The 72,089-nt window shown below is 36.9% G+C and overlaps 4 protein-coding genes and 1 non-coding gene across 6 annotated transcripts; 3 read left to right on the forward strand and 2 right to left on the reverse strand.

Annotated features, from left to right (window-relative positions):
- The first annotated feature begins 12,868 nt into the window (after positions 1 to 12,868).
- Positions 12,869 to 15,773, forward strand: LOC107771458 (annexin Gh1-like). 2 transcript variants are annotated; one of them, XM_016590821.2, is made up of 5 exons: positions 12,869 to 13,059; positions 13,220 to 13,365; positions 14,105 to 14,431; positions 14,771 to 14,983; positions 15,291 to 15,773. In XM_016590821.2, the coding sequence occupies exons 1-5, from the start codon at positions 12,984 to 12,986 to the stop codon at positions 15,585 to 15,587; spliced, it is 1,059 nt and encodes a 352-aa protein (XP_016446307.1). In that variant the 5' UTR covers positions 12,869 to 12,983; the 3' UTR covers positions 15,588 to 15,773. The 2 variants fall into 2 exon arrangements, with proteins under 2 accessions (XP_016446307.1, XP_016446308.1); XM_016590822.2 differs by having other exon boundaries at positions 12,872 to 13,059; positions 14,213 to 14,431.
- A 734-nt stretch (positions 15,774 to 16,507) lies between these two features.
- On the reverse strand, positions 16,508 to 24,662 carry LOC107771457 (uncharacterized). The gene is made up of 5 exons (XM_016590820.2): positions 24,437 to 24,662; positions 23,982 to 24,055; positions 17,921 to 18,056; positions 17,238 to 17,552; positions 16,508 to 17,024 (listed from the first exon to the last, which is right to left on the reverse strand). Exons 1-5 carry the CDS (start codon positions 24,542 to 24,544, stop codon positions 16,743 to 16,745), a joined length of 915 nt encoding a protein of 304 aa, XP_016446306.1. The 5' UTR covers positions 24,545 to 24,662; the 3' UTR covers positions 16,508 to 16,742.
- Positions 24,663 to 25,082: 420 nt separating this feature from the next.
- Positions 25,083 to 25,154, forward strand: TRNAW-CCA (transfer RNA tryptophan (anticodon CCA)). The gene has a single exon. It is a non-coding gene; the product is annotated as a tRNA-Trp (tRNA).
- Positions 25,155 to 31,677: 6,523 nt separating this feature from the next.
- LOC142166428 (cytosolic sulfotransferase 3-like) lies at positions 31,678 to 33,710 on the forward strand. Its single transcript, XM_075225693.1, has 2 exons — positions 31,678 to 32,065; positions 32,788 to 33,710. Exons 1-2 carry the CDS (start codon positions 31,849 to 31,851, stop codon positions 33,543 to 33,545), a joined length of 975 nt encoding a protein of 324 aa, XP_075081794.1. The 5' UTR covers positions 31,678 to 31,848; the 3' UTR covers positions 33,546 to 33,710.
- On the reverse strand, positions 31,794 to 36,521 carry LOC107771453 (uncharacterized). The gene is made up of 3 exons (XM_016590813.2): positions 36,052 to 36,521; positions 34,704 to 35,455; positions 31,794 to 34,481 (listed from the first exon to the last, which is right to left on the reverse strand). The coding sequence occupies exons 1-3, from the start codon at positions 36,355 to 36,357 to the stop codon at positions 34,082 to 34,084; spliced, it is 1,458 nt and encodes a 485-aa protein (XP_016446299.1). The 5' UTR covers positions 36,358 to 36,521; the 3' UTR covers positions 31,794 to 34,081.
- Positions 36,522 to 72,089: the final 35,568 nt, after the last annotated feature.

The following is a 72,089-nucleotide window of genomic DNA, read 5'->3' on the forward strand; positions in this document are numbered from 1 at the left end:
AGAACCCCCGGTCAGGTATCATTTATGTATGGTTTAGTTTTTTTTTTTAATTATACTAACCATTTAGATGATAGGCACAAAGCTAGCCCACACCAAATGATGACATTAGACCTAAAAGACACGCGAGATACAAAATTATCCCCTGCTTGGGTTACAACCTTTCTGATGGAAATAAAAATGGTGAAGCAGTCATCATCTAAAAATATATCTTGGAGTCCCGTATGTATTTTCCTTTTCAGGAAATGGACCAAATGAAAGGAATAATCAAGTGCTCGAGATTTCATACTTCAAAGCTCTAACACTTGGGGGACTATAGATAGAAGGCAAAGAAGACTAAAAGTCAGAATTCAAGTCTGGATCAACCCAAAAATCAAAAGTCAATAGCCAATCAAGAGCCAAGAAACAAGTCTGAGTCAAAAAACCTCTGTAATAAGCTTTGATAAAGTATAAACTCGCAGACATAAATTACAAGATCCTGTGAGTACTGAGGTTAAGAACAATGATTAGTCATGAGTTGCAAGATATACCCTAGAATTTTTGAAATCTGTTATAAGAAAAACAGTTATGAAAGAGTTGTAAATGTTAATTGAATACTTGTAAAGTGCTATGTAATTTGAAAGTTCAAGATATGAAACTTCCTCAAATTATTCATGAAACTTCTTCAAAATATGTATTTTCCTACTTCTCTCATATATTTACATCAATATGAAGTTGAGACGTCTTCTTCATTAGTGTCGTTATAAAAGGGTCCTCTTTTATAAAATTCGTGTCTATGCCAAAATCACGAAATAGTAAAACATTTTTAAATGTAAGTCAGAGAGTTTAAACAAAAAACTCAAATTAAACGAAAGATCATATATTAAACTTGGCTAAAACTAAGTATATACTTAGTTAAAACCAAAATGTTCAAACAAACCCCAAAACGAGCCAGAGGTAAAAACTAACTACCCATTCCAAAAAGTAAAAAAAACTTCTTATCAAAAGTTCCAAAAACAAACTAAAAGAACACTAAGGAGTAGAATCTAATACGACATTATTAGCAACAGCAGAGGCGGAATCCAATAAGGCATCATCAACAGCGGGAGAAGATTCAACTTGAGTAGAAGAAGCTTGAATGCCAACTTCACGAGGAGTAAGTTCATCACCTTCGAAAATGCCGACCTCAAGTGAATGAAAGTCTTGACATGCTGAGTTTATTCGATTGCTTCTTTAGCTTTATCAATCTCAACATTGAGATCAAAACCTTCCTGGCTAGCCTCCATCAAAGTCGAGGCGGGTATTCAAAAAAGTCCAACTTATATCAAGTGTCGATTTATCTTCAAGGGCTTCGTAATCTTTCTCTCACTGGTCAATTTCAGCCTTAAACTCTTCTTTCTCAATCAAAGAAGTATCATAAGAAACCTTCAGAGGGGCGAGGGAACTCCCCAAGAACTATCAGAAGAGACACGGAGGTCTTCTTGAACCTGAGTGAGTATTTGAACTAGCTCCCCTGCATAAGTCTCCTTCTGATTAAGGAGTTCTTTCAAACCTCTTATCTCCTAGGTAGCTTTAGAAAGTTGCTCTACAAATAAAGACTCAATGATGTTTTTGTCTATGCCAACTTGACTTGAAGAGGCTTTTTCAACTGCCAATTCTGCTGCCATCATCCTTACTTGTTGTTCCAAAGCACTTTTCTCTTCAGCTAAAAATTCTTTCTCCAATTGAAGACCCTTATATTGTTCCTTCCAGTTATCCGTTTCAGTATGGTAATCATTGAATAGCTAGCTCAGTGTGAACAATTCTTTTCATAAGCTCTGTGCCTATCAAGTTGATCTACAAAAGAAAAGAAAGAAGCCAAACAAAAGTAAATAACCACGAGGAAAAGGAAAGGGTAAAGCTAAAACTTGAACCTTCAAAGATAAATGAACAATATCATTAATCCACATCAAGGAGATGTGGCTTTCCAACTTAGACTTCTCAACTGGGCCAATTAGAGGTTTTAACCATGCATTGGCTTGACCAGATTTTTTCAATAGATTACTGTTATACCTCATTTTAACATGGGTCAAACTAGAGTCTAACATATTGGTAATTCTGAAGCTTTATTAATTAGGAGAGTCGCCACCTAATTATTTCTAAGGTGAATTAGGACACCTATTTTAGCTAAGTATTGCTTAAAATTAACTCTATTTTTATGGTCTCCTAAACCTTAGAAATCTAAGTAAAGATTCTAATTATCTCAAAAGGAAGGGGTAAGGCACCTTATGAAATCCATTAAAAATGGTTAACCGACCAAACTTAGGTTAATTGATTTTAAAAATTAAGTAGTAACATTTGTGTGCATTAAAAATATATTTGTTAGTTGATTTAGAAAATACCTGTACAGTAATGCCATGAAGAGAAATGGGTCACTTTAGAATTGTATAAATTCATAATTGAGAAAGAAAATAACTTTCAAGCATTTCAAACTCAAACGAATAAATAGTTTGGACTTTAACTCTTATACTCTAAGAAAAGCTTTTCCATATGAAACTACAAAAAAGAGTATATCCTTAAAGTAACTTAATTTAAAATAAGTAAGCTGAAATGCGATGATTGATTGAAATACTTCTTGTCTTTCAAAAAAAACCTAGTTAGTTATACTTAAGTGGCGCTGCACCATTTATGAAGAAAACTCCAACTTAACAATATTGGAAACAAATTTGACGACAAGCTCTAAAAAAGTATCACTTTAACCAATTGACCTTACTTGAAAGAGTGTTAGGTGTATAATAGCTTACTTAGAAAAATAGACACGTTAGTGGCAACTAGGTGGAAAGTTATTCCTAATTTTAACCTTCTTATTCTAAGAGCCATATCATGTGAGATAATATTAAGTTCGAGATAAAGAACCTAGATGATTAAATTCCAAAATTGAGATAAACACCAAACACACATAAATTAACAACAGTGAAAGATTAGGTACAATAAATAATAAAAAAGAATAAGAACGCCATAGGCGTCCCCAAGCGTATCGCTTTTTTTTTTTGTTATTTGATGCATCTATGGAATATGGTATGTGATGACTCCATGCTCGGGTATGGGAAACAGTCTTGCATTAAGACTCCAAGGTTTGCTCCAAGTGCACATGCAAAGAAAGAAAACAAATCAAAGGAATTAGAGAAGAGATTCGAGTTCTAGAGCGACAAAAAAAATGAATGAACAAGATTCATATCTTATTTTGTTGTTATTGACATCATGAGTTCAAACAGTGCATCATTTCTAAGTTTACCAAGATTAATAAGTTACTGCTAAAAAAAAGTTTTTAGTGTCTTTCAAATAACATGACAGGATATAATATTTCCTATATTTACTTGAGATCCAAATGGGTTAGACTAATTACGCTTGTATAAACATATCATTTCTTTACGACAGTGAAGTAATAAACTTCATTATTAACACATTTGAATTGAACTAGTACATATACTGTCTAATATTTCAACACCATACTTAACAAAGTACACACATATTCCACAAAGTATTGGCATTCAAACTATAGGCATGGTTTTAAAGTGATGAAAGTCTCATATACAGTAATCATTTTTCGCTTAAATACATAGGTGATTAACGCCTAATTACATGCTTTCTACTAAATACCTTAATCGACATATTAATTATTAACATGGTCTAAGCATACCTTCTAATAAAAGTCAACTTTCACGTTTTGAAACAAGGATCAGTAACAATCTATGCCTAAAATTTATGCTCAATATCATATATGAATATAACATGCTACTTACAGATTTATTAACGATAAATAAATAAATCCTAACGATATGATTTGTAACAGGATTAAACACACAAGCAGAGTACCCGATCCTTTATACATACGACTTGAAAAATATCAGTGGTAATAAGTTTTAAAGCACGGCTTATATTAAAATTACATACTCGTGGTTTGCTTCTACACATTGCTTAGAATTAACAGAATATATGACCACCACCTAATGAGTACTAAACTAAATCGGTAACACCTAAAAACACACTTTAAAGAAAAAGCAGAATCATCACAAGAAGAAGAGAAATTGACCTAAATCCAAAAGCAAGAACGGCAGTACTCCAAAAGGATACAAAAACTTGAAAGAGAAAGATCGAACAAAAAATCTTTCGATCTCTAATTCCTAAAGCCAAGTTTCGGACGAAAAATCAAACCCTTTATTTATTTATTTTTCTTGCTTTCTTGCAGTGCAAGTGCCAATTCTTTGGCATAAAGTTTCAATTTTTTTTGTCTTTTCATTTCCAAGAATTTCTGACACCTCAATTTCTTGAGCTTCTGTTTTCTCTCTATCTTTTTACATATATATTGTGTCTATGTGCTATTAATTTTCTGAGTTCCTGAAAGAGCAAAGCTCAAAGATGAGTACGCCTGCCACCGTTCTCGTATCCGTCAAGGTCAATTTTTCGGCGGTCATACGATCTGTTCAACTTTCGCATAAGCGATTGAAATTCTGAAATGAAAGCCGGCAGGAAAATGTCTCTGCAATTCTTCATCACCATCACAAGCTTTTATTGACTACAAATGATTGGATGAATCAGATATTTGAGGTATTTTACATACTTTGAATGAAATAATATTTTAATTCTCATGATAACATTTTCTAGCGCTGAGCTTACAACCGTGTATTTTCCTTTAGCATATTTTAAATGGTGATTTGTCCTGTTTTGATTTTGTCTTAATTTCCTTTCTTGTTCATTAGTTTAGTATTACTTTATTCTTCAATTTTTGTCAGTATCGTATTTTATTAGTACTAGTATCATGAATTTGTCTAATACAATTAGATAATGTAGTCACTATTAGTGGTTTGTAAAAGTTTTTGTGCTGATTCGATTTGTTTTAGTGATTTTGGGATTGATTTTTATCATGTTATTTTAATAGAATTGGGTCAAATGAACCTTGCTAAATTTATTTCTTTTTTAGGATTAAGCTAGCCCATCTTTTTAATAACTAATTTACTACACTTTTTCCAAATAATTCCGTAGTTCATGATCTTACAATAATAATCTCAAATTAGCTCTAGAAAATACTTATGAATATCGTGGCTTGTTTTAGGTGCGTTTAAATAAAATTATCATAGCTACGGATACGGTTCTCGTAACGTAGTTGTGATACGTAATAAGGTAAAAGGATATGTATAAACGAAGGAATAGCTAGTTTGGTATGAAGTTATTCTTTGGTTAGAACGAGGGATTAAAATTGGGAAGTCGGGTTTCCAATTACATTCTCTTCGAACCAGAGCAAGAAGTCCATTGGTAATCAGAGTTGGGTAACGAACAAGGGAAGCAGTCATGGAAGAGACTTGACTCTTCATGGATTCACTATCAGTCACAAAGGATAGCTCTTGAGGGACAATTTCATCAACAGTGGGTTTGTTCACGAATGACTTCGGTTAAATCTTTATTTTTAGAAGAAGATCTTGAGGTTGCAGAAGCCCTAGGTCTAGAAAAAAGATGGTTTGGCAGCACAACTTTGAGAGGAGGAACCACGATTAGAAATAGAATCGAAGCTACATAATCTACCATCTCTTTTACTCCTAACAGGGGCAGTTGAAGGAGGAAGTTCATCAAAAATTACTACTTTGCGAGGATCAGGATTTGATGAAGCCATGATTAACTAGAGAAACACAAGAAAAAGATGCAGAACGAAGTAAGACAAGAAGACGAAGAAGGAAAGACTTTAGAAAATCGAAAAAAAAGGTTAAGTATTTATAGGAAGACATGACTATTGAGGTCATTATGAAGCATCATAATGGAACCGTCACTTCGTGATTGATGTAGTTGCAGGAAAACCCTAAAAGAAGCTGAAGAACTGAAGGACCAGTTGTTAAAATACACGTGGCATGATCATTTAATCAAAGCAATGAACATCACATCCGTTCAGAAAAGGATATGATTATATTCGAAAATGGCGGCAGAGAATTTCCTCCATAAAAACCTTCCACTTCCCCGAATATTCAATAGAGAATATTCAAGAAAGTGGGGGGACTATCTGTATTGGTGGTGAAAAAGAGCTACACGTGGAATATTAGACTACTGACTGTTGATACCCAATTTTTTCCTATATATATTTATATGAAAATACTTTCAAAATAGCATATATATGCATATATAAGTATGTCCAAGTATTTCAATAATTTTCCTAATTTCTAAAAGATTTTTAAACTGATTTATTGCCCATTTTAGCAGTACAAAAACCAATAATTATTTCCAAAATTATCATTTTGGTGAATAACTTACTTTATTCTCATATTTATACCAAAATATATCTAGGGTAATTTTTATACATTTTTTACAAATTTATTTGGTATTTTAAAAGCTAAATTGCATATAATTGCAATTTTAGCCTATTTTAAGATTAATAGCATTTTATAATTATGAAATTGGTTCCAATATTTTTAAATTGATATTTATATATAATTAAATTACTTAGTACCTTTAATTTATTAATTTATTTTCAGAAGTCATTTTACTATTTTTATAAAAATAAAAAGGCCATTTAAAATCTGGCCCATTTTGTTTCAATTATAGCCAAAATTGGTTCCCCTAATTGACCCAATTTCAAACCCAATTTCGGACCAGCCCAATTCCATTTAACCCAACCCTTAACCCATTTAAAACTACCCGACCCAAACCCCTTTTAATCCAGGTCGTTGATCAATCTGATCAACGACCACGATTTCCCCTTTCCTTTTTTAATCCGTCCACACCCCTAACCCTAACTCATTTCATTCTATCAGCCACCTCTGAATACCCCCCCTCAAACTCTCTCGAAGATTCTTGAAACCCTAATCATCTCCTACTGTCTTCTACCTTCAGCTCACCGGAATCCATGGCCTCTCAAGCCATGGATAGCTTAAACTCATCTCCCTCTGCTCTTAAATACTTGGTGTTCGAAGTTTCAAGGTCTGGCCTCAATGGTATCCGTTCAGATCCTCTTTGATTCAAGGTTCTATGGCCTCTCCGGCCTTGCTCCGGCATATCCAAGCATTATGAGCCTATTTCTGACTTATCCAACTCAGATCGGACCTTTTCCAAGCCTTTCTCGCTTTAGAGTTCCTCTGAAACCATATCTATTCGAGGTTTTCTCTGATTGTTTTCTTAGATCTGTTCTATATCTGTGCTCTACTTGATTTTTTAAACATTTCCCCTAATTTTTCTTTCAAAAATTACTTCTTTCCGATTTAGGGTTTTTTCTGAAAAGCTTAAAATGTTTCTCTAACTTTTCTTCTTCTTTTCTTTGTGTGTATTTGTCTATACTATGTTCTTATGTTTTCTTTTCTACCACGCATGTTCTTCTACTGTGTTCTTATGTTTCCTTTATCATGCATGTTCTTCTGTGCTTTATTTTTCTACTGTGTTTTGTACCATGCTCGCATGTTTATCTTGCTGTATTTTCCTATATGATCTTTTTCCATGCTTTTCCGGTATTTTGTGTTCTTCTACTATATGTATTTCCTACTGAGTTCTTAAGTTTTGTTTGCCTTCTACTAAACTCTGTCTAAGTCCCTTCTAAAAGGTTTTCTTAAACATGTTTCTTTTACTGTCGTGACTATTCTCTCATTATGCTCCTACGCTCTGTCTGCTTTGAATATTGTTTGTATTTGCTTGTCTTCTCATGAGATTCTGAAAGGAAATCTCTAAGCCTGTTGCCTCCTCATCTCTGTATTTGACTCGAGTCGGAAACCCTAGAATTTGGGGGTTTCCTCCGAGTTTGGTCATATGATCAAACTAGAGTTCTGTTTGAGGACCCTTGACTCTTTTAGACTTATTTCTGGGTCTATGAACTAAGTGTGAGCTTCTTTTGTTTGCACACAATTCTAATTCTCCTACACTAGACTCTTCTATTGAATAGCATGACAAATTTCTTCATGTTTAACATGTCTGTGTGCTTTTATATACGAGGAATCTTTCTTCAAAATGGTTTTACAACTTGTGATTGATTCAGAATTCTTTTTAATAAGTTTAATTGATTGGTACTGATTTTCCTTAAGTCGAAATCCTTCCCATCTTTCTGACCTGGTTCATTCATACGAAATCCTCAATTTCTGATTTACTAGCTGTTAACTGATTTCCTTTCCTTATTTGCACAAACCGTATACTATTAAGACTTTGTCCTTAAATAAACCTCTATGTATTTACCCCTCTTGTACTGCTCTAGAAAAGTGTTTGATTGACCCCTTTCCTTAATTATTTTGCACGACCCTTTTGCACTTTAGGACACCTTCAATTCAATACTTCTACACTTCACACTTCACAATTCTCGTCTAAACTTATAGCATTCTGATTGCTCGTTTGCACTTTGGCTTTACAAGACTACTGCTTTTTCTCTTTGTTTTTTTTTCTCTGAAACTGGTATGTCCTAATTTTAGTTTCAGCATCACCCCAATGTGTTTACTTAAAGTTTTTATATCCATGGCTACCTTACTGCTTATGTAGAATTCAATATTTAACTTAATATGCCTATGTTCTACTGTCTGTTTCTACTGTGAATCTTTGTTCCCTACCCCATTACCCCTATGTGTTTGTAAGTGGTGACTTAGGGCATGACAACATGAGTTGTTGCCCATGAATTGAGTTCTGAACCAGTGAGGTCCTAACCTCTAACAGGCTAGAGGGTGTGCCAGCATATCTCATTGCTGAGTATGCCTATCAGCCTGCTTCTCTTGTGTTCTTGCAAATTCTCTACTCCTCTATACCCCTATATGCACTGATTTTTCAGTTGTTCCCTTTTCCCCTTTCCCCCTTTCAAAATTTCACTTCTGCACTTGCACTCTCTCCTAACTTCTAGGTTTTGCCCCCCTCGTGTGAGCCTTGCCTTGGGACCTTGAGTTCTCTCTGAACTTGGACACTTGAGGGCTGACCCTTCCACACTGCACTATGTTCTTAATCTGGTAACATTTGGGTGTGAGCACTGCTCGGAGTCCATATGAGGCTCTTAGGGAACTCTGACACATCCAAAAATGAGAGAAAGACTTTGGATCATGATCTTTAGAGTTGGTTCATCTCATATTTCAGACATAGAGTCTGAATTAGGCTCCCCTTGGTTGTACTTTTAATTTTGCTTTTCTTATTTCATTCCGGGTTGTAATAACTTGTAATAACTATTAGGGATGGCTAGTGAAAAGGGAGGGAATCATGCCTGCAAAGGGGTAGATATCATGTTCATAGGGAATCATTATACTTCTGCACTTCTGCATTTCATATAGATATCATGTTCATAGGGAATCATTATACTTCTGCACTTTTGCATTTCATATAGATATCATGTTCATAGGAAATTATTATACTTCTGCATTTCACATAGATACTATGTCTATAGGTTTCTGCATTTCTGCATTATATAGAGACCATGTCTATAGGTTTCTGCACTTCTGTATTATATAGAGACCATGTCCACAAGTCGTTTCTGAAATTCTGCATATCATATAGATAATATGCCTATAAGACTTCCTGCAATTTGCATGTGCATCTGTCATTAGGCAAACCTGTTTATAGGAGTTAAATAACTAACTGCATATAGATGACCTGCCTATAAGATTTCTGCATGTCAATAACAATGTTTTTAAAGTCAACAACGCCTAGAAAGCATGCCGATAGGAATTAACAATCTAGTATGAAACGTTTTTGTTCACCTATAAGTCTAAAATCGGCAATATCATTGTCCAACATCTGCAGAATCTTTTGTCAAAACTCGTCTTCCCTGAATAACTGACGACCTCTTTTAAAATCAGTACACTTTATCTTTTCTGAAACCAATAAATATCATGCCTATAGGTTTCGTCTAACACTTAGGCAAGCCTTAGGATAAAAGTTATGACTGCACCAGTTTTCTTTGTTAATTACGACCAGCGGGCAGGTCTAATTAGGACTTCTTATCTGAAAAAATGTGATAAATCAGCCTGCTTTCCCTTTTAAGTTTTAATCAAACCCTAATCAGTATATGTAAGACATGCTAAACTAGATGCTTTTCTTTGATTTGAGGAGGTTTATTTGAGCCATACCTGTTTATGTGTTTTCCCAATACTTGCTATACATGTTTTGTTTGTCGCTTTAGTTTTTCACCTTTTGAAACCACAAATAAGCCAACTTTTCCACCATTATAGGATTAGTAGTCCCAAGCACCTCCGGGGCTGATAGAATTGGGGCGGGTAATAGCATGCAATAAGTAAATGAGACTATTCCGCGCTTTAACATCTTAATAGGGTGGAAAATGGTAGATATGGATGTGATGACCACGCGATAATGTCACGTGTAACCCCTCGTCGAGGAGCGATTACCGGACATTGTGTGGGGTGATCCATATTATTTATAAACTTAGGACTCCTCTTTCCTTTACTTGTTTATTTCGTTGTTTACCTTTCAAAACTTTAAATCGTTTTTCTCAAAATTCAGCTTGCCTTTCACTTCTTTTAATTTTATCTATTTGCAACCCTTATGTGAAAATCCCTCATATTTGAAACTCTTATTTGCTTACTTAAAGTCACAATTATAGTATGGTCGGGAACCACACTAGTGGATTCTGAGGGGTGCTTAACACCTTCCCTTCGGGATAATTTCAAGCCCTTACTCGGTCTCTGGTTTTCCTAAATCAAACTCTTAGTGTCCTATTGCACTTTAATCATTAGGTGGAGACTCTTCTCTTTTAATACCCGTTAAAAGAGTTGTCAATGTCATAAACACTATTTCGCGAGGAAAAAAAGGGCGCGACACTGACATGGCATAACACGTAAGAGCAATAATATAGCAACACGTAGCAGTCTTATTTGATAGTATACGAAAAGGCACAGGAGGGAAACACCTATGAGATAGTACCGAGCCTAACAACTGGCAAAGACTGAATCAAGACAGTAAAAAGGGAAGATTCATGAACCTTCAATTAATGAGGAGGGGAATCAGAATCGTTACAAAATCCTCATGGATAGTTACAATTATTAATTATAACGGATCATTAATACCATTAAAGCTCATAATGATTTAGCCATAAATGGAAGGAAACGTTATATGTGTAAACCTCTACTTAAGAGGAGAGAATTTCACTCGTAAGGACATCTCTGACAATATTAGAATATATTCACTTTACTTTTTTGCTTTTCTCGAAATTCACTTTTTTGACTTTGCAATTATTTACTTCTTTATTTATTTTTGTTATTTTCCTTTGATACCACTGAGAAAATGAGACAAAACTTAGTTATCAGAAGCCCGTTTTCTTCTAAAATTAATCTTTGACCGAAAGATATATTTTTAGTTAAACACTACGACCAAAAAATAATGTTACATTTTTACTATTATAATGGATAAACCTCCGTAATTATACGTGAAATTGACCCTCCATTTTTTTATCGCCGTCATACTTTTGTTATTAGACAACAAATCAAGTCACAAATTTGTGTAAATATTGAGTGGATTAAGCTACTTTGAAACGGTATTGGATATTTATTCATCACTTCTAGTTCTCAAAGAATGAATTATAGCAACTCAAATTTTCCTCCGTGATTGATTTCTAAATTGATAAATTCTACTAGAACTGTTGAGGAAATCTCTAGGAGAAGTATAATTTACCAATCCTTAAGAAATACAACTCCATTTTTTCCCTAACTTTTGTGTGCTTAATTATACTTGTTTAATAGTTAAAAAGAGTATAAATTTGAGCAACGTTAAATCAGAAAATAATGATCAAAATGTTAAAAGGATATGATTTAGACTTCAACTAAGGAAGTGGATTAACATAAACCTAAAATTTACATGATTCAGAGCCAAAACAAGTATATATGCTTAAAAAATGATGTTAGTTTGTAAATCGTGATTTGGATTAAGCCAAATCTTATGGGTTAACATCATTAATCAAGCACAAAAATTTTGTTTAAATAGTTGTAAACCTAATACGCTCTATATATCTTTTTAATATGCGAAAATGATTAAACAAGATAAAGAGTGTGTTTGATATGACTAAAAATATTTTTCAAAAACTCCACTTACCCTTACATCTAACTCAACCCTTGCCCCCTTCTCTCCCTACCCCACCTCTCTCACCCCCTCTCTCTAAAAAGGCTTTTTGTTCTTTTCAAATTTCAGTTTTTTTTCCGTCGTCATCCACCCTGCTCCCTCTCCCCCCGTGCAATTTTTACTTTTTTTTTTGTATTTTTAAAATTTATATTTTTTCGTTTTTCTGCACCTCCCTGCCCTTGCCACCCCCTCCCCTCCCCCCTCCCCCCAAAAAAATAAATTTTTTTACTTTCTTTTTTTATATTTTCAAATTTCAGTATTTTCGTTTTCCTGCACCACCCATTCCCCGCCCCCACCCCCACCCAGCAAAAAAAAGTTTTTTTTATAATTTCAAATTTTTATTTTTTCGTTTATCTGCAACCCCCCTCCCCCCCCCCCCAAAAAAAATATATATTTTTTTTATATTTTCAGTTTTAGTTTTTTCATCTTTCGGTTTACATGTTCGAAATTTTACAAGTTCCAAAGTTATAAGTTCGGATGTTTATGTGTTTGGAAGTTTACGAGTATTTAGAAATTATAAAGTTTACGGGTTCGAAAGTTTGCGGTTTCGAAAGTTTATGAAATTTGTGGATTTGGAAGGTTATTGGTTCGAAAGTTTATGACTTCATGTTTATTGTATCTAAATTATTTATGAATACTCTTGAGAAATTATTTTCCTTAATTTGAGTACCAAACACCGAAAAATGAGTAAGATTACTACTTATTTTCCAAGAAAATATTTTCTTGGAAAACATTACCAAACATACCCAATACTCCAAATATTTACATGTGTTCAAAAATGTATATTAAGGATTCATATAATCGAACCCAACTAACTTAATTAAATTGACGTAACGTTTTCATAATGTACATTGTCTGAATATTCTTTCCTTTTATATCGCATATGTAGGGATGAAGTAACAGATCACAGATCATCAAGTAGGAAGAAATCTATATTCTCAACATTGAGAGAAGAAGGAAAAACAATGGCAAGTCTAAAAATTCCAGAGTTGGTTCCTTCTGCAGCTGAGGATTCTCAACAACTCAGAAAAGCATTTGTAGGTCTCTCTCTTTTTACCAGCTTGATTTATTAATTCAGATCTGAATTAATAAACTTTAGTGATTTTTTGCATATATTTATATCGTATGAAAAATACTGAATCCAATTGAACCCATGCTACATCCGCATTTGATTGTGTGCTGAAAATACGTACATTTGTAGGATTGGGAACAGATGAAGCGCGTATTATTGAGATCTTGGGTCATAGAAATGCAGCACAACGCAAGTTAATCCGAGAAACTTATCAAACTACTTATGAAAAGGATCTTCTCAAGGACTTAGATGGTGAAATATCAGGTGACTTTCAGGTTAGGTTCAGGTTTTCCTTCTGAAAGTGTATAACCGCTCTCAAAATAGTAGCCAATTTTTTTTTTATATATTTTGTGTGTGTGTATATATATATATATTCTGTATATTATAGACAAAAATTATACAAATTATATACAGTTTTTCGGCTACCGAATATAAATAATTTCTGGTACGGGCAAGAAGTGAAAATTCTAGTTTGTAATTGGATGGCCTATTTTCTGATCTGTACCACTACCAGCATGCAGAATATTAGAGACCTGCTTTATCTGTTCATTCTTTCATTTGTACATTTCTAGTATCTTGGATTAATTACTTATAACACAAGCACATTTTTCAAATAAGTGTTAGAATTTTATTAAATATATTCAACAGCACTAAGATACAAACACATTTTTATTCTCAAACAAACCAAAGTCTAATATTGCTTTACGATGAATGGTGGAACCACATTGGTCCAAGGGTGGACAATTGAATCTCCTTTTGCCGGAAAATTGTAGTACTGTAGTGTATAGACGAAAATCTTTTTTATGTATGCATATTAAATGTTGAATTTCATTAACACAAGAGAAGCTTCTAGTGCAGTGACAAACGGAGTCATAAGAATTTTAAGTCATGGATTCGACTTTCATATATTGGCATGAGATGATTTAAGTGGAGTAACGTAGTCAGTTAGAATTCATATAATCGACCCCAACTTGTTTGAGACTGAGGCGTAGTTGTTGTTGGTTTGACTTTCAGATGTGGCATTCTTTTAGCATTTTCTTGAATCCCCATAGGATTACACTGGGTATGCTGTTGTTGTTCAATTCTGCCTCTGCTTATAATGCAATCCAAATGGCATTACAGCGCGTTGTGCATTTGTGGACTATGGATCCAGCTGAGCGCGATGCATGCTTGGCTAACGAGGCTACCAAACATCTACCTGATAACAACTGCATTATCATGGAAATAGCTTGTGCCAGGCCTTCCGATGATCTCTTTAAAGTTAGACAGACCTACCACGCTTGTTACAAGAAATCGCTTGAGGAAGATATTTCTGATCACTCGACTGAGGATTTTCGTAAGGTACTTTCATTTGCTTTCACCCTTCTTGTTTTTCTTTTCATTAATGTGGTGCTTATATTTTCCTAAGATAGGGGTAAGGTCTGCATACACACTATCTTCCTCAGATCCCATTACATGGGATTACACTGGGTATGCTGTTGTTGTTATTGTTGTTGTACTTTCATTTGTTTTCATAAATAATGGCATAAGCAAAGTCAAGGGATTTTTGTCTAATTAATATCTAAGATTAAACAAGCTACCGTCATTCAATAGATTTGTGGTTGAGTCAGAGAAACAAATATAGGTTACCTTTTGCAAATTCTTGAGGTGGTTATCTTAGGTAAACTAATCCCCAAACAGCTTTTGGTTCCTCTTGTAACTGCATTCAGATATGAGGGAGATGAGGTCAACATGACATTGGCAAGTAATGAGGCAAAGATACTACATGAGAAGATCTCTGACAATGCTTATAGTGATGAGGAACTCATCAGAATTCTTTCGATTCGGAGTAAAACACAGCTCAATGCAACATTTAACCAGTACAATGATCAATTTGGCAATGCCATCAATAAGGTAGAATCCCAAACTCAAGTAAAATCTCATACTGAAATTTGCTTACTTAAGCCTTGTTGCTTTTACATCCATTGTCCAAAAGATCTATGGTCATACCTCTTTATAACAACATCCCTATATAACAGTCATTCACTATAAAAGTCAAGTTTTTCTTGGAACCAGTTTTTATATTATGTTATGATATATATCGTCTATAACAACAATTCACTATAGCAGCCAAAAAATATCGGAACAAACGAGGTTGTTATAGAGAAGTTTGACTGAACTTTCTCAAAAGTTTATTTGATCTTTCATTGGGAATATGCAGGATCTAAAATCCATTCCTAAGGATGCATACCTGAAATTACTCAGATCAGCAATAAAGTGTTTGACAAAACCTGAGAAGTACTTTGAGAAAGTTCTTCGATTGGCGATGAAGGGGATGGGTACAAATGAAGAGTCTCTTACTAGAGTTGTTGCAACTCGGGCTGAAATCGATATGGAGCTCATTAAAGAAAGATATTACCAGAGGAACAGCATGCCTCTGGACCGTGTGATTTCTGATGACACTTCAGGAGGCTATGAAAGAATGCTTTTGGCATTGATAGGGCATGGAGATCTTTGAATAAGGAAAATTATGTTGTAGGATATGAGAAGTGTTTCCTAAATTTTGCAGTTTGTGTTTGCTCCAAGAAAGTGTGGTACTGTATCCCACAGAGTTTCTCAGTCCAATGTGGTCTTCTTTACTTTTCCATAAATCATTTGTGGGACTAAAAACAACATTACAGCCTCAATCTCAAGCAAGTTTCTGTCGGTCTTATAAATCCTCATTGTCTATGTCGCTTCTATTTAAACTCATCGTGGTCCAACATTATATAAAATAGAACAAGAAACAAAAAAGAACACAAGAAGTTCTCATATTTTCTATTGGCATATAAATCTATAACATAAAGAAAATACTAATAGAAATTATTGGACCTAAAGTAAACGTACTAACAAACTTAATCCCAAATTCCCAACTAGTTGGTTTCTCCTACAGTATATAATTTTTTCTCTTCTATTGTACCCTATTTTTCACTAGGTCTGCATGGATTCAATTAGATTGTATGTCTTTTGAAACAACTCTGTTCTATGTGAATTTAGGTCTACTTTGTTCCCTTTTAACACATCCCCTCACCATGGTTTGACACCTACGAACCAGTGCATCTGAAGGTCGATGTAAGACATTTCCAACAAATACATCTGAAGGTCGACGTAAGACATGTCTAGATCATTTCAGGCAACCTTCTCTCATGTTATCCTCTATGTGCTACTTACACCATCCAAATATAGTCATTTTTAATCTTGTCTATTTTCTAGTACCAAAACTACGAGCTAGTGCTGAATATTTGCAAGACAATATAATAACTCAAACTGATTGTTGCTCATTTGCCTTACTAATAGAAAAAAACATAACTGTAGACACCATTTTATAGAATTGCTCTCGAAGTCGCCAAAAAAAAAAAAAAAAAAGTTTTATCCCAATGGGAAGGATCATAGCACCAGTCAAAGAAACATAAAAGATCATTATGCAGTAAAGTACTCCAGTAGGATAATAGTTCTGTATTGTGAATCAAATTAGGGTGTTAATATTAATCATATGACATGATTGACACATCAAAATTTACAATCCTCATTCCTAAAACCACAATGATCATGAGAAGGCCTCACTAGTCAGAAGCAGCTGAAGTATGTTCATTTACAGGTTAACATAAGTAGCAGTTTGATGTGATTTATTTACTTAAAATAATCTGATGCTGCTGTCTCCACCTGGTGGTTTGCGTACGCCACCATAGCAAACTCTGGATTCAACTTTATCTTCAGCGAATATATTGCTACCGCTCATTTCCCTCAGCTTAGCGCTGCTCAGTGGCTTTTCTGAAGATCCAGGAGGACTGTTGTAATCTCCCTTGAAAATGTTGTTGCCAGTTAACTCCGCAAACTTCTGGTTATGTATTTTCTTTACTGGCTTCACAACAGGTTCATCGCTGCCAAACAAGATATTACTTCGACCACCAGCAGGCTGCAAAATGCACAAGAGAAATGAGATCCATACAACAAGAACAACGACAAACACAGTACAGTCTCACAAGTGGGATCTGGGGAGGTTAGTGTGTATCCAGACCTTACCCGTACCTTGAGAAGACAGAAATGAGATCCGTACTAAGCTAAAAAGCCATAACAAGGAAAATAAGAAGAGAATGCCAACCTTGACAAGTCTCAGAAGGCAACTTACATTAGAAACTTTGACAGATGTGCGTACAGATCGTGGAGCAGGTTCATCGATGTCTTTGCTTTGTTTCGGCTCTGAGGCCCGTGTAGTAGCCAATAATCTTGGAGGAACTTGTACAGGAGGGCCAAAGATGTCACTTCCACTAAGTTCCTTGCTCTTTGCATCCGAAAGCTGCTTCTTCACTTTGCTATCTAGCTCGCTTTCTGGTGTTCCACTCAACTCGCTCTGATTCGCCACTTCTGTTGGAGTGGTAGGCGTCTCCGGGGAGATCTTTTCTTCAGTACTGAATGAAATCTGGCTTTCTCCATTTGCACCTTGCTACAATGACATTGTAACATTTGATCAAATTACTATTCAATTTCCTAATTATGTAGCATGCTCATACTGCTAGTCCAGTGCTGTTATAATTTTTATAACAACAACAACAATGAACCCAGTGTATTCCCATAAATTGGGCATGGGGAGGGTAGTGTATACGCGGACCTTACCCATACCTTATAAAGATAGGGAGGCTGTTTCCGATAGATCCTCGGCTGTTATAATTTTTATAAATAAGGATTAAATGCGCCCCTCCACCCGATCTCTATAAATAGAATTCTCCATTTATACAGAACGGTAAGGGACTTCTCTGATCATTGAACATAGAAAAAGAAATGAAGCGTTAATCCTGAAGAGGAAAGTAGTACCTGAACGATCCGGACAGATGTCCTGTTGCTAACATTAGCATTAACAGGTTCAGGTTCTGATGCAACAGTTTTACTAACAGCAGAAAATAGATTGCTGCCACGCATCTCCTTTAGTTTGTACCCTGAACAAGGTTTCCTGAATATAGCAAGTTTCAATCAGGCTTAGTGCTAGGTGTAAGAGTATGTTATACGTACAAAACTTCGACCATCGTCAGCAGGGGTGTTGGGAATAAACCCCTTACCAAAATAATATTCACGGTAATAAAGCGGAATAATAATGTAGCACCGAGATACGGTAATTAACAATAATAAAAGAGTAATAATGACACCAAGATTTTTACGTGGAAAACCCTTCTGAATAAGGGAAAAAACCACGACCCCGAGAGGAGCAACTGATATCACTATAGTAAGGAATTTTACACTTTGTAGGTCGGAGATAAATACTCCAAAGACCACTACAACACTCAAAAGAAATAACCCTCTTTTGATATTCCCACCTCACTACAATATCGCTCACTCTGTATTTTCCTCACAGACTATTTTCTTATACCTTGTCTGTGAAACCTCACTCTTTCTTTCTCTCTTTGTTGGTGTGAAGAAATGAGAGTTGAAGCTTTCCTTTTATAGCCAAAGCTTCACTCTCTAAAGCCTACAATATTTGAAAATTTACACACACTTTTCACAATTCAACAAAGTTGGCTACCAAACCAAAGAAATTCAACAAGGTTGGCTACCAACCAAACCAAGTCAACAAGGTTGGCTACCAAACCAAAGAAAACTCTTATTAGGCACATGCCTAATACTTCTTCAATGAGATGGACCTCATCAATCTCCCCCTCCAGTCTCATTCATCTAGAGGAGGTAGCACTGTCTTCTAGTTTGAGTGCATGCCGACAAGTTCTTTGCATAGCTCGAACTTGTTCCTTGGTACCACCTTGGTCAGCATATCTGCGGGATTCTCACTTGTAGAAATCTTCAAGACTTTTAGAGATTCATTATCTACCATTTCTCGAATCCAATGATATCTCACATCAATGTGTTTGGTCCTTGCATGGTACATAGAGTTCTTGCTAAGGTCTATTGCACTTTGACTGTCACAATAGACGACATACTCCTTCTGATGCAATCCAAGCTCTTGAAGGAATCGCTTGAGCCATATCATCTCCTTGCCAGTTTCTGTAGCAGCAATGTACTCTGCTTCAGTTGTTGAAAGTGCAACGCACTTTTGCAACTTAGACTGCCATGATATAGCTCCCCCTGAAAATGTAAACAAATATCGAGTAGTGGATTTTCTGTTGTCAATGTCACCCGCCATATCAGCATCTGTATAGCCCTTCAAGATTGGATCAGATCCTCCAAAGCACAAACAATCTCCCGTGGTACCTCTCAGGTACCTGAGTATCCACTTGACTGCTTCCCAATGTTCCTTTCCAGGATTTTCAAGAAACCTGCTGACAACACCAACTGCGTGAGCAATATCAGGTCTAGTACATACCATTGCATACATCAAGCTTCCGACTGCTGAAGAATAAGGAACTTTAGCCATGTTCCCTTTCTCCTCCACTGTTGTAGGACACATCTTTTTACTCAACTTTAGATGACCAGCAAGAGGTGTGCTGACTGGCTTAGCATTCTTCATGTTGAAGCGTTCTAGTACACGTTCAATGTACTTCTCCTGAGATAGCCACAACTTTCTACTTGTTCTCTCTCGAACTATCTTCATCCCTAGAATTTGTTGTGCTGGGCCCAAGTCCTTCATATCAAATGACTTGGACAGATCTCCTTTCAACTTTGCTATCAACCCCTTGTCTTTTCCTACAATTAACATGTCATCCACATACAACAACAATATAATAAAGTTATTTTCAGAAAATCTTTTGAAGTATACACATGGATTAGAATAGGTCTTTAGGTATGTTTGACTTTTCATGAATGAGTCAAACTTCATGTACCACTGCCTTGGTGCCTGCTTCAATCCATAAAGACTCTTATTCAATTTGCACACCATGTGTTTCTTTCCAGCTACTTCAAATCCTTCTGGCTGCTCCATATAAATCTCCTCTTCCAAATCTCCATGAAGAAATGCAGTTTTCACATCCAACTGCTCCACTTCAAGATCTAGGCTAGCTGCTAAGCTCAAAATTGTTCGAATAGAAGTCATTTTGACAACAGGTGAGAAAATTTCGTCAAAATCAATACCTTTCTTTTGTTCGAAGCCTTTAACCACCAATCGAGCTTTGTATCTGACCAGCTTGCCATTTCCATCTTTCTTGAGTTTAAAGACCCATTTGCATTTGAGTGGTCTTTTACCCTTTGGAAGTTCAACCAGCTTGTATGTGCCATTTTTCTGTAGAGATTCCATCTCTTCTTGCATAGCTTTCATCCACTGGTTCTTTTCTGGATGGGACAACACCTCCTTAAGACTTTCTGGCTCCCCCTCATCACTGATGAGGACATACTCTGTGGAAGGGTACCTGCATGACTCTACCCTTGGCCTCTGTGATCTCCTCAGAGGTTGAGGTTGTTCTTCTCCCTGAGTGGGGTGCTCCACTTCCTCGACACCTTTATCAAGTTGCTCCCCCTGCTCAATAACCTCACCAGGTTGCTCCACCTGCTCGGCAACCTCGTCGGTTGTACTTTCTGCACTTGTGGGATTGTTAGAAGTAGAAGGAATAGTAACAAAGTTAGGAATTATACCATTTTTTGCCTTTTCTAACATATCAGCAGCAGTTCCAACTTCACTTTCTCGGAAGACTACATCTCTGCTTCTGATGACCTTCTTCTTTACAGGATCCCACAGTCTGTACCCGAACTCTTCATCTCCATATCCGATAAATATGCAGGGAACAGATTTATCATCCAGCTTTGTTCTCTGCTCTTTTGGTACATGTGCAAAAGCTCTGCAACCGAACACCTTCAGATGCGAGTAGAACACCTCCTTGTTGGTCCAAACTCTCTCTGGGATTTCAAACGCCAACGGAACTGATGGACTCCTATTGATCAGGTAATAGGTTGTCTGAACTGCTTCACCCCAGAATGACTTAGGCAGTTTAGCCATTCTGAGCATGCTTCTCACCTTCTCCACAATGGTGCGGTTCATCCTCTCGGCTACGCCATTGTGCTGTGGGGTTCCAGGAACTGTCTTTTCATGTCTGATCCCATGACTTGAACAATACTCTTCAAATTCCCTTGAAGTGTACTCACCTCCATTGTCACTTCGGAGGCGCTTTAGCTTTCGACCCGTCTCCCTTTCTACTAGAGCATGAAATTTCTGAAAAACTTGAAACACCTGATCTTTGGTTTTCAAAATATAAACCCATAATTTTCGTGAAGCATCATCAATAAAAGTAACAAAATATTTGTTACCGCCCATTGATTCAATTTCCATTGGGCCGCAAACATCAAAATATACTAAATCAAGTATATTCAATTTTCTTTCAGACGATGTCTGAAATAAGACTCTATGCTGCTTACCAAATAAACAGTAGTCACAAGGTTTTACAGTTGTACCTTTGGCATAAGAAATGAGTGATTTCTTGGCAAGAATCTGCAATCCCTTCTCGCTCATATGACCCATTCTTTTGTGCCATAAATCTACAGAAATCTCATCTTGTGCTGCGTTCAATTCACCTTGGCATATTTCTGCATTTGTCCTGTACAACGTGCCACGAGCAACTCCCTTTGCAATCACCAATGATCCCTTAGTGAGTCTCCACTTTTGATTTGAAAAATAACTCTCGTATCCATCTCGGTCTAAAGCAATTCCCGAGATCAAGTTCATCCGCAAATCAGGTACATGCCGCACATCCTTTAGAACCAATGTGCATCCGACATTTGTCTTGATACAAATGTCACCAATCCCCGCAATCTTTGAGTAACTTGTGTTACCCATTTTCACTGTGCCGAAATCACCTGCTACATATCTGCAAAAAAGATCTCTTACCGGTGTGGCATGGTGAGATGCCGCTGTGTCAACCACCCATTCCGACTCTGGACCTGACAGGTGCATGCATTCCTCTTTCTCATTTATAAAGAGGACAACATTATCATTATTTTGCACCATGGCGGCTGTGTTGTCGTCATTCTTCTGGCCACTGGTTTCACATTTGCCCTTCCTTGGATTTGGGCAATCTCTTTTGAAGTGACCTGGTTGATTACAGTTGTAGCAATTTCTGACTCTTGATTTGGATCGGTTCTTTGACTTCCCACGAGCTCCGGATCTACCATAGTTGTTCGAACTCCTTTGATAACTCCTGCCTCTACCTTCTGTGATGAGAGCCTGTCCTTGATTTTCAGGCTTCTTTCTCATCTTCTCATTGAGTAGAAGAGCCGATGTGACATCTTTCAACTCAATAGTAGTCTTACCGTGCAGGATGATTGTTGCCAAATTATCGTACGAAGATGGCAACGAGTTCAATAGCAAGATGGCTTTATCTTCTTCCTCGATTTTCACTCCGAGGTTGGCAAGCTGTGTGATTAGTCCGTTAAACACATTTAAATGTGACAAAAAATTCGTACCTTCACTCATGTGTAGGGCGTATAACTGCTTCTTCAGGTACAATTTATTTGTCAGCGTTTTGGACATGTATAGGCTTTCCAACCTTGTCCAAATTCCACGTGCAGTGTCTTCATCAATGATGTTATTTACCACATCATCTGATAAGTGCAACCTAATTGCACTAGCAGCTCTTTCATCCAAGTCAGCCCAATCCTCAGCTTTCATGGTATCAGGCTTTTTGGAATCAACATCTAGAACCTTGTGTAATCCTTGTTGGATGAGCAGATCTCTCATCCTTCTTTGCCATGTTGAGAAACCGTTATCTCCGTTGAATTTTGTTACCTCGTACTTTACTCCGGACATTTTTATTTTTCACCAAGTATAGTACTACCGACAGTGAATAGTATTTCAGTGAACGAGCAGAACCTGTGCTCTGATATCAGTTGTTGGGAATAAACCCCTTACCAAAATAATATTCACGGTAATAAAGCGGAATAATAATGTAGCACCGAGATACGGTAATTAACAATAATAAAAGAGTAATAATGACACCAAGATTTTTACGTGGAAAACCCTTCTGAATAAGGGAAAAAACCACGACCCCGAGAGGAGCAACTGATATCACTATAGTAAGGAATTTTACACTTTGTAGGTCGGAGATAAATACTCCAAAGACCACTACAACACTCAAAAGAAATAACCCTCTTTTGATATTCCCACCTCACTACAATATCGCTCACTCTGTATTTTCCTCACAGACTATTTTCTTATACCTTGTCTGTGAAACCTCACTCTTTCTTTCTCTCTTTGTTGGTGTGAAGAAATGAGAGTTGAAGCTTTCCTTTTATAGCCAAAGCTTCACTCTCTAAAGCCTACAATATTTGAAAATTTACACACACTTTTCACAATTCAACAAAGTTGGCTACCAAACCAAAGAAATTCAACAAGGTTGGCTACCAACCAAACCAAGTCAACAAGGTTGGCTACCAAACCAAAGAAAACTCTTATTAGGCACATGCCTAATACTTCTTCAATGAGATGGACATCATCAATCTCCGGATGTAGCCCTATAGCAACAGGTTCAATTGAATCCATAACTTTCGACGCGGAGCACAAATTTATGCGCCAAAATTCACTGAAATCGCAATAAATTATAGATATGAACCCATAACTTTAAGGATATAATGAGTTCAATACTGAAAACCTTAAAAGTTGAACTCATACAGTTTAAATCTTGGATCCGCTTTCGTCATGAGTTACTAATTGTTTTTTCATTTCTTTTCTAAACAATAGAAACTTCTCTGTCTGCAAAGTGCAAGCATGAGTTACAACACGGAAACATAATCTAGATAATCCTTCTGTAATTTGATTCGACTAATCAATCCTTCTGTAATTTGATGCGACTAATCAATTAATCAACTACTCCTTAATTCCAAATAGCTAGCATAGGTTATTTAAATCCTCCTTTAATTCATTCATTTAATTTCTAGCTCAATTCCAAATACAAAAGAAAATTAAATTATTCAAAAAGCTTATATATATTTTTCTTTCTTCTTGCCTTACCTTTTGTTCAAGTTCTCAGCTTCCTGATCAGTAATCTGCCCTCCAAACAACACCTTACTCATTCCATCAGAAGGCTGCAATGAAAGGTAAAAGACAAAACTAACCCTTAAGTAATTAAAAGTGCAACTCTCTATTCTCTAATATCTTAAGTGATTGATGGTCACAAAGTTCAACGTTTAGAGTAGACAGATATCTTGGCCTCGAGTCCCATCACCGACCATTATACAAAATGAATTACATGTGTATGACCATGAAAAATAATTAGGTTCACACGTAAATATGACATGTGAGGAGGCGTGTTGAAACATAATAGAATTTAATAATTAAATGCGTCATATTTCAATATTAGATACACGTAATTAAATGAATTACATATATCGTTACACGTAAATATGTAACGATAGCGTTACATATTTCAATATTAGACAGACATTTGATGGAAAATGAAAACATACACGACGAGAACGAGATGCATTGGCGGACGAACGCGGCGGAACCTCTGACCACGTCAACAGATCCGCCGTGGAGGTATGGGAATTCCGTACAGGTGTTGCTTTCTTCATTGTTTCGCCACCGAATTGAGACTACTCGGTGAGTCGTACGTACGTTTAAAGCTTTTATTGAATGAATTTTTTTCCTTCGTTTATTTGAGAAAATTTTGTTTAAATATTTGCAAATATTGCATGGTCAAAGCTGTTTGCTGGGAGTGAATTTTCTGAATGTTTGCATGCCATCAGATTTTTGTAGGACCTATACATGATGTAGAATGATGACACGTGGAATGTAAACCACGTATAGTGGAAATTTTAACGTAAATATCTTTTAAAGTGTCTATTCCTCCTTCTTCTTTTTTTTTTTTTTTTTCTAGAAAAGTAAAAAGTGTCTCACTTGGATATTTCATTTATCCGATTCACTAATCTTTTTTATTTTCCAAAAATAGAATAAAAATACAAGTTGAAAGAACAAACCATCAGCAGGCCTCCGTGAAAAAAAATAGAGAAAGTTTAGGAAAATAAGAATTTGGAAAGCAATTAAGAAGTGATTTTTTTTTAATAAAAATGACGTTAAAATATGTTTTCGCCTGCTCCCTAAGCACCACCAGGATCCGTGGCGCAATGGTAGCGCGTCTGACTCCAGATCAGAAGGTTGCGTGTTCGATTCACGTCGGGTTCAATCCCCCGATCCAAATCGGATCCATTACTTTTCTAATTTTACCCTTTTGCCCTCTTCCTGTAGGCAATTTTGTCATTCCTTCCGTGAGCTATTTTGTCATTCCATACCTTGACAGCCAGATGCACAATCTTCTAGTTGGACTTAATTTGATAATTTATGTTAATTTGTTTTACACATTTCAATTTTTGTTACGCTGGTTCAGTAACTCTAAATCAAATATTTTTCACGAAGATCACAAGTTCAAAACTCATTTTAATACATTACACACATCTTTAGTTTAAGGTCACAAGATCTAAAAGTTTCTGTATTTTCCTAAACTCTATTATTCAATCAAAACTAAGACACATGAAATGAAGTGAATACTATATGTTTTGGTAATTTGATGCTACATGCAATTCATATTAATTAGTGTTCATTACTCATTAGATTTTACTATTCCCTCGGTTCAAATTTATGTGAACTTGTTTGACTGAGCACATTGTTTAAGAAAAAATTGAAGACTTTTGGAATTTGTGATCCTAAACAAGTCAAAATGGGATCCAAAGTATTTGTGTATAAAAGCTTTTCATTAAGGGTAAAATAGTAAGTTTAAGCTAAATTGTCTTCAAATTTAGAAAAAGGGTCATTCTTTTTAGAACGTACCAAAAGAAAAATGGATTTACATAAACTGGAATGGATTGGTTGCACCTGTATATAATCTATATCTATATCTATATCTATACTATATTAAAAGCACGAAACCCTTAACGAAATGTCGTTCGCCATTTTTACCCTTTAAAAAAAGATTTTACATTGGATAAATTTGTAATTTTAAGTTGCTTTCCTAAATTTTAGGACTTTAAAATCAACTAAAATTTATTTTATTAAATCTTTCCTTATTAAACTAGATAGCAAATCCTAATATTTTGAACTTTAAATTATTAACCTTTTTACCTTATATGAATGTCCTTATTTGACGTCTATTAATATTAACGCTTTAAGACCTTATATGAATGTCCTTATTTGACACTATTAATATTAAAACTTTAAAACTATATTAAACTATAAGATTTTCTTATTATTCAAAACTTTAGAAATTATGCGTAATATTTTCTAGAAGTAAAAAAGCACAATAATTCTAGAAGCACAAAAACGAATCAAAATTGACATACTAATGAACAATGATTTCGGAAGCACTAAAACGAATCAAAATTGTCATACTAATAATTTTTAACTATTTGAAATCAAAATTCTATTCAACAAAGTTCTAATTATAGTTAAATTTTAAAATTGGAATGAACTAATATTAAGAATTTGATAATAAAAGTTAATTTATTTTCTTTAATGTCGAAAATAAATAATTAAGTTTTTGAATTAATTAATGAAAAAGAGTTCAAGTTAATATTTTTTAAAATTCATTATATAAGTCGTTGACAACTCTTTAAGGTATATAAATTAATTTTTGTAGGAAGAGCATTAATGGTGAAAGAAATTAAAAAGTCAATTTATAATATAAAATTAAGAGTCAAATTGATAATAATATGAATTTGAAGCAATAAAGATGAAATAGTAGATGACCAAATATATTATAAATGAGTTGTCATTTTTTTTTTCTTTCTTGCATTCGGTTATTCAGTCTTATAGGATAATGTCTCGCTATATTATCCTTTTAAATTAAGTTAGTTGTAGTAAAATATTATTCAACATTAGTTATTTTTTAAACTTTATATTGTCACTATAAATTTTTAGGAGGTATAATGTCAACTTTCATCCTAAATTTTTAAAAGACCAAAAGATTTAATTTTAATTTTTAAATTTTCATATAAGTCCTTTTTAAATCACAAATAAAGCATCCGAAAAACTTGTATGGTATATGATATTTTTGTTTATTGAGCTAGCTGAATGAGAATAATATTTATTATGTTAAAAAAAATTCTCTAACTTTTATTTTATAATTTTACGCAACATAGGCTTTTGGTGATGGACATTTGTATTAGGATAAGGAGGAAGAAGAGGTCAGTACAAGGACGCCCCAGGATTAGGTGGGGTGCCTTAACTAAGGATAAAGCTAAGGAGTTGGAAGGAAGGTTATCGGCAATGGGAGCTTGGAGAAGTAGTGGGGACGCAAACACAATGTGGTCGACGACGGCGGACTGTATAAGAAAGGCGGTGAGAGAGGTGTTAGGGATATCTACGGGCCACAATGATGGCCACAAACAAGATTGGTAGTGGAATGCAGTTGTCCAAGGTAAAGTGGAAACAAAGAAGGCGGCTTACCTGCGGTTAGTAGGGAGCACTGACGAGGAGGAGAAAAGAGAGAACAGTGAAAGGTATAAAGTAGCTAGGAAGGAGGCGAAGATGGCAGTGACAGAGGCTAAGACGACAACTTTTGCTCGTCTGTATGAGGAACTAAAGAACAAAGGTGGGGAGAAGAAGTTATTCCGACTCGCTAAGGCGAGAGAGAGGACAACTTGGGATCTGGACCAAGTGAGGTGCATAAAAGATGATGACGGCAAAGTTTTGATGGAAGATGACCAGATTAAGAGGAGGTGACAGACCTACTTTCATAAACTTCTAAGTGAAGAAGGGGATCAGGATATTATACTTGGGGAATTGAGGAATGCCGACAGTCACCATGAATTAAGTAATTGTAGGGACATTGAGATCGATGAAGTCATGGAGGCAATGCATAAGATGAGAAGGGGCAGAGCTACCGGGCCAGACGAAATTCCTGTTGAACTGTGGAGGTGTGTGGGTAGAGCAGGCTTGGAATGGCTTACTGGATTGTTTAGTGTTATATTCAAGTCTAATAGGATGCCTGAAGAGTGGAGGTGGAGTACAATGGTTCCGTTGTATAAGAACAAGGGTGATGTCCAGAGCTGTAACAACTATAGGGGCATCAAATTACTAAGTCATACCATGAAAGTTTGGGAGAGAGTGGTAGAAATGAGAGTGCAAAGGACGGTGTCTATTTCAGACAACCAATTCGGGTTCATGCCGGGGCGATCTACCACAGAAGCTATCCACCTTATTAGGAGGATGGTGGAACAGTACAGGGATAGGAAGAAGGATCTCCACATGGTGTTTATTGATCTGGAGAAAGCGTACGATAGGGTTCCTAAGGAGGTCTTATGGAGATGCTTAGAGGATAAAGAGGTCCCGGTTGACTATATTAAGGTGATTAAAGACATGTATGCTGGAGCTAAGACTCGGGTTAGGACAGTAGGAGACGACTTTAAATACTTTCCAGTTATTACGGGGTTGCACCAAGGGTCTGCGCTCAGCCCATTCCTATTTGCCCTGGTGATGGATGCACTGACTCATCATATTCAAGGGGAGGTGCCATGGTGCATGCTATTTGCTGATGACATTATTCTAATTGACGAGACATGAGGCGGCGTCAACGAGAGGCTAGAGATTTGGAGACATGCTCTTGAGTCTAAAGGTTTCAAGTTGAGAAGGACGAAGACGGAATACCTCGAGTGCAAATTTGGGGTTGAGCCGACGGAAGCGGGAGTTGAAGTGAGGCTTGACTCTCAAGTCATTCCCAAGAAGGGTAGTTTCAAGTACCTTGGATCAGTTATTCAGGGGATCGGGGAGATTGACGAGGATGTCACACACCGTATAGGGGTGGGGTGGATGAAGTGGAGGTTAGCGTCGGGAGTCTTGTGTGACAAGAAAGTGCCACCGTTACTAAAAGGTAAGTTTTATAGAGCAGTGGTTAGGCCTGCATGTTATATGGAACTGAATGTTGGCCGGTAAATAACTCACACATCCAGAAGATGAAAGTAGCAGAGATGAGGATGTTGAGGTGGATGTGCGGGCATACAAGGATGGATAAGATTAGGAATGAAGATATTCGAGAGAAGGTGGGCATGGCCCCCATGGAGGACAAGATGCGGGAAGTAAGACTCAGATGGTTCGGGCACATTCAGAGGAGGAGCACTGATGCACCGGTGAGGAGGTGTGAGCGACTGGCTGTAGTGGGCACGCGGAGAGGTAGAGGGCGACCTAAGAAGTATTGGGGAGAGGTGATCAGACAGGACATGACGCGACTTAGGATTACTGAGGACATGGCTCTTGACAGGGAATTATGGAGGTCGCACATTAAGGTTGTAGGTTAGGGGAAAGTTGTGAATATTTCTACAATACAATAGAGTGAGACTAGCCAGTTAGGAGTTAGACTAAGAATGCCATTGGTCGTCTATTGATGCAGGGCTTTACCTGCTAGTTTTTACTATACCAGCCATCTATTTCGTATTTCATATTCTGTATTTCATATATCTTATAAAGCTGTTATTTTATTATGCATTTTTATGGTACTAATATATCGTCTCCTGTTACTTTTTTGAGCCGAGGGTCCTGGAAACAGCCTCTCTACCCTTCGGGGTAGGGGTAAGGTTTGCGTACATATTACCCTCACTTGTGGGATTATACTGGGTCGTTGTTGTTGTTGTTGTTGTTGTTGTTGTTGTTGTTGTTGTTGTTGTTGTTATATCACTCAAATAAATTCTATTCAGTTACAATTCAAAAAGTAGTAAATCTTTTAAGAAGATATTATTGGCGGAAATACATATATAGCAGCTACATAAAGCTCTAATTCATGGCAAAAAAAAACCGAATTTAAATTCAATCCATTATTTAACAAGATCTACTGATTTGAATTGATTTCCTTACAAAAATATGTTGGTATAATTTTAATTTTTAAAATTCGAATGTAGTAAATTTTATTTGACAGAAAAGTTGGAAAAAATACAACAAATACATATTTGATTGCCTGTAGAACTACAATTTGAAGTCAAATTACCTATTGATTTAACATTCAAAAATCTCTTCTTTTTTTCTTTCTCTTTTTCGGTCTAAAACTTTCAATTATTTCGACACATGTATTGCTATTTCAATATTTTGTTTGTTCCTAAGCTTCCATGGTTAGTTATTAATTGTTGGATAGGCTATTGAAAGTTATTTAGTTCTCTTTCTGATAGGCTTTTACAGAAAAATTCAATTTTTTCCATTATATTTTTATATTTTATATTTATTTATCTGATGAATATAGTATTCATATGATTTTGGGACGAGATTAGGAGGAATGAATTCTTTTAGTCTTTTAATTTTTTTTAATGTGCCATGTATTTCATAGTTCTTGTAAATTTTTATTGGCATGATAACTTAATCATATTAATTTATGATCCAAGCTTTAATTATTGATTTAAACTTCAAGTCGCTTAGTATTTTTTATTAGGGGTGTTCACGGTTCGGTTTGGTAGGTTTTTGATTAAAACCAAAACCAAACCAATTTAATCAGTTTTTAAAATTTTAAAACCAAAACCAAACCAAATTAAATACATACCATCGGTTTGATTGTTGTTGGTTTGGTTCGGTTTTTCGGTTCTTAGTAAGCTAATGATACGTCGATAATAATAAAACAATGCTAGACAACATTCTGAAAATAATTTGCTAAATTTATGCTTTTTTATATATTTCTTTCAGAACTGAAAGATTATTTACTTGTTTATATGAAAAGAATGAACAAAAAACAAACTAAAAGTTTGCTTTCTTAAGCTTTAGCCGTTGTTGTCTTGCAATTTGAATTTGCTTTCTTTACTCTTGTGGTGGTTTTTTTTTAACTATTATGTAGGCAAAAGTCCGGGTTGTTGTTGTTGTTGTTGTTAGGCAAAAGTATGTGCGGAGGGTTAGAAAATTAGAGTCTCTTAATGAAAAGAAAATTGGTCGAGTCCTATTATTTTGGGCTTAGGCAATCTTTAATGATATAAAAAGATAAACCAAAATTCAAAATAACAATTAAAATGCATAAAATATTTAAAATTATTTACAAAAAGATATTATATTGTATATAAATAATTACTGTATTAAATTTTGTATATAATTAGTCGGCTTGGTTCGGTTTATTTTTCGATTTTTTTAAAATAGAACCAAAACCAAAACAAATATTATCGGTTTTTAAAATTTAAAACCAAAACCAATCCAAATCAAGAAAAATATCGGTTTACTTAATCGGTTTGGTTAGGTTTTCGGTTTGGATCGGTTTTCCGTCAAATCGTGAACACCCCTATTTTTTTTTATGTTCGTCTGTAACTTTATTCACATATTTGATATTTATTTATATATTGTCGTCAGTTTTGGTTGTATAAACTTTTATGAGATGAGAATAAGTAGACGACTCAAAAGAAGAGAATAAAATAATGAGAATAACCCTACATTTTTTAGATGACTAGATTCATTTTTCTTATTCCAAAACTCTAATTTTTCATATTGTTTTCTAAATTCCCCCCTCCCCCCTTAAATTACAATAATTGAAAATATAGTACAAGCTAAGGTTAGTATATATAAAAATTATCACAAATATATCAATGCTAAATTGATAAAAAATATATATAAAATTGGGATGAAGCATTTGTAGTCAAAAATATTATTTGTACACGTACACTAAACTAGTGAGTGTAAAAGCGAATGAGGTGCCAATTACCTAGTGTCGGTCGATTATAAGGAATAAACCCCACTTAAATATGCTGAGGGAATAGAAAGGATAAGAACACGTGATGTAAAACGAAGAAAAATTTAGAAAAAAAAGGACGTGAGATATGTGGTCAGACAAGCCTTATACAAATCCATAGATCTTGGTTACTAACAGCTTCCCCTGGGAAAACATAGCACAAACACAACAAACTGCAGCTTAGCTTCTAAACTGTGATTTATGGCAACCTCCAAATTAGATACAATTATGAGTGAAGAAGAATTTGCCACATTTGTAGATGGACTTCCGAGGGAGAAATGGAGGAGACCTGTTAATTTTTGTTATCAGTGGGACGGCTACTGGTACCGTATAGACTTCTTAAAAGCAGCCATAGCAGCTCAATCTGGTTTCTTAGCTCGGTATGATGATGTTATTCTTGCTTCATCTATGAAAACGGGTAAGCTACCCTCGAGTCAATTGCTTCGTTATTAAAGTTGCCATGCTTTTTCATTAAGACACTTTAAGTAGGTTTTGTTTCGATTGAACTCATGTAGTAAGTCCAAATTGTACAAATCAGACACGGTTGAGTGCGTGAGTTGTAGAAAGTTCTTTGGCTTGATGTTTCTTTCGTAGTTTGGTAAAAAAAAAATGAATCACAATTAGTAGGATTTTCTAAGTGCAAATTAGAGTATTAAGAGATGAAAATGGGTATAAACATACATTTATGTCAAAAATACTCCAAGGATATCAATAGGATCGGGAATGTTTACCAAAAACACTGGTATCTGCAAATTTGTAAGACCATGTATAGGGGCTAAGCCTGGTGCCGGAAGGTCAAGGAAGTTGGTGACCTAATGACACCGGAGCCGGTGATCGAAGCTCCAGTGAACGGCATAGAGAACAATGAACACGAGCATTTTATGGGTGCAACTCACGCTATCAACTATACCAGTGAAATGTGTCTGGTTGGTACACTTTGGATGTACTATAGGTGTTCAATCGGAACAAGGCCTACTTGAGGTGTCTAAATGAAATACCATGGCAACTTTAAGTGTCTCTATATGTATCTATAATATATGTCGAATCCCCTTGACTTTTCGTGTGTATACTTCTTTATGTTTTGACTCTTATTATTGCAAAATCTGGCTCCGCCATTGACTGGTACTACTTGGCTCAAAGCTCTTATCCCTTGCATCATGGCCCTTAACAGAGATAATATTGATCAAGAGGAGGATGACCCTTTACTAACAAACCACCCAAACCAACTCATGCCATCTATTGAAATATCAATATTCAACCCAAAGAACCTAGATTCTGATGTCCTTAACATTGACGAAATGCCTTCACCTCGACTCTTTCGGACTCACCTGCCTTATTCCAAGCTTCCAGAGTCAATCAAGAATGACAATTCCAGCTGCAAATTAGTGTACATTACCCGCGAACCTAAAGATGTTTTTGTGTCGTTATGGCACTTCATGAATTCGATATCCAATGCAGAGCCTTGTCCAAAGATGGATGAATATTTCGATAGTTTCTGTAAAGGCATTCATCCTTTTGGCCCCTTTCATGACCATGTTTTGGAGTACTGGAATGAAAGTTTGAAGAAACCCGAGAAGATACTTTTCTTGAGGTATGAAGAGATTAAAAAAGATCCGAAAGGTCAAGTGAAGAAGTTGGCTGAGTTTCTTGGCAGACCTTTTGCGAACGAGGAGGAGCTTGATAATGTCCTTTGGAGATGCAGTTTGGAGAGGCTGAGGAATCTTCAGGTTAACAAGAATGGCTTGGAACCTTCTCTTGGCATTCCTAAATTTGCTTATTTCCGAAATGGTCTTGTTGGGGACGGGAAGAATTCCCTCAAAAAGGAGATGCAAGAACGTCTTGATCAAATTACACGCGAAAAATTTGAAGGCACTGGCTTAGATCTTCAAGTTATTTAAGTCTCTTCTCTTATTGTTTCCAGGCAAAACACCATTTGTGATTTATCAGCCGGCACTGTTGTAGGTGATGTATATATATTGTTGTTGCTCTTATTGTTTCCAGGCAAAAATGTGTGTAATCAAGCTAGTATATCATTAAAAATCAAAATCTTTACATATTTTGCCTCGTCGTTGGTACAAACAACTAGCTTTTTCGCACCAGTCACTACTATAATATATTACAAACTGATATAATCTTAACAAATTCAATTTGAAAATAATAAGCAAATACTCCTTAGAAATTTTTTGCAACGGTAAAGTTGTCTCTGTGTGACCTATAGGTCACAGGTTCGAGCGATGGAAGCAGCCACTAATACTTGTATTAGGGTAGACTATCTATATCACACTTGTAGGGGAGCCGCCCTCGCTCGGATCCTGCATGAATAAGGGATGCTTTGTGTGCCGGACTGTCCTTTTTATACAAACAACTTAGCGAGAAGTCATTTTCTGTTTGTTGGATTCTATGTACAGAGAGTCTAAAATTTTGTCGAAAGATTTCAACAAATTGCTGAAAGAGGTCTGTGCTCATCGCTCTCAAGTAAGGCTTGTTGTTCTTCAGATGGAAACTTGCATGTTTCATCAATCTGTTGCAACCGGGCACGATCCCTATCTTGTGGATATGTGCAATAGAGGAAGGAATATATGAAGCAACAAATGGCCGATGGAATGCCTACTGCAGTGCATAGTGCCTTGGCAAGTGATGCAGCATTCTGTCTATCTGTTTCAGTTTCTTGAGACTTTGTTGATCCCTTTGGAATTGGTTTATAACCAAAAATTTGTTGAGCTAAAATACCAACCACCAGTGGCGCAAAGGATGCAATTATCGTCTCAAAAGATCGATCCAGAGCGTAAATGCTTGTCCGAGCTCTCTCAGGGACTATCTCAGCAAATATTGGACTACAAAAAACATGACAAAAGAGTAAAACAAACAGAAAAAATCTTGGCAATCTGGTGCACTAAGCTCCCGCTATGTGCTGGGTTCGGGGAAGGGCCGGACCACAAGGGTCTATTGCATGCAGCCTTACCCTGCATTTCTGCAAGAAACTGTTTCCACAGCTCGAACCCATAACATTCTGATCACATGACAACGAATGATATATTGGATATGAGGAGACATACTTGTTTGTTGCTGAACCACACCATGATATGATTAATCCCGTGATGATTAAGACTAAACCATGCAACATAGCTGTTTTAGGATCATTAGGCAATAGCAACAGTAGAATTGCAGCTAAAGGAATTCCTGAGCCAGAGCTAATCTGAGCTAGAATAATTCTACCAGAATTAGGAAAGTGCTTGGCCAAGACATCCCCCATGCGGCCCCCAAACAACGCGCCAAGCGACACAGAAACTTGAAACAAAGTCCAGAGTAGTGCTGTTGTCTTATGGGAGAAGCCTATAAGCTCTAACCACATAGTAACAAACGACAACGATGACCAAGGGAATGTCCCGGAAACCCCTTGTGCAATAATTATTTGGAAGGAAGGTATTTTGATAACTGCTTTCGCTTCTTTTAGGAGTTCGATGACTTCTTCTTGAAATGGTTTCGGTGCAAGTTGATCTTTTGCGTTGCCCTTATTGTCAAGGAATCGCGGATCATTGGCAAAGAGATGGACTAAAAAACCAACGATAACACTTATAAAACCAACCAAATGGAAGGAAATTCTCCAGCCAGGGATTCCCAAGAATGATGTTTCTGCTATTAGCACAGCCAAAATCCCACCAAGAATTGAGCCAAAATTTGATGTTAGTGCTAACCATCCAAAGGCTGTACCGCGATTTCTATCATCAGTTGAATCAGCAACTAGAGATTGGATTGCTGGTATGACTATTGCAAGTCCTACTCCATTCAATCCTCTGGCAATTGCTACCTGTTAAATGACATGAGATTGCTAAACTTAAATCATACAACTCAAACTTACAAAAGATGACACTTTTATATGTCATGTATGACAACAAGAAGGGTAACAAAATGCAAATGTCATCAGACTAAACGGTGAAGATTACAATATCTGCAGATTAAGAAAATAATGCACACGAGAAGATTAAAAAAGTCTTTCCTTTATTTCTTAAGCTCTGTACCTAGTCAAACTATGCCATATAAATGAAAAAGGAAGGAATAATAAGTTGAGGCTGTCCATGAACTCTAAACTCATCAATCATCCAAATTCGAGTGAATATGAAGTGTTCTTTCTCTCTTTGATCTAAAAATGTTAGATATTTACAAGTCTGGTGGGTAAAAAAGGACAGTCAAGTGTACTAAGCTCTCGCTACGCGCGGACCGGACTACAAGGGTCTATTGTACACAGTGTTACCCTGCATTTCTGCAAGAAGTTATTTTCAGGCTCAAACCCGTAATCTCCTGATCACGTGGCAATAACTTTACCAGTTACGGCAAGGCTCCCCTTCCCGTCTGGTGGATGATTTTCTTAAAAAAAGAAATAACAAAACAGAGATTAGAAGGAACCTCCGTGAAGGTGGAGGAGATAGCAACAAGGAAAGTAGCAGCAGACCAGAGAAAAGCGCCAAGAGCTATGACATGAGCTCTGTTATGACGAGCAGCTAAGTATGCAGCTAAAGGATAACAAAGGCATTGAACTAATGATCTAAATACAGTGAGAGAGCCAAGACCAGTGGGATCAGTGTGCAATTCTTTGCCAACTTCTTTGTAAGCTCCAGGTAATAAAGACTCATCAGCTTTCTCCATTATACCAGCAATATTTACAAGTACAAGTGTCAATGTATCTGATCTCAAGTTCTTGAGCTTTACCATTATCTCCTCTTCTGTCAATTCGATTCAAACTTTAGACGTCGTGAATTCTGAGTTGAAAGTGATTTCTTAAAGTGTACGTCTAATTTCTCTTATACATATAAATATATAGGATTGGATTTTGCATATTTGAGTTCTTTCAAACACGCGAACTTCGTAGGTGTGTAGTGTGTTGACAAGCAAGCTTTGTTTCTTTATTTGAAAGCCAATGTACAACTTTATCATGACATCATGACATGTATACGAGGGACTCGTATAAAATGAATAGGTGGGACCAGTGGCGGAGCTAATATTTTCATAGAGGATTCAACATATATGATTTATGTATAAAAAATAATCTTAAACTTATATATACAGGGAATTCGGATGAAGCCTTTCCGCCAACTGATCCAGCACACAAAAAACAATGAAATACTTGACAATAGATACTAAGGGACCCACAAGTGTTGACCTAGAAGATTTTGGGTAGTTTTCAAATGGATTTTTTTACGTTTTTCATTTATTTTATTCTTTGATATTGATGGCGTTTACGTGACGGTTTGGACTAATTGTGTGCAAAGCAAGATCTTATAGAAGTGGGTTTAATTAAAACAATGAAGGATTCTAGTTACATGCACTAATAGTTCTATAAATTTTAGCGTTAATTTAACTTGTTATAACATATTACCTATCATTTATTATAAATTTATCAATAAATTCTTATTATGTAGAGTTACTTATAATTATCTTTTAAATACCGTCAATACTTAAAAACTTAAACTTTAAAAAAAAAATCGTGACAGCAATAGACAACAGACACTAGGCTTAACAAATTAGATTGGTAAATACTTACCCCGCACCCGTTGTTTATATCACGCCAATTCAATTTATCATAGTTAAATAATTTAATGAATTAAATTAATTAATCACAATTAAGTGAATAAACTTTATGTGCAAATACATATCATGCTTCTATTAATTTAGTGTAAATAACGAGATACAAGTAAATTTTTACAAGTTAGATTTTGCCCTTTGTAGCCTTGTAGGTTTTAGATTCATACTTCAACCTCTTAGCGATTTTGTTATGAGAAAAGTTAGCAGGGAATATGTTTAACCAAAAAATGAAATTTTAGTCAAAGTCAGAATTTAGCAGAACACGGGTTACTGATAATCAAAAGAATATGTAAAAGAGAATAATTTGGGTAACAATAATATAATTAGGAGAAAAACAAGTAAACCAAAGTATATTCCTATAGTATTTCGTATCCTTACAATTGATCAGATATCTCCCTATTATAGATATCTTGGAGATATGCGTTTTGCCCAAATCATAATGAGGCTATTATGAATAATTAAAGACATTGAATGCTACGTTACATAATCATTATATTCAATAAAAATTCTCTAACGTATTCAGCATTAATGCCTATCAAATATCGTATCTGCACTCTTTTCTATTGTCATATCCATTCCTTTTGATTCTTGGATATAAATGACTTAAATAGGTATGGGCACTGAATTCTTCGAATAACTGCACGTGCCTCTTCCTTTGCCTTGCTTGTTTCCGTTGCTGCTCGTGCCTCTTGGCTAATTGTAATTCTTTAACCATTTGACCAGTCCACGTGTCTTGACACGTCACCTTTATATATAAATACAATTTTTTCCAATACAGATAGTCCCCTCACTTTTCATTTATTCATCAGTTGAATATTTGGGAAGTGGATTTCATTAAAAGAGAATTTTTGTCACCATTAATGCTATGACAAAATTGACGCTTCAATTGTCGCTTCCATTTAATGCTCCATACACGTGTCATTTTTCCATTGGTTCTGTAGTTTTGCAGCCCTTTTCAAGGCTTTTTACGGCTCCACTATTCACGAAGTTCCAGTTATCATTATTATGGTCCTTCCATCACTGTACTTTTACTTTTGGCGGTTGCTTATCGATATAAATATAACTTCTTTCTTTATCTTTTACCACATAAAGCTTATTGAACACTTAATTCTCCAAATCTCTGTTTACTTCTTCCTCACATCATTCTTCTTCGCTATATCTTCACCAAGCCCTAACCCTAGGAGAGTTCCCATTGTTGATACCTTCCCCAATGCCCCCATTAAGCATAGAAGAGGAGGTAGTCTTCGTAGCTTAGGATCTACTCGTGGTGATTCGTCTATGTCTTCTCCTAGTTCTGGTCCTTCTTCTAAAACCAGAGGTTCCCTGTCTCACAAATCTTCTTCTAGGGGTAAAGAACCTTCTGAACCATTACGTGAGCCTTTAGTAGAGGAGATAGTCCCCACAGAACTATCTTTTTACCATGATAGGGAATCTCTTAGAAACTAGGTTTCCGCTTTAGATCGTGCTGATGCTTACCCCACTCAAGTTACAGAAGTTTTGACTCCTGTAGTTCGTAAAGACTGCCACTGGAATAACGGTTTTTCCATTATCATCCCTAATCCAAATCAGAGAATTACTTCTTATTTGACTGGGTTCTTTTTTGTTTATACATATCCTTTCACTCTAGGGTTCAAACCAGCTATTGACCCAGTCATTCTTGAATTTTGCCGATTCTTCAATGTCTGTTTGGGTCAAATTGGCCCAATCATATGGAGGGTTGTTTCCTGTTTAAGGCATTTAACCACTAAAGCTGAAGTTCCTTTTACTTTCCCTCACCTGATTCATCTTTACTCTCCTAGGCTTTTTCGCAATGGTGTTTTTACACTAGTAGCCAGGAGCAAGAGAGTTTTGGTGAGCCCTGAAAATGACAAGGACCATGGCTGGTATGCCTGGTTTGTTGCTGCCCCCACTGTTGGTTTAGTGGGTGAGGATCACGTTCCCTTCCCTGAGAAGTGGAATTTTGCACGTAAGTCTTTTATCCTTCTCGTGCCTTTTTCTTTCAAGTTTATCAACTTCTCTAATTTTGATTTTTTTAGCAACCATGTGAGTTGTGGAGAATGTTCCCAATTTTCGTGGTTGGGTAGATAAATTGCTGAAGACCGCACCAATGGATGGTAGGTCTTGGAAAATACTTTCTAACCATTTCGGTTGGAAAATGAAGACTCATGGTAAGAGTTTACATTTTGTTCTTTCATGCCTATATTTTTCTTTATTGTTCTAACTTTCATCCTTCTTTTTATCAGGATTTGCTATTTGAGGAGTTACTACTAAAGCAGTTGCGACCTTTCGTGTCTCTTCGAGAACCCGTATCTCTTTAGAAAGAGACCGAGAAATAGTCTTGGGTTCTTCTTCTGCGAAAAAGAAAGCTGTTGAAGAAGAAGACTCTGAAGAAAAGGAAGATGGGGGCTCCCTGGTGACGAGGCCACGAGCTAGGAGACGCATCGTCTCTGATGACGAAGCTAAAATTTCCCCTAGTCTTTATCTTTCTCTTACCGAACCTGTTGAAACCCCAATAATAATTCCTGACGATGACGTCACTCCTCATGAAACCCGTGAGTCTATTGATCAACTTTTCATCAGTGGTTTTGGTAGTGGAAGTTTAGGGCCTATTTTAGATAAAATACCCTTATCTTTTTTTTCAACTCCCATGCCTATGATTCCTTCCTTACCAGCCCCAACTGTTTCTGTTCCTTCTTTTACTGTTTTCACTTCTTCTACCACTCCTCATTCGACAATTTCCCCTCCTATCGTTCATCATACGGAAGTGGGCTCTTCAAGTAAAAGTGCCACTATTAGGAGGGTAACTATTGAAGTTCCTACTGATAACAGCCTTTTGAGGAAGTCAGGTCAGGCAGATGTATGGCTGGAGCCTTTAATTGGCCTAATTGAAAAAGCAAAGATGGAGAACCATAGTTCCCTGACTCTAATGAATGATATCGTGCATGCCACTTTGAAGGTATTTTCCTTCTCTCCCTTCTTTTTCGTTGTAAATCTTTTTATCTTTGGGATTCTTATTTCCCTTCTTTTTTAGGCCAATCTTTATCGGCACAGAAATGATGAACATAATCCCTCTCTTAGAGAAAGTAACACGTGATTCTCAGTTGGAGGCGATCAATTGGAAGGAACAATTTGAGAGTGCACAAATTGATATGGAAGATTTACAAGAGAGCAAGAGTACCTTAGAGCAGCAGGTGTAGGCTTTAACTTCAGAGTTGGCGGTTGTAAAAGCTTCCTCAAGCCAAGCAGAAAAAGAAAAAGAACGTCTCGAATCCTCCTTCTCAGAGCAACTATCTAAGGCCAATGAAGAGAACAGAGAGTTGAAGGCTCTTTTGAGTCAAAAAAAAAGTTTACGCTGGGGAGCTCGTGCAAAGCTTAATTCAAGCACAAGAAGACCTTCGAGTCTCTGCTGATAAGGTACGTGCTTTAAAGAGCTCCCATGCCTCTCTTCAAGCTTCTTACAACTCTACCTTGGCTGAAAATAAAGAGATAAAGAATGAGATTGCTGGTTAGGAAAATGATTATGAGATCCTTGAAGAAAAATCTGCTGTTGAGGTAAGTTGGGCATTTTTAAATTCACGTCGTGATACCCTAATTGAAGCTGGACAAGAAAACTTCAACCTGGAGTTGGAGTTAGCTAAGATTAATGAAACCATTGAAAAAGCTCAGCAAACTTAGGACTTCTCTTCTCCCGTGGTTGAAGCTCCCATGAATGTTGAAGCTGATACAGGTATCCCAACTCTTTCAAGCCCAATCGAGCCTGTTGCTGCAAGCCAAGTTGAAACCACATCTGTTGATGCACCTGCCCAAATTGAGCCTGCTGCTATTGATGTTCCTGCTTCAGTTCCACAAACTTCTCAGTGACCAGTTTTAATCATTTGAATGATTTTGTTTTTGTTTTAAAAATTGTAATCAAACCCTTAGCTTCATTTGAGGGTTGATTTTGGAAACTCAAGTCCCCAAGTCTTTTATGGGGCAATCTGTATAAACAATTTCATAGTTTTATGACTAAGTTCGAACTTAGTCTTAGATTTTTTACATATTAAGAAGTTTTTCATGTTATTATTTTAAACTTCTGTTTGATTTATTCTTGCCTTTATTTTTAAGGACTTACAGAATAATTTGCATTTTTATTTTTGGAAAATGCTTCTGTTAACCTCATGACTAATTAATTTAAACATGAGTTTTATAAAAGAGGGCCCTTTTATATTTCGACACTTAATGAAAAAGACGTCTCAACTTCATAATGGTGTTATCATACGATAAAAGAAATAGGAACACACATGTTTCTTTGAAATAACTTTGACAAGTTTTTATTTTTGAACCTTGTCGAGTTTCGAATAAAACTTTACATGTATTTGAATTACATCTATAACTTTCTCGTAACTGTTTTTCTTATAACAGATTTTTACAAAAGAAGAATAATAGACACGAGGTTTTTCCTTATAACCCATTTTAGTACATAGCATTTACCCTAACTATAGTGAGGTTTCTCTTTGGCCTTAGCTCATGGCTCCATCTCGTGACTTTGTCACTTTTATTCTGCACTTCACTCTTTTAGGCTTGATTTTTCCTTAATCTTCTTTGCCTTCTTTATACACATGTCTGTGTATATTATGTAGTCCCCCAAGAGTTTGAGTGTTGAAGTATGAAGCCTCGAGCACTTGATAGTTTCTATCATTTGGTCCTTTTCCTGAAAAGGAAAAACATACAGGACTCGGAGGTGCGATTATAGATGAAGACTGCTTAACCCGTTTGAATTTCTATCAGAATAATTGTAACCCTAGGCTAGGAATTTTAGGTTATTCCATGTGCCTTACAGGTCGTGACTCATCATTTAGTACGGGTTAGCTTTTTGCCTATCATCTAAAATCGTTCGTAAAATTTTAACAATTCAAAAATTAAATTTAAAATGGTGATACCTGACCGTGGGTATTCCTTAGAAATAGTATCTCTTCAAATGAATAGAATTCCAATGTAAAGGTAGTATCTTGCCATCTATTGTCTCCAACTCATATGCTCCATTTCCTGCAATATCACGAACTCTATAGGGTCCTTCCCATGTTGGACTTAATTTACCCGTGTTAGCTGCCTTTGTAGATTGAAAAACCTTTTTAAGCACGAAGTCCCCTACTTTGAAGAATCTGAGGCGTGATTTTCGGTTGTAATATCGTTCTATGACTTGCTTTTGTGCTGCCATTCTTATTAATGCAGCCTCTCTCCTCCCCTCGAGTAAATCTAGATTGACCCACATCTCCTTGTCATTAGATTCTTCTGTCTCCTATGTGAACTGTGTACTTGGTTCCCCTATCTCAACTGGAATTAAAGCCTCAGCTCCATAAACCAATGAAAATGGTGTTTCTCCTTTACTTGTTTTTGCAGTTGTGTGATATGCCCATAAAACTCCAGGTAACACTTCAGGTTAGTTACCTTTTGATTCCTCTAATCGTTTCTTTAAATTATTGATAATAACCTTGTTCGTTGATTCTGCTTGCCCATTACCCACCGGATGATAAGGTGTTGACGTAATCCTTTTAATTTGCCAACTTCGAAAGAATTCCATGATTTGAGCTCCAATAAATTGAGGGCCATTAGCACACACGATCTCCTTTGGTACACCGAATCGGCATATGATATTCCGCCAAATAAAATCTTTGACTTCCTTTTCTCGCACCTGATTAAATGCTCCTGCCTCCACCCATTTAGTAAAATAATCAGTGAGTATGAGCAGAAACTTTACCTGTCTTTTTGCTTGTGGTAATGGACCCACGATATCCATTCTCCATTTCATAAATGGCCATGGCACAATGGCCGGATGTAATAACTCCGCAGGTCTATGCATATTGTTACCGTACCTTTGACATTTATCACATTTGGCCACGAAACTTTCTGCTTCTTCTTCTATTTTAGGCTAGTAATAACCTGCCCTAATTAAGGTTCTTACCAATAACCTTCCTCCTGCGTGATTCCCGCAATGTCCCTCGTGTATTTCTTTCATTACATACTCCGTTTGCGAAGGTCCGAGGCATCTTGCTAATGGACCACCGAACATTTTACGATATAAATTGCCTTGCTTTAAGTAGTAACTAACAGCCTTCTTTCGAAGCGCATGAGCTTTTTTCTTATCATCGAGGACGGTACCATACTGCAAAAAGCAACAATCTCGTTCCTCCAATCACAAGTTAAATTATTAAAATTTACCTCATTTTTATCAAGATCGAGAAATGAATTAAATAAATGTATAACTGAGGCATTTGCATCACTTGCCACATCAGCTGCAGATGCGAGATTAGCTAGGGCGTCCGTTTCAATATTTTCATCCCTTGGTATTTGTATAACTTTCCAGGTTTGAAATTGCTTTGTCAATTCTCGTACCTTTTCTAAGTATTGTTGCATCCTTGCCTCTCTAGCTGTATAAGTCCCCAGCATTTGATTAACCACGAGTTGCGAATCACTCTTAATTATAATCTGATTTATGCCAAGCTCTCGTGCCAATTCTAGACCTGCAATCACAGCCTCATACTCCGCTTCATTGTTAGTTATGGAGTGACATTTAATAGCTTGTCCAATGGTTTCACCCGTAGGTGGTACCAAGACAATCCCTAAACCTGCACCTTTTACATTAGATGAGCCATCAGTGAATAAAGTCCAAGTTTCCGGGTTAGCTCCATTGAATACCTGTAATTCTTTTTCTGCTTCTAATTGCATCCCCTGGCTAAAATCAACCACGAAATCAGCTAACAGTTGTGATTTTATAGCAGTTCTAGGTTGGTATGTGATTTTGTATTCACTTAACTCTATTGCCCACTTAGCTAACCTACCTGATAACTCATACTTATGCAATATATTACGTAAAGGGTAGGCAGTTACTGTAGCGATAGGATGATACTGAAAGTAAGATCTTAATTTTCTAGATGCCATGATTAATGTAAGTGCACGTTTTTCTAACTGAGGATACCTCGTCTCCGCATCTAACAAAGATTTACTAACATAATAGATAGAGGATTGTTTACCTTGTTCTTCTCGGACCAAAACAGCGTTTACCGCAACTTCCAAAATAGCAAGGTAAATGAGTAGTCTTTCCCCAGCCTTTGGTTTTGCCAGCAAATGTGGATTTGATAAGTACGTTTTCAAATTCCTGAGTGCCCGTTGACATTCCTCATTCCATTCAAAATGATACTGTTTCTTAAGGGCTAAGAAGAATTTAAAACACTTCTCTGATGATTTAGAAATTAATCTTCCCAAGGCTGCAATTCTCCCTGTTAATCTTTGAACTTCTTTCTTATTTGAAAGTATATCAAGGATTTCCTCAATGGCCTTAATCTGTGCAGGATTCACTTCAATACCACGGTTAGAAACAAGAAAACCCAAAAACTTACCTGATACAATGCCAAATGCATATTTTTCGAGATTTAACTTCATATTAAATTTGCGCAAAATTGAAAATGTGTCAGATAAGTGTGATATGTGATCTTTTGAATACTGAGTTTTAACAAGCATATCATCTATACATATATCTCCATAGTCTTTCCTAAATGCTCTTGAAACATTTTGGTAACTAACCTCTGATACATTGCACTTGCATTCTTTAGACCAAAGGGCATTACTTTATAACAATAAGTCCCCCTGTCTGTTATGAATGAAGTTTTTTCTTCATCTCCCGGATCTATTTTAATCTGATTATAACCTGAATATACATCTAAAAAACTTAATAGTTCGTGACCTGCAGTTGCATCAATCAATTGATCTATGTGTGGCAGTGGAAAAAAATCTTTAGGGCATGCTTTATTAAGATCTGTGTAATCTACACAAACCCGCCACTTATCGTTCTTCTTTGGAACTACAACAGTGTTAGCTAACCAGTTAGGATACTTTACCTCTCGAATGGAACCGATTTTTAGCAATATTTGGACTTCTTCTTGAATCACCCGATTCTTGAAAGTTCCTTGCTTTCTTTTCTTTTGCTTGACAGGAGGGTATGATGGATCTTCATTTAGTTTATGAGTCATCACCTCCGGTGGTATTCCTGTCATGTCAGAGTGGGACCAAGAAAAGCATTCCACGTTAGTTTTCAAAAATTCAATTAACTTACCTCTCATACCTTGGCTAAGATTGGCTCCAACATAAACTTTTTTATCAGGCCATTGAGCAAATAACACGACAGGCTCTAATTCCTCTATCGTTGTTTTGATATTTTCATTCTCTTCTGGTTATTGAATGATATCAGGCCTTGAATCTACACCTGTTTGCCCTTGTTCAGTTGAGGTTTGTGTTGTGGTGTCCTCAACTGCCTTCTGTGATTTCTATTTACCTTCATTTCTCATGCTTGTATCTGCAACAGAGTTGATAGCCCTAGCTGTATGTTGATCTCCACTAATTTGACAGATTCCCTATGGCGATGGAAATTTAATAACTTGAAGCAAGGTTGAAGGAACAACATCCATTTCGTGGATCCATGGTCTCCCAAGAATCATGTTGTAAGCCATCTCCATATCTACCACCTGGAACTTTGTATCTTTGATGACTCCTTCAGCGAATGTGGTGAGTGTTACCTCTCCTTTCGTGAGGACACTAGAATTATCAAATCCAGATAGAGTATGCACCTTTGGTATCACTTTATCTTCAGCTTGCATCTCACATAATACTCTTAGCAAAATAATGTTTACGGAACTACTTAGATCAATCAAAACTCATTTCACATTAGTATCATGTACAATTAAAGATATTACCAGTGCATCGTTATGAGGGGTTAATACGCCATCTGCATCTGCATAATTGAATGTAATATTGTCTTCCTCTAAAACATGCCGCACCGGTTTCCCTTGGGTAATTGTTACTTTAGAAATTTTGTTAGCTTCAGTATATGATATACCATTGACGTCTTCACCCCCACTTATAACCTTGACAGTTCTTTTAGGAGAAGGTGGTTTTGGAGGCTCCTGGTTCTTCATGTAAGCTTACTTGCCTTTCTCACTGAACAACTCAGTAAGATATCCTTGTTTTAATAAATGATCAACTTCACTTTGTAAAAATCTGCAATCTGTTGTTTTATGTCCGTAGTCATTATGAAACTCGCACCAATGGTTAGGGTTGCGCCTGTTTGGATTTGATCTCATTTCCTTTGGCCATCGAACCTTATCTCCCATGCTTCTCAAAACAGCTACGAGCTCGGAGGTGCTGACGTTGAAGTTGTAACCACCAAATCTCGCTTTTAAATTTCTATCATCATCTCGTGACTCATAGTTGTTTCGCTCGTTCCTGAGTCTTGATGAAGAACCCGATTCTCTGTTTCTTGATCTGTGATCATACCTTTGATTATCCTGCTTTGACTATGAGTCCTTTCCTGCAAGTCCCTTGTAAGGCTCGTACCTATTTTTATCGGATCTTTTTACGGTCTCCGCATATCTCGAACTTACCTTTTCTTCTTTTTGAAATCGTGGAACAGTATCTTCCTCAATCCTCAACTTCGTGCTATACCTGTTATAAACATCATTCCACGTTGTAGCTGGGAATTCTCGAAGGCTTTCCTTGAGTCTCCTCGTAGTTCCGAGCTTTTTTCATTTAAATTACTTGTGAAAGCTATAGCTGCCCAGTTGTAAGGTACACGTGGCAATGTCATTCTTTCACGTTGAAATCTGTCCACAAATTCTCTAAGAAGTTCTGAGTTCCCTTGCTTGATTTTAAAATATCCTCCATTCTTTTCTCTACTTTTTGAGCTCTCGAGTGTGCTTTGATGAAAGAATCTGCAAGCTCAGCAAAAGAATTTATAGAATTTTTGGGTAAAAGAGAATACCATGTTAGCGCTCCTTTGGTGAGCGTTTCACCAAATTTTTTGACTAATACTGATTCAATCTCCTGCTTAGTCAAATCGTTGCCTTTTATGCCCGTTGTGAATGCAGTCACGTGATCTCGTGGGTCTGTTGTTCCATCATATTTTGGAATATCAGGCATTTTGAACTTTTTTGTAATTGGGAGTGGAGAAGCACTTGGCTTCAAGGGTTGTTGCGAGTATCTATCCATATCTACCCTTTTGATTATGGGCGGCACCCCGGGTATCTGCTCTATGCGCTCACTTTGCTCCTTGAGATGTTTCTGCAAGGTTAGTACTAAATTTTATAAATCAGAATTAATTACATTACCTGGTTCTCTCTCGTGTGATTCACTGAGAGTTTCACCGCTGCCTGAGTTAACAAGCCCGTAACAAGGGTTTTTCAAAGTGTTATTATTTGGAGTAGGTGTGGGTGTTGCAACAGGTAACTAGTTAACAAGTGCCTCAATAGCTTTGTTGACCTGAGCTACAATTAATTTCTGCAAAGCTTCATCAACAGCTTCAGCATTTTCAAATTGAGCATGCTCATTTATTTGAGATCCATCAGGAGAACCCTCACGAGATTGCCGTGGAAAGTCTTGTGGAGTAGGAACTTGAGTATCAATATTCTGTGGATCTCCTTGATTTTGTTGGTTCTCTTGGTTTCCTTGAGTGTTGTCATTGTTGTTCGACATAATTGGTGCAACAAGGAAGGTTAAATGAAAAGAAAATAGATTATCAGATTCCCGGTAACGGAACCAATTTGTTTAACCAAAAAATGGAATTTTAGTCAAAGCCAAAGTTTAGAAGAACACGGGTTACTGATAATCAAAAGAATATGTAAAAGAGAGTAATTTGGGTAACAAGAATATAATCAGGAGAAAAACAAGTAAACCAAAGTATATTCCAATAGTATTTCGTATCCTTACAATTGATCAGATATCTCCCTTTTATAGATATCTTGGAGATATGCGTTTTGCCCAAATCATAATGAGGGTATTATGAATAATTAAAGACATTGAATGCTACGTTACATAATCATTATATTCAATACAAATTCTCTAACGTATTCAGCATTTAATGCCTATCAAATACCGTATTTGCACTCTTTTTTATTGTCAGACCCATTCCTTTTGATTCTTGGATATAAATGACTTAAATAGGTACGGGCACTGAATTCTTCGAATAACTGCCCGTGCCTCTTCCTTTGCCTTTGCTCGTTTCCGTTGCTGCTCGTGCCTCTTGGCTAATTGTAATTCTTTTACCATTTGATCACTCCACGTATCTTGACATGTCACCTTTATATATAAATATAATTTTTTCCAATACATAATAGCCTAGTGAAAAAATAGGTTCAATATAACTAATGGAGGAAATCAAGGAAAAAAGCAATGGCTTATGCATTTATAGCACTAGACTTTTCAAGCAAATACACATTCTCCCTTAATATATTTAATTTGGACTGACTACACTAATTTTTTTTAATTGAGTAGGTAAAGAGGAAGATAATTAAAAAAAAAAAAACTTACTCATATTTGATGTTTATATCAGGTCACTTTCATTTATCATGATTAAAATGATTTGAGACTACAGTTTAATTAAGCACAGTTAAGTGCGAGAAGTGTACCTTAAATACACGTATTAGTATATATTTATTAGTTTGACGTAAATATTATGTGTTTAGTTTTTCTAGACTCAGCTACATTTCCTCTCTCTCTTTTTTTTTTTATATAAATTCTTTTGTCTTCTTGTTTTTCCTTTTTATTTTTGAGAGGGGTAGGGTCAGGGTCTGTATCGATGGGCTGAAAATAGCACCTAATGTGTAGAAACTGGTTATTCTAATATATTCCTGTAATTAGGTTTAGGCTAGCTCAAGCTCATATTTCTTGGCCATACAAGAAAAAAGGTTTCTCATATCAAGTCGGTTAATTTTCTATGTGAGTTGCAGGTTTTTCCACAGGAAACTTATAAGAAAGTCAACAGAAAAATTTCTCTACTAATTTCCTATAGGTGAAAAATTAATATACGTCAATATAATTGCATTTAACGTCAAATCATCAAAAGTTTGTAAAGTCACAAATCCAAAATACATGAATTATTATTATGTCTGTTTACCTCGAAAACACGAGTAACAATTAAATTTAATTTGTGATTTTAAAGATATGTAATTTAATTCAATACTAATTAATAATCAAGAAATATGAAGTAGAAATGAAAGAAATAAGTGAATCAAACCAATGTTACTCATCAGTGGTGACCTCGAGCTTAGTGACCTCGAGATGAACTAGGAACAATAAAATAAGAACAGTAAAGAGAAAGGACAATTCTGATGAATAATAAGCATAAAGTAGAGAGTATATTCTTTGCCAATGATTGTATGTGTTACAAATGATTGGAGTCCCCTTTATATAATAGGGGAATCTTAAATAAAGTATATTTCTATTTACAGTAAGGAATATTATTGGTACAGCTGTCTAACCGCCTAGTCGAAATTGTACAATCCTATTCCAGGATTTGCGCCATGATCTTGGGGACGTGGCAGGAATCTAGCTCATTCTGTTATAAATCCATAACGGAACAATTTCGGGGTTGAGCATACTTTACTTCAATATTCCTCGCCCTCCTATCTTCGGGCATTGCATTCCGTCCTCGAGCTCGAGTCTAGTCTGTCGACCTCGAACTTGAACTTACTTGAACTCGTACCTAAGGCGATCCCTCGAGCCTGGAAAATCGGGCGTGCCTGATTTCGACCGTATACAGATAGTCCCCGCGTTTCTTAGAGCATGGTGATTGTAAGCACGTGATTTTTGCCCTATGAAAAAAATTACTCCCAAATATTCAAAATAAAACGATTTTCCTTGGTGTGCAATTTTGAGAATTTTGTGACATTTTGGATAATTATTTGTATTTGTCTGTGCATGTTTATTTGTTAAATTAATAAAAAAATACAAAAATATATCGCATTTGCATTTAGGATTTAATTCTACAATTAGGAATAATTAAGCTTGTTTTACAAGAATGAAAATTACAAAAATATGCATCGTTTGCATTTTTAGCATTTAATGTCCAATTGTACAATTTTATGCTTAATTACTACTTAATTATGTGTTAATTATTATTGAGAGTTAATTTGCTCTTTTATAAATTAATTTAGTTCTATACGATAATTTAAGGATTTTTAGAATTTAGTTTAAGAAAAATAAAAGAAGAAAAAAGGGCAAAAATATAAAGAAAATCGGAATTGGGCTCTTCTTCAAATTCAAACCACAGGCCCAAAAATACCCAACCTTCCCCATGACCCGGTCTACTTCAAACCGGGTCGACCCAGTCCATAACCCAAAAGACCCAAACCCTCTTTTCATTTTTTCTTTCATTTTTCATAAAACAAAAACAAAACAAAAAAAAACAAAAAAAACCTAAGCTACCCGCCCCCCTCTCTTCTTCTTCCTCTCTTTCTCTCTTCTTCTCCAAACACCCCCAAGCAACCATGGCTGCTTCAAACCCTGCTCCCTCACGTTACACACAACACATATGCACACACACAGCACATATACGCACACATACACGACGCATACACACACAACTCGTCGATCTCCCTCTCTTGTCAGCCATGGTTGCGTCTTCAAGATCTTGCCACTGCGTCCACTGCTTTGCTTCTTCTTCCTCGTTACATGCTTCCCGCCATGGCTGCATCTCCAAGCTCTTCAAAATGAGCAAAAGATCCCGTCGCGTTGCTGCTCCGTTCTTCTTCTCCATGGCAGCTGCACCTCCTCCGGCTTCGCGCGGCCATGGCAGCTGCATTGCTGCTGCCTGCTGCTCCTTCCAGCTCGCGTCGCTGCCACTGGTTCCCATCGATGCCCACTACTGCTTCTTCCAGATCACTTCATCGTCACTAGTTCCCCTCGCTGCCATTGAAGCAGTCTTCAAGCACGTCCAAATCGCTGATGGTTGTTTCTTCTTCGTCTTCATCCCGTCACTGCCGTGCCGCTACTGCTTCAGCAGCGTGGCTGCTACTGCATCAGCAGTACGCTGCCGTTGCTTCAGTTCCCGTCGTCGCCAAACACCCCTCCGTGGAGCTTCGTCTATTGTTTAAGTTTCCGGGCAGATTCAATTGATTTTGATGCAATAATCGTTTCCGGACAGATTTGTTCCCGTTCGAGTTCGTCGTCGCTTCGATCCGGTTAATAGGTTTGAGTTTCATTTTGCCCGTATTTTTGTTTCGATATTCTCAAATCTAAAATCGGTGAATGTTCGATTCTTGTTTTGTTCATGTTTATCATTGAATTAATTTTTAGCTTGTTCATGTGTTTTGTTGATTTAATTTTCAGATTCAAATGGAAATTTAATTAATTATTTTTCAGTTTATTTCATGTGTTTTATTCGTTTTTGTAAAAGAAATTGTTAGTTTAATTTTAATATTGTTAGATTCAAATTGAAATTTGTTAGTTTAATTTTAATTTAGTTTAATTTGTAAAAGAAATTGTTAGTTTAATTTTAATGTGGTTAGATTCAAGTTGAAATTCAATTAATTATTTCTTCTTCGGTTTATTTTTATTCGTTTAAAAGAATTAAGTTGTAATATAGAAATATATTAGTTTAATCGCTTGAATCCTCCGTCTTTGTTGATTAGTTTAGATTAAATTCGTGTTCATCTTTTGGTTGAAGTTCGTTCTTAATCCGGTGATTTAATGTGAATTTATGTTTTAAATGCTTGATTTAATTTGAATATTCATCTTGGTTGTAATGTTGTTGGATTTAGTTTAAAGATCAATTGGTTATTGAATTTAGAAATTCAAATCTACTTGTTGGTTGTGATCAATTTGTTAATATTGTTGAATATACAAATATATGTGTTGTTAAAAATATCGTTCAGTCAAAATAATTCTGATTGTTGATTTGTTGTTCATAGTTTAAGTTTGAATTCGTTGATTGAACTGGATTAAGGATTGGTTATAGCTGGTAATTTAATTTTAGGTTCTTAGATAATTTTGAAGTTGAACAGATTTTGAATCGGGGCGTAACAGTAGTTTTAGGGGTAAAACGGGAATTAACCAATTACAGATTATTTAATTATGGTGGGGACCAGACATAATGATAAAAGCAAAAAGGAAAAGGTGGATAATGATATCTACTTTTCAAAAAGAGGGAGCATGAGGGCCCACTTTGACTACTTTTCAAAAAGAGGGAACATGAGGGGCCCATGTTGACTACTTTTACTAACGTAAAAGTGTGGATAATAATAAAAAGTTAAAGGGTGCACATAGTGGAAGAATATCGTGGTTAATAAAGTAAAAGAGGTAAAATGGGTAGGAATAATAGAAAAAGCAAAAGGAAATGGGTAAAAAGAGTCTTGCTTTGGGTATATAAGAGGACTCATTTGACACTTAGAAGGGGGAGAATTTTTTTTTTTTTGGGGGGGGGGGGGACTTGGAGGATTTTTGGAGAGAACATTTTTGAGAGAGGAATATATTCTGAAAATCTGAAGAGAGTGTGGTAGAGTTTAAAAAGAGAAAACAAAAACAAAGTGAGAAACGAGTTTAGTTTCGGGTTTAATACACGCGTGGGTCGTTGCTATTTAGTTTGTTTACAAACTTTTGGGTTTGCTCTATTAAGCTTGTTTGGCTTTCTTCAAATTTTTCTGGGCCTTGAATCTAGTTCGAATTGCTACTGTGGGGCTGCTGTTGCGTTGCTGTGTTACTACTGCTGTTGACTCCTCCTTCTTTTCTTCTTGTTCTGCCATTTTCAGGTACACATTTGTACGCTCTCGGCTTGAAGCGAAATGAAATATTAACTAGGGTTTGTTCCTGTTGAATTTCTCCTGTTTAGATTTGTGTTTGAATAGAATTTTCCTTTCTTTGTATAAAAATATAGTTGACTGATTAATGAGTAATTGGGTTGCACATGTATAACTTCTTCATCTAATAATGCTAGTTTAAATTAATCAAAGAATAATTAATTTATTTTGATATTATTGTGTGTCTATCTCATCTTCTAGTGTTAGTAAATGATAGAATATAGAATGAAAGCAATCCTTCTTTATACAAACCCGATTGCAATTTTCCATTTGCATTAACCGTAAACTAATAACTAATAAGTTACGTTTTTTTTAGCATGTAATTAATCGGGAGATTTTCTTTTATTTTTAGAGACGAACTTAATAAAAAAATGTAGTCACTGTAGGTTTATCCTTTTAAATAAAAATGAGACGAGCCTCGCCAAATAAAACGCACAGATTGCGGGGCCCTCACAAAATGTATGTGTTAATTACTTAGAACTCGGGATAGGCCGCTTAGCGAACTCCACGGCCTTACCCAAAATAACAACACGCTAGTTTCTTTAGGACGCGTCTTACTTAATCTTACTTTCTTAAACTCGGGTGCACATTTATGTGATCTAAATCCAAATCTCAGCGGAGTCGAAATGTGTCTCTAATCACGGGTACATTGATTGTGACGTGGTCCGAGATACATGTCCATGACGTTGCAAATTCCTTTAAAAAATAAGAATTAGATGAGCCTCGCCAAATAAAAATACAAAATTGCGGGGCCCTCGGTAAATATTTGCTTTAAAATTGCTTAGACTTTGGGATGGACCGCTTAGCAAAATTTCACGGCCCTACCCAAAGTAAAGGATACGATAGTCGCTTTAGGCGCCTTTAATAATTTAATTTTCTTAAACTCGGGTGCACATTTAGGTGACCCAAATCCCAATCTCAACGGAGTTGAAATATGTCAACAACCACGGGTGCATTGATGTGACATGGTTCGAGATGTATTTCCACAATGTTGCAATTCTTGATAAAAAAAAATATAAAATAAAATGATAATAATGACAAAAGCGGTTAAAAGTTAAAACTTGCACGTGAGCTCATAATTGTATAAAATCAAATAAACAAGCCGAATATGACAGTTGAGAGACCGTGCTAGAACCACGGAACTCGGGAATGCCTAATACCTTCTCCCGGGTTAACAAAATTCCTTATCCGGATTTCTGGTTCGCGGACTGTAATACAGAGTCATTATTTTCTTCGATTCGGGATTAAACTGGTGACTTGGGATCTCCCAAGTGGCGACTCTGAAAAATAAATAATAAATCCCGTTTCGATTGTCCTTTAATTGGAAAAACTCCTAGTACCCTTGCGGGTGCCGGAAAAAGGAGGTGTGACAGCTCTAGCGACTCTGCTGGGGACTTTAAACCCAGAACCACTGGTTCAGGGTTAGAAATTCGAGCTTAGATAAATTGTTATATTTGGTTTTATCTGATTTTGTTACATGTTTGGGCTCAATGTGCTAAATGATGCTTTTACTGCTTTGATATTATCTGAACTGTATATAAACTGTGCCGAAACCCTTCTCTTCTTACCTCCGGGGAGGAGCTCGCTGGTCGAGACTTCCTTTTCTGTTAGTGTCAATACCTGAAATAAGATAGAGGCCGGACAAGTTACAAAGCTGGACGATCCCGCGGGTCCCCGGTACGTAGCCCCCTCCTCGACTCGAGTTGTCCGCTCGGGTAAGCCAGGTCTAGAACAAAAACCCAGGTTTGAAACCTAGTATAACAAAACTTCATGCCGGATCCCCAGTAGGAACGCTTATTTACATCACGTTGCATTTGACTTAGGGGACTCAACACAGGGGTTGAGTCCATCTAGGAATAGCAACCTGAAACAGAAAAGACTATCTTGATGCATCCTACTTACGCTCTGTGCATTTATTTGTTTCGAACCCGTATGTTGACCGGCTTCTGAATCTAAGGGAATGTTAGAAAATTTTGAAAAATTTGAGAAAAAGAGAAGAATAGCAAGTGAAGAAGTTAAATGATTAATTTAGAAATAAATCAGTGTCCAAGTGCTGCCGAAACTCTGCCAAATATTTTTTTAAAAATAAATAATAATATTTTACTTTTGAAATTTTTTGTTTACCCAAAAAACAAAAAGTGTGTAGGAAAGGGTCCTTTATTTTAGTTTGCTTTGTTTTAAAAAAAAAACGGAAAGGAAAAATAGTTTCTTTTGCTAAAAAAAAAGAGGAAAAATATATTTGTTTTTAAAATTAGTTAGTTTATTTGCCCGAACTACGCGGGTCTGATTCTCACCGGATGTGAGATACGTAGGCAAACCTCTTCGGTTCCGGCCCACCATTTTCAAAAAAAAAATCCAAAAATGTTTCCCACTATTTGCTTCTTTAGAAAGTCTTTCTTTTAGACTCTAATTATTTTTTTTAAAAAAAAATGTATATACATAAAAAATATTTTCTTTCTTCCAAAAATCAAAAAAAAAAAAATTCATTCTTCCTTCAAAATTGAAAAGAAAATTCAAAATTTAAAAATATTTTCTTTTTTAGTAGCATTTCTTTCATAAATTGAAAGTAAAATTTCAAAAATATTTTCTTTCTTCTTTAGAAGTTTTTCTTTCGAAACTCCAAAAAAAAAATCTTTCTTCTTTAGAAGTCCTTGCAAAAATGCTCAAGAAAAATCGAAATCCAAAAATATATTCTTTCTTCTTTGTAAGTATTTTATTCGGAAAAAGTTAGTTTATTTCTTTTATTCTTGTTCGGGTGAACTACGCTGGTTTGATTCTCACCGGATGTGAGATACGTAGGCAATCCTAATCGAGTCCAACCCCCCCTTTTGCAGAATTAGCCAAAATGTCAGAATTTTAATATCATCATAAATGAGTCGAGTGATGCCATTTTTGTCAAATGTAGCCGAATGTTCCCGAAAGGGACGCCAGAAGGCTGACTTTGCATAAACGGCCACTTTTGGTCGTTTTCTTGAATTTTGACCAATTTGCCCACACAGCCTTAGAATCCTCGTCCCTGAGGCTCTGGGAGGTCGTGTTCCCAATGTCGGGCCACTATTTTGAAAAAAACAAAAAAAGAGCCTTAAATAAATCAAGGGATGCTGTTTTTGTCAAATATAGCCGAATGTACCCGAAAGGGACGTCAGAAGGCTGACTTTGCATAAACAGCCACCTTTTGGGTCATGTTTAAGATTTGGTCCAGTTGGCCCACACAGCCTTAAAAATCTTCGTCCCCGAGGCGTTGAAAGGCCGTGTTTGCAATATTGAGTTTTCTATTTTGAAAAACGATAGAAAGAGTCATAAATAAGTCGGGTGATGTTGTTTTGTCAAAATAGCTGAATGTTCCCGAAAGGGACGCCGAAGGGCTGACTTTGCATAAACAGCCACCTTTGGGTCATTGTTTTAGATTTGGTCCAGTTGACCCGCACAGCCTTAAAAATCATCGTCCCTGAGGTGCTGAAGGGCTGTGTTTGCAACACCAGGTTTTATTGTAATTTGAAAAAAAAAAACAAAGAGTCAGCGGTAAGGTGAATACCGTTTGGGCTTTTGGTCAAAATAACCCGAGCCAACTTTGGCAGTGTCTTAAACCGTTCTTGCCGAAATAGTCTTAGAGTATCTTTCAGTTGTCGAAAGGCTATTTTTGTAAAAGAACGGACAAGTTTGTCATAAAATAATCCTCCCCGGCCTCAAAATTCATGTGAAATTTGGAAGGGGCCACATTTGCAAAAATAACCGTTTGGTTGCATTTGTCAAACAGAGAAAGGGAGCTGGCCGTTTGTTTTTGAGTTTGTAAATCTTTTGATTAGAATGTGTGGGTTGTTTGATTTTTGAGTTTGTAGGTCATCTTTAAACCTTTGAAACCCAGTTTGTTTTATTATGAAAATTGATAATTCCAAAAAAAAAACTTTCATCTTGGCCGAACTACGCAAAGTCTGATTCATGCGGGGTCATTGTACGTAGGAAATCTTCATAACATTCGACCACCACTAAAAAAAGGAATGATAATAAAAAAAAATAAGAAAAAAAATAAAAAAAATAAAGGAAAGCGCAGGTGCATTGCATCTCTGATAGAACGGTTTAACTGCTTAGGTGCATTGCATCTCTGATATATGATTATCTGTCAAATGCCCTAACACTAACGTGATGGCTTCCCTTTGCTATGTTCATATATAGAAAAGTGGTTGGTTGTGGTAACTCCTCCCTGCAAAGCAAAAAGGACAATGACACAGAACCTCAGAACCGATTTGGTCGGTACCAATGACCGACAACAACGGGTTGAACAGGACTACGAGTTGGTAGAAGAGGTAAGAATGTTGAGACAGCAGGTGGCGGACATGTATCGGGCATGGATGACCGGGAAAGCACCACCACCGCCACCGCCTAGCTTCCTGAACTCTGTCTTTACCCAAACACCCGAGCATCTACCCATTCATGACAGCTTTCCCAGCCACCCGAGTAGCTCTATCACTTGTCGTCCAACTATATTTTCCCAGCGCTACTCCCCTCCCCAATGCCACATCTCTCCACAGAATTCCCAAATTCATACATCACTCTCCCAATACCCCATCCACAATGCACCACCATATGCTCCACATCCACAAGGCCCGTAATGGCCCGCACCACATCCATAAATGTCTTACCCGCCCCCACAAGCCTACCGAAACCCTCCTGGATCAGGTTTTCGGCCCAATCAAACATTTAAGAACGAGAGGTTGTGGAAGAAGAAAACCTTCACTCCATTGGGAGAGTCATATTCCAGTCTGTTCCAGAGGCAAAGGAATTCGGACATGTTGAAGCCGATCCAGATAAAAGTGCCAAACCCTCTTCCAAAGAAGTTTGATTTTTCTCAAAGGTGTGCATATTGCTCAGATGCTCCGGGGCATGACATAGAGAAGTGTTGGCATCTGAAGGGAGCAGTCTAGAAGCTTATTGATCTAGGTGACATTACCGTGCAAATCCCCGATGCAGCAGACACTAGCCAAAGTCCATTGCCTGTTAACAATTAGACGCATATGGCGGACATGATTTGGGTGGAAAAGAACTATTCTTAGATCATCGGAGGGCCACCTGCCGCAAAGCTTTCGGCGCCATCACTCTTGGTTCCAGAAGTTGATCATAAGAATGAGCCGGCTAAAGGGACCCAAAAGCAATTTGCTAAGGACAATGAGATGAGGACTCGCGAAGGTTCTAGCAATATTGATGCGGAACTCAGTGGCTAAGATGCCGTGCTTGGTAGTTGGAAAGACGCTCCATTCCTTGGTTAGCAGGAGAGAAACTTTTGGTGGCTTATTTTATTGTCATTTTTGTTGGCCGGATTATTCTTAAGGTTGTAACCCGGATATTGTCTTGTGTCAAACCTTCTTATCTTTTCATTTTTGTCATAGCGGTTTGTTTAGTTTTGTCCAGATTTATTTCGGGATTGTATTCTGGTTTGTTTATGTTTGTTTTATTATTCAAGCCATGTCACCATTAGTCTAATGCAAAATCCGGTCTTTTATTATTTCCAGTCATCTTTTCGTTTAGTTCTTTTATCATTTGGCTGTGTCTTTTATTCAGCGCCGATTATAGTGACATGACATGCGCGCACAGTTTGGGCCTAGTCTTAAAAGTTAATCATAAAATCAGTGGAAGATGATCGGGATATTTAAAGGAGATAAGAACGGTTTGAGATCATTTGAAGCCCAAACCATGAGAAATTGGGGCAAGTAAATGAGAGTAATGTCCAACGATGTTATGTGTGGATATGGTTCTCTGGCGCAATCAAACGATGTTACCAATATTTTCGGCGGTTTGTTTAATTGTGTTGTTTGTACTTGGCGTATTTTGGAGATTGGAATGACGAAGGCATTTTGTTCTACTATCCAAACACTTTATCCTTCGTTAGCCCTTTGAGCCTTATTTATTTTTTCTTTCATACCCCTCTTTCGGAATCAGTAGAAAAGAGTAGAAACACAAACATAAAAAGATAAGAAAATAAAATAAAAAGAAAAAGAAAAAAAATAGAAGAAGAAAAAAAGGAGAAAAGTAAAGAAAAATGATCGCAAAAAAAAAACAAAACAAAAGAAAGTCAGAAGAATAAAGAGGAATTGTGAACTACATTTGACCTGATTCCTCAAAGAGGATACGTAGGCGCCTCACGGCTCGGTCATAGGGTGCATAATGTGCATAGTGTGCATAGTGTAACATAGTATAATAATAATAATAATCCCCAAACAAGAAACTGGGGCAAGGGTTACGCTTGATGTAGACAAATATGGATCCGAAGGTTGTAATTTTGAACCTCAAATTTATTTTGTTTTTGAGCCTTTAATACCCTTTCTTTCTAGCCCTATCCAAAACCCCACATTACAGTCCAAAGAAAGACCTTTTAACCAATCTTCAAAAGATGTCAAATCATACAAACGGAAGTCGGGGATAGCACCCCGACTCCCAACAGAAAAAAGGATCATGGATTGGACATGAATTGATAGCCGAAAAGAATCCCCAGCGGAAAGAGTCATATCGGCAACACTCCAAATCCCCAGCTGGAAAGTGATACAAATGAGAGAGTCTTATCGGTGAAAATCTTTACGGACACCATAAGACGATGAAAGCTGAGAGAAAAACCAAAACGAGAGAGGCTTGATAGTGAAAACCCTACGGGCACTACAAGTCGAATAAGATTGAGAATCAGATGGGGATCGCCAAGGGAAGATCCTGAAAGACGATTGACGGCAGAGAATAGGCCACATGTGCACGTCATGATTGTTAGAATCGGTATCTGCGTTTGATAGTCTTTTATTCATAGTTTCTCTTGTTAAAAAGTCATCTTTTTCCTTTGTCTTTTGTTCGGTTCCCTTTTTGTTTATCTTTCTCCTTTCATAGAAAAAATTCCCCAGTAGAGTCAGCTTGGTCAGAACAAGTGAGAAATGACTTCAAAATCTGCCATCAGCTTTCCAATTATGCAAGACCAGATCCGATCAGAACATCCAAATAGTCTAAATCAAGAAAGAACAACGCGGAGAGCAACATGCATGATTTGGGAAATTCATATGAGACTAAAAGGTCGGGGGAAATGCCAAGTTTCACTTGCTATGCCGAAAAAGAAGAGGGATATCCCCAACAGAAAAGGTTGCTTTCAGTAACAGAGATTTGGAGTGTTACCCCCAGTAGATCATCTCAATGAACATGCACAATCTTCAAGTTACATCAGCTATCATGAAAATGCGTGAGGTCAGATAAAGAGACCGAGAGAATGGTTAAGAGGTTTGGGAATAATGAGTCGTCAAGAAGGGCGGGAGGTATCAGCCCAAGCTTCAAGATGGACAGACAATGCATAGATGGAGACTGGTTGATGGCATCCCCAGCAGGAGTATCGAAACCAACCACCAGGTTTTAAACTGACCAAATTTTCTTTGATTTGAAGCAGGGACAGAGAATGCTACTGATGACAGAAAGATACGCCGCAAGAAAGATTGTCAAACTAGGGCAAAAAATTTTCGTTCATTTCGAAAATTTTCGAGGAATCCAACACAAGTTTGGTGAAAATCGGTATCCTCAGCGATTTTTTGGGGAAAGGCAAAACGAGTTTTAAGGGAGGTAGTCTTCGAAGGAAGAAGCTAGAAAAAAAAAACCAGTTTTGCAAAAGGAAACAGTTTGCAGAGGAATGAAACATCCTACTTAAAAGGAAGTAGTTTTGGAAGAAGTAAGATAACATATTTTACTCAGCAGAGTTATCCTCAGCAGTGTTATCCCCAGCAGATCATCGAGATGTAGAAGCATCCTCGACAGAGTTTTGACCAAGTTTCAAGAGGGTCGGACAACCCAAAGTGGGGAGGGAAGAAAGGGAAAATTCATCCCCAGCAAAATAATCCCCAGCAAGTTTTGAGGTAAGACATTTTCAAGTTTTGAAGATATGTTGGGTTCATCCGCCCTCAAATAGGATATGTTGGGTTCATCCGCCCTCAAATAGGATATTTTGGGTTCATTCGCCCTCAAATAGGATATTTTGGGTTCATCCGCCCTCAAATAGGATATGTTGGGTTCATCCGCCCTCAAATAGGATTCTATTTTTTAAAGTTGTTGTTGAAGTCAGGAGCCCGCCTGAAGAAAGGAATGACATTTTATTTTTCAAAGTTGTTGTTGAAGTCAGGAACCCGCCTGAAGAGAGGAAAGACGTTTTATTTTTAAAGTTGTTGAAATCTCGCCAGCCTAAGGAAAAGAATGACATTTTATTTTAAAAGTTGTTGAGGTCAGGAGCCCGCCTGAAGAGAGGAAAGGCGTTTTATTTTTAAAGTTGTTTTAATCTCGCCAACCTAAAAGAAAGGAATGGCATTTTATTTTTCAAAGTTGTTGTTAAAGTCAGGATCCCGCCTGAAGGGAGGAAAGACGTTTTATTTTTAAAGTTGTTGAAATCTCGCCAGCCTAAAGAAAGGAATGTCATTTTATTTTCAAAATTGTTGAAGTCAGGATCCCGCTTGAAGAGAGGAAAGGCATTTTATTTTTTAAAAAGTTGTTGAAATCTTGCCAGCCTAAAGAAAGGAATGACATTTTATTTTCAAAGTTGTTGTTGAAGTCAGGAGCCCGCCTGAAGAGAGGAATGGCGATACATTTCTATTTTTACATTTCATGTCCTAGGCCGCCCACCAGTATAATACGTGCATACATTTCTGTTTTCATTTCATGTTCTAGGCGCCCACCAGTATAATGCGGGAATACATTTCAGTCTTTACATTTCATGTCCTAGGCCACCCACCAGTATAATGCGAGCATACATTTCTATTTTCATTTCATATTCTAGGCACCCACCAGTATAATGCGGGAATACATTTCAGTCTTTACATTTCATGTCCTAGGACGCCCACCAGTATAATGCGGGCATACATTTCTGTTTTTCATTTCATGTTCTAGGCACCCACCAGTATAATGCGGGAATATATTTCAGTCTTTACATTTCATGTGCTAGGCCGCCCACCAGTATAATGCGGGCATACATTTCTGTTTTCATTTCATGTTCTAGGCGCCCACCAGTATAATGCGGGAATACATTTCTGTTTTCATTTCATGTTCTAGGCGCCCACCGGTATAATGCGGGAATACATTTCAGTCTTTACATTTCATGTCCTAGGCCGCCCACCAGTATAATGCGGGCATACATTTCTGTTTTTATTTCATGTTCTAGGCGCCCACCAGTATAATGCGGGAATACATTTCAGTCTTTACATTTCATGTCCTAGGCCGCCCACCAGTATAATGCGGGCATACATTTCTGTTTTTATTTCATGTTCTAGGCGCCCACCAGTATAATGCGGGAATACATTTCAGTCTTTACATTTCATGTCCTAGGCCGCCCACCAGTACAATGCGGGCATACATTTCTATTTTTCATTTCATGTTCTAGGCGCCCACCAGTATAATGCGGGAATACATCTCTGTTTTTCATTTCATGTTCTAGGTCGCCCACCAGTATAATGCGGGCATACATTTCTGTTTTTCATTCTATGTCCTAGGTCGCCCACCAGTATAATGAGGGTATACATTTCTGTTTTCATTTCATGTCCTAGGTCGCCCACCAGTATAACGAGGGAATACATTTCATATTTTGCATTCAGGCGCCCACCTGTATAACGAGAGGAATACTCTTCAGTCTTATACTGCAGATCTTGAAATCAATAACCCACCGAAAGGCAGAAGGTTACAACAGGAATCCTCATCAGGAAACAAAAAAAAGTCCCTAGCACCGGAAAGCAGAAGGTTGCAACAAGAGGACCCAACACAAATTCAAGCGCGTGAGTCAAAAGGAAGAAAAGACGCGTCTTGAAAGAAGCGGCCTGTGAACATTAAATTATGCCCAGCATAACAAAGCTTAATGAAGGAAGATATATCCCCAGCGGACCGAACAAAATGAGGAAAACTGATGTTTAGAAAGGCAAAAGGCCAGTGTCATCCCCGAATTCACGGAAGAGAAGCACCGGAAGAAGCATAAGCCGACAAGAAAGGAAGGCAACAAGAGCAAGTTGAAGATAGATGAGATCTTATGATCCGTAGTCTAGCCTAGCTTCTTGTTTTCTTTTAAAACATGGTGTAACAAGGAGATCGGTAAGCAGTGATAACAGCATGCAACAGCAGTAACATTGCAGTCCCATGGTAGTCCTAGCTACCAAAACTTCCCGAACTACATTAACCTGATTCCCTTCTAGCCAGGGATATGTAGGAAACCTTTGAAGCAAATGTTCGGTTAAATCTTTTTCAAAAAATGCTTCACACGGAGTACTTGGATGGGCAAAAATCGCTCACTTTATCTTTGCACGAAAACTCTTCGTGTCTTCGGGAAAAGAGGGGAAGCTGTAAGCACATGATTTTTGCCCTATGACTCCCAAAAATTCAAAATAAAACGATTTTCCTTGGTGTGCAATTTTGAGAATTTTGTGACATTTTGGATAATTATTTGTATTTGTCTGTGCATGTTTATTTGTTAAATTAATAAAAAAATACAAAAATATATCGCATTTGCATTTAGGATTTAATTCTACAATTAGGAATAATTAAGCTTGTTTTATAAGAATGAAAATTACAAAAATATACATCGTTTGCATTTTTAGCATTTAATGTCCAATTGTACAATTTTATGCTTAATTACTACTTAATTGTGTGTTAATTATTATTGGGAGTTAATTTGCGCTTTTATAAATTAATTTAGCTCTATACGATAATTTAAGGATTTTTAGAATTTAGTTTAAGAAAAAAAAAGAAGAAAAGAGGGCAAAAATATAAAGAAAATCGGAATTGGGCTCTTCTTCAAATTCAAACCACAGGCCCAAAAATACCCAACCTTCCCCATGACCCGGTCTACTTCAAACCGGGTCGACCCAGTCCATAACCCAAAAGACCCAAACCCTCTTTTCTTTTTTTCTTTCATTTTTCATAAAACAAAAACAAAACAAAAAAAAAAACAAAAAAAACCTAAGCTACCCGCACCCCTCTCTTCTTCTTTCTCTCTTCTTCTCCAAACACCCCCAAGCAGCCATGGCTGCTTCACACCCTGCTCCCTCACGTTACACACAGCACATACGTACACACACAACACATATACATACACATACACGACGCATACACATACAACTCGTCGATCTCCCTCTCTTGTCCGCCATGGTTGCGTCTTCAAGATCTTGCCACTGCGTCCACTGCTTTACTTCTTCTTCCTCGTCACATGCTGCCCGCCATGGCTGCATCTCCAAGCTCTTCAAAATGAGCAAAAGATCCCGTCGCGTTGCTGCTCCGTTCTTCTTCTCCATGGCAGCTGCACCTCCTCCGGCTTCGCGCGGCCATGGCAGCTGCATCGCTGCTGCCTGCTGCTCCATCCAGCTCGCGTCGCTGCCATTGGTTCCCGTCGATGCCCACTGCTGCTTCTTCCAGATCACTTCATCGTCACTGGTTCCCCTCGCTGCCATTGAAGCAGTCTTCAAGCACGTCCAAATTGCTGACGGTTGTTTCTTCTTCGTCTTCATCCCGTCACTGCCGTGCCGCTACTGTTTCAGCAGCGTGGCTGCTACTGCATCAGCAGCACGCTACTGTTGCTTCAGTTCCCGTTGTCGCCAAACACCCCTCCGTCGAGCTTTATCTATTGTTTAAGTTTCCGGGCAGATTCGAGTCATTTTGATGCAATAATCGTTTCCGGACAGATTTGTTCCCGTTCGAGTTCGTCGTCGCTTTGATCAGGTTAATAGGTTTAAGTTTCATTTTGCCCGTATTTTTGTTTCGATATTCTCAGATCTAAAATCGATGAATGTTCGATTCTTGTTTTGTTCATGTTTATCGTTGAATTAATTTTTTTAGCTTGTTCATGTGTTTTGTTGATTTAATTTTCAGATTCAAATGGAAATTTAATTAATTGTTTTTCAGTTTATTTCATGTGTTTTATTCGTTTTTGTAAAAGAAATTGTTAGTTTAATTTTAATATTGTTAGATTCAAATTGAAATTTGTTAGTTTAATTTTAATTTAGTTTAATTTGTAAAAGAAATTGTTAGTTTAATTTTAATGTGGTTAGATTCAAGTTGAAATTCAATTAATTATTTCTTCTTCGGTTTATTTTTATTCGTTTAAAAGAATTAAGTTGTAATATAGAAATATGTTAGTTTAATCGCTTGAATCCTCCGTCTTTGTTGATTAGTTTAGATTAAATTCGTGTTCATCTTTTGGTTGAAGTTCGTTCTTAATCCGGGGATTTAATGTGAATTTATGTTTTAAATGCTTGATTTAATTTGAATATTCATCTTGGTTGTAATGTTGTTGGATTTAGTTTAAAGATCAATTGGTTATTGAATTTAGAAATTCAAATCTACTTGTTGGTTGTGTTCAATTTGTTAATATTGTTGAATATACAAATATATGTGTTGTTAAAAATATCGTTCAGTCAAAATAATTCCGATTGTTGATTTGTTGTTCATAGTTTAAGTTTGAATTCGTTGATTGAACTGAATTAAGGATTGATTATAGCTGGTAATTTAATTTTAGGTTCTTAGATAATTTTGAAGTTGAACAAATTTTGAATCAGGGCGTAACAGTAGTTTTAGGGGTAAAATGGGAATTAACCAATTACAGATTATTTAATTATGGTGGGGACCAGACATAATGATAAAAGCAAAAAGGAAAAGGTGGATAATGATGTCTTCTTTTCAAAAAGAGGGAAAATGGGGGCCCACTTTGACTACTTTTCAAAAAGAGGGAACATGGGGGGCCCACGTTGACTACTTTAACTAAAGTAAAGTATGGATAATAATAAAAAGTTAAAGGGTGCACATAGTAGAAGAATATTGGGGTTAATAAAGTAAAAGAGGTAAAAGGGGTAGGAATAATAGAAAAAGCAAAAGGAATTGGGTAAAAAGGGTCTTGCTTTGGGTATATAAGAGGACTCATTTGACACTTAGAAGGGGGAGAATTTTTTTTTTTTTGGGGGGGGGGGGGGGTTGGAGGATTTTTGGAGAGAACATTTTTGAGAGAAGAATATATTCTGAAAATCTGAAGAGAGTGTGGTAGAGTTTAAAAAGAGAAAACAAAAACAAAGTGGGAAACGAGTTTAGTTTCGGGTTTAATACACGTGTGGGTTGTTGCTGTTTAGTTTGTTTACAAACTTTTGGGTTTGCTCTATTGAGCTTGTTTGGCTTTCTTCAATTTTTTTTGGGCCTTGAATCTAGTTCGAATTGCTGTTGTGGGGCTGCTGTTGCGTTGCTGTGTTATTACTGCTGTTGACTCCTCCTTCTTTTCTTCTTGTACTGCCATTTTCAGGTACACATTTGTACGCTCTCGGCTTGAAGCGAAATGAAATATTAACCAGGCTTTGTTCCTGTTGAACAAGTAATGGGGTTGCACAAGTATAACTTCTTCATTTAATAATGCTAGTTTAAATTAATCAAAGCATAATTAATTTGTTTTGATATTATTGTGTGTCTATCTCATGTTCTAATGTTAGTAAATGATAGAATATAGAATGAAAGCAATCCTTCTTTATACAAACCCGATTGCAATTTTTCATTTGCATTAACCGTAAACTAATAACTAATAAGTTACGTTTTTTTAGCATGCAATTAATTGGGAGATTTTCTTTTATTTTTAGAGACGAACTTAATAAAAAATGTAGTCACTGTAGGTTTATCCTTTTAAATAAAAATGAGACGAGCCTCGCCAAATAAAACGCACAGATTGCGGGGCCCTCACAAAATGTATGTGTTAATTACTTAGAACTCGGGATAGGCCGCTTAGTGAACTCCACGACCTTACCTAAAATAACAACACGCTAGTTTCTTTATGACGCGTCTTAATTAATCTTACTTTCTTAAACTCGGGTGCACATTTATGTGACCCAAATCCAAATCTCAGCGGAGTCGAAATGTATCTCTAATCACGGGTACATTGATTGTGACGTGGTCCGAGATACATGTCCATGACGTTGCAAATTCCTTTAAAAAATAAGAATTAGATGAGCCTCGCCAAATAAAAATACAAAATTGCGGGGCCCTCGGTAAATATTTGCTTTAAAATTGCTTAGACTTTGGGATGGACCGTTTAGCAAAATTTCACGGCCCTACCCAAAGTAAAGGATACGATAGTCGCTTTAGGCGCCTTTAATAATTTAATTTTCTTAAACTCGGGTGCACATTTAGGTGACCCAAATCCCAATCTCAACGGAGTTGAAATATGTCAACAACCACGTGTGCATTGATGTGACATGGTTCGAGATGTATTTCCACAATGTTGCAATTCTTGATAAAAAAATATAAAATAAAATGATAATAATGACAAAAGCGGTTAAAAGTTAAAACTTGCACGTGAGCTCATAATTGTATAAAATCAAATAAACAAGCCGAATATGACAGTTGAGAGACCGTGCTAGAACCACGGAACTCGGGAATGCCTAATACCTTCTCCCGAGTTAACAAAATTCCTTATCCGGATTTCTGGTTCGCGGACTGTAATACAGAGTCATTATTTTCTTCGATTCGGGATTAAACTGGTGACTTGGGATCTTCCAAGTGGCGACTCTGAAAATAAATAATAAATCCCGTTTCGATTATCCTTTAATTAGAAAAACTCCTAGTACCCTTGCGGGTGCCGGAAAAAGGAAGTGTGACAGTGATAAGAAACGATTTGAACCTCAATTCTCCGGAGTCTCTAATGATGATGTCATTCCCATGATGTGGGCGCTCAAAGTGACTGAAACGCCCCGTCGATTCACTTCCCCAAAACATTAAATGCATGCCAGTAATGGTCGGCCTTTAGCGCCGCCGAACCGTTGTCGCTCATCTATAAATGCAAGGCTACTTCTTTGAATTGTAAACTTTATTCCTTCATTCTCATTTACTCCGATCACCTCCCTTCTTCATCTTTTCCTCTCATCATCTGTTTCCATAACCCCTTTAAACGCCGGAAAATGCTAAGTTCTCATAAAACACCATGCTCCGCTACCGTCTGTATTCTTTAGCTTAGAATTATGGCTAAAACTTCCAAAACAGTTCCCAAAAAAGAGAAAACATCATCATCTTCTACCTCCCGACCAGCCAAAACGGTGGTCCTGCCGACCCTTCAGGAGATCACCCTCGGCCCTTGTGTGATAAAAAAGGACTTCAATATTAAAAATCCCCCCGATATCCCAGGCCGGTGTGAACATATATCTCGATATATTTTGTTCGATATCGAAGAAGTACCTCAAAGACATGAAGAGGGACTACGGCTAGGGAGACGAGGTCTTGTTTTAGATCCCGAGCCCCCTAGGAAAGCATCACTACCCACGTGGAGGGGTTTTTAAGTGTTTACACTTACCCCTTCATATTGGGTCCCCTCGATCCGGTAGTGATCAATTTCTGCAAAACATACGAGGTCACCCTTGGCTAGATCCATCCCTCCTTTTGGCGCATCGTGATCCTACTACGCTACTTTTTCGGAAAGGCTGAGGGGTTAGAATTTACCCTCAACCATCTTATTCGGCTGTACCGGCCCCAGCTGTTTCGAGGGCTCATCAAGTTGCAATGTCGAACAAAGAAGGCCTTCTTTGCTAGTAACGACGAAGACAAAAATCGAGGCTGGATGAGCAGGTTCATCAGAGTAAGGACTTTGGGCGTCATCCCCAAGGACAAAATATCGTTCCCAGAGAGATGTAACTTTAATCGTAAGTGTAGTTCCTTAACAAATACTTCTTCATATTTGTCGCGCCCCCTTTTTCCCCCTTCCGGATGGAGGGGAGTTTTCGGGCTTCGACATTCATGGGGTGTAATGACTCATTTCCTCTTTGGGAATTGAGTATTTTGAAGAGTCACCACCTAATAATTTAAGGCGCATTAGGATACCTATAGAGTTCATTTACAATTATGCTTGATAACCAGAGATTGAGTAAGGGTTAGAAATTATCCTAAGAGAAAAGTGTTAGGCACCATTATCTCCTCTCCTGTCAATTCGATTCAGAATTTAGACGTCGTGGATTCTGAGTTGAAAAGTGATTCTTAAAATGTACGTCTAATTTCTCTTATACATATAAATACATAGGATTGGATTTTACATATTTGAGTTCTTTCAAACACGCGAACTTCGTAGGTGTGTAGTGTGTTGACAAGCAAGCTTTGTTTCTTTATTTGAAAGCCAATGTACAAATTTATCATGACATCATGACATGTATACGAGGGACTCGTATAAAATGAATACGTGGGATCAGTGGCGGAGCCAATATTTTCATCGAGGAATTTAGAATATTAAAAAGTATACACACGAATAAGCCAAGAGGATTCACTATATACGATTTATGTATAAAAAATAATTTTGAATTATATATATAGGGAAATCGGATGAAGCCTTTCCGCCAAGTGATCCAGCTCCTCAAAAAACCATGAAATACTTGACAATAGATACAAAGGGACCCACAGTGTTGACTTAAAAGATTTTGGGTAGTTTTCAAATGGATTTTTTTTACGTATTTATTTTATTCTTTGATATTGATGGCGTTAACGTGACGGTTTGGGCTAATTGTGTGCAAAGCAAGATCTTATAGAAGTGGGTTTAATTAAAACAATGAAGGATTCAAGTTACATGCACTAATAGTTCTATAAATTTTAGCGTTAATTTAACTTGTTATAATATATTACCTATCATTTATTATAAATTTGTCAATAAATTTTTATTATTTAGAATTACCTATAACTACCTTTTAAATACCGTCAATACTTAAAACTTAAACTCAAAAGAAAAAAAAAATCGTGACAGCAACAGACAACAAACACTAGGCTTAACAAGTTGGATTGGTAAATACTTAACCCGCATTTGCTGTTTATACCAAGCCAATTCAATTTATCATAGTTAAATAATTTAATGAATTAAATTAATTAATCACAATCAGCTACATTTCTCTCTCTCTGTTTTTTTTTTTAATATAAATTCTTTTGTCTTTTTGTTTTTCCTTTTTTTTTTTGAGAGGGATGGGGCCAGGGTTTGTATCGATGGGCTGAAAATAGCACCTAATGCGTAGAAATTTGTTATTCTAATATATTCCTGTAATTAGGTTTAGGTTAGCTCAAGCTCATATTTCTTGGCCATACAAGAAAAAAGGTTTCTCATATCAAGTCGGTTAATTTTCTATGTGAGTTACATGTTTTTGCACAGGAAACTTATAAGAAAGTCAACAGTAAAATTTCTCCACTAATTTCTTATAGGTGAAAAGTTAATATACGTCAATATAATTGCATTTAACGTCAAATCACCAAAAGTTTGTAAAGTCACAAATCCAAAATACATGAATTATTATTATGTTTGTTTACCTCGAAAACACGAGTAACAATTAAATTTGATTTGTGGTTTTAAAGATATGTGATTTAGTTTAATACTAATTAATAATCAAGAAATATGAAGTAGAAATAAAAGAAATAAGTGAATCAAACGAATGTTACTCAGCAGTGGTGACCTCAAGCTTAGTGACCTCGAGATGAACTAGGAACAATAAAATAAGAACAATAAAGAGAAAAGACAATTCTGATGAACAATAAGCGAATAGTAAAGAGTATATTCTTTGCCAATGATTGTATGTGTTAAAAATGATTGGGGTCCCCTTTTTATAATAGGGGAACCCTAAATAAGGTACATTTCTATTTACAGTAAGGAATATTATTGGTACAGCTGTCTAACAGCCTAGTACGGAATCGTACAATCCTATTCCGAGATTTGCGCCATGATCTTAGGGACGTGGCTCGAATCTAGCTCATTCTGTTACAAATCCATAACGGTACAATTTCGGGGTCGAGCATAATTAACTTCGGTATTCCTCGCACTCCTATCTTCGGGCATTGCATTCCATCCTCGAGCTCGAGTCTAGTGTGTCGACCTCGAACTTGAACTTACTTGAACTCGGACCTATGGTGATCCCTCGAGCCTGGGAAATCGGGCGTGCCTGATTTCGACAGTATACAGATAGTCTCCACGTTTCTTAGAGAAAGATGATAAGAAACGATTTGAACCTCGATTTTTCAGAGTCTCTAATGATGATATCATTCATGTGATGTGGGCGCTCGAAGTGACTGAAACGTCCCGTCGGTTCACTTCCCCAAAACATTAAATGCATGCCAGTAATTGTCGCCCACTAGCGCCGCTGAACCGTTGTTGCTCATCTATAAATGCGAGACTACTTCTTTGAATTGTAAACTTTATTCCTTCATTCTCATTTACTCTGATCACCTCCCTTCTTCATCTTTTCCTCTCATCATATGTTTCCACAACCCCTTTAAATGTCGGAAAACGCCAAGTTCTCGTAAAACACCATGCTCCTACCGTCTGTATTCTTTAGCTTAGAATTATGGCTAAAACTTCCAAAACAGTTCCCAAAATAGAGAAAGCATCGTCTTCTTCTGCCTCCCGACCAGCCAAATCGGTGGTGCCGCTGACCTTTCAGGAGGTCACCCTCGGCCCTTGTGTGATAAAAAAGGACTTCAATATTGAAAATCCCCCTGATATCCCAGGCCGATGTGAACATGTATCTCGATATATTTGTTCGATATCGAAGAAGTACCTCAAAGCCATAAAGAGGGACTGCGACTGGGGAGATGAGGTCTTGGTTCAGATCTCGATCCCCAAGGAAAGCATCACTACCCACGTAGAGGTTTTTTTAAGTGTTTACACTTACCCCTTCACACTGGGTCACCTCGATCCGATAGTGATCGATTTCTGCAAAACATACGAGGTCACCCTCGGCTAGATCCATCCCTCCATTTGGCGCATCATGATCCTGCTGTGCTATTTTTCCGGAAAGGCCGAGGGGTTGGAATTTACCCTCAACCATCTTATTCGACTGTACCAGCCCCAACTGTTTCGAGGGCTCATCAAGCTGCAACGTCGAACAAAGAAGGCCTTCTTTGCTAGTAACGACGAAGACAAAGATCGAGGATGGATGAGCCGGTTCATCAGAGTAAGGACTTCGGACGTCATCCCCAGGGACAAAATGTCGTTCCCAAAGAGATGAAACTTTAATCGTAAGTGGAGTTCCTTAACAAATACTTCTTTATATTCTGCTTCCTTGTTCCATAATATTTTAATCTTTTCTACAGCTATTGCTTGGATGCCTCAAGCTATCCCTAACCTCGAGGAATGGGTCCAAAAGTTAGCAGCCACCTCCTCGTATGATGAGCGCAAATGGCGCGATTTATCAAGGAGTATATAGGAGGCCAAGCATCACGGTAAATTCTCTTCCCAAGCTTTGATACCTTTCCTTTATTGGTTTCATTCATGTTTATTTGTGCAGGCACCGGAGATGTCTC

The sequence above is a fragment of the Nicotiana tabacum genome, chromosome 11 (assembly GCF_000715075.1).
Source record: "Nicotiana tabacum cultivar K326 chromosome 11, ASM71507v2, whole genome shotgun sequence".
Classification (NCBI taxonomy): Eukaryota; Viridiplantae; Streptophyta; class Magnoliopsida; order Solanales; family Solanaceae; genus Nicotiana; species Nicotiana tabacum.

Coding starts and splice junctions, on each gene's coding strand:
- LOC107771458 (XM_016590821.2), top strand. CDS start 12,984: ATGGCAAGTCTAAAAATTCCAGAGTTGGTTCCTTCTGCAGCTGAGGAT. Junction 13,060..13,219: donor ACTCAGAAAAGCATTTGTAG/GTCTCTCTCTTT, acceptor GTACATTTGTAG/GATTGGGAACAGATGAAGCG. Junction 14,432..14,770: donor CGACTGAGGATTTTCGTAAG/GTACTTTCATTT, acceptor ATCCCCAAACAG/CTTTTGGTTCCTCTTGTAAC.
- LOC107771457 (XM_016590820.2), bottom strand. CDS start 24,544: ATGAAGAAAGCAACACCTGTACGGAATTCCCATACCTCCACGGCGGAT. Junction 24,056..24,436: donor ATGCATCTCGTTCTCGTCGT/GTATGTTTTCAT, acceptor CTTTCATTGCAG/CCTTCTGATGGAATGAGTAA. Junction 18,057..23,981: donor GCTGAGAACTTGAACAAAAG/GTAAGGCAAGAA, acceptor TGCTATATTCAG/GAAACCTTGTTCAGGGTACA.
- LOC142166428 (XM_075225693.1), top strand. CDS start 31,849: ATGGCAACCTCCAAATTAGATACAATTATGAGTGAAGAAGAATTTGCC. Junction 32,066..32,787: donor TGCTTCATCTATGAAAACGG/GTAAGCTACCCT, acceptor CTTGGCTCAAAG/CTCTTATCCCTTGCATCATG.
- LOC107771453 (XM_016590813.2), bottom strand. CDS start 36,357: ATGGTAAAGCTCAAGAACTTGAGATCAGATACATTGACACTTGTACTT. Junction 35,456..36,051: donor TCTCCTCCACCTTCACGGAG/GTTCCTTCTAAT, acceptor GTCATTTAACAG/GTAGCAATTGCCAGAGGATT. Junction 34,482..34,703: donor TGTGGTTCAGCAACAAACAA/GTATGTCTCCTC, acceptor TGTTTTTTGTAG/TCCAATATTTGCTGAGATAG.